The sequence below is a fragment of the Gastrolobium bilobum genome, unplaced genomic scaffold (genome assembly GCF_033153095.1).
Source record: "Gastrolobium bilobum isolate Gb01-03AN ecotype WA unplaced genomic scaffold, APGP_CSIRO_Gbil_v1 utg912, whole genome shotgun sequence".
Taxonomy (NCBI): domain Eukaryota; kingdom Viridiplantae; phylum Streptophyta; class Magnoliopsida; order Fabales; family Fabaceae; genus Gastrolobium; species Gastrolobium bilobum.
Window position 1 is genome coordinate 185,043 of NW_026896735.1, and position 69,890 is coordinate 254,932.

The following is a 69,890-nucleotide window of genomic DNA, read 5'->3' on the forward strand; positions in this document are numbered from 1 at the left end:
CTCAGAAATAATGTTTATCATAGAATAAAACTTGTGTCTTTCTTTCAATTAATTTCTTAATTATTTTTGTCAATAAACATGCATTTCTTTTGGGATAAAATTGATCATGGTAACTATTGGCCTCGGGAAGTTGTTGACTTGAATCCTGCCTGCCCAGTTGATGATGTCTTTTATTATTTGTCTATATTGTCATTCTCTTTTTGTACTAGTTATTATTCAATTAATTTCTTAAGTTTTTTTGTCAACAAACATGCATTTTTGTTTCTTTTGGGCTAAAATTGATCATGGTAATTATTGGCCTCAGGAAGTTGTGAACTTGAATCCTGCCTGCCCAGTTGATGATGTCTTCTATTATTCATCTATATTGTCATTTATATTATAGGTGGCAGATGAACTTGTGGCTGAATTTTCTGATCCAATCAATAGTGATTTGACCCCTGATCAGGTTTTCTTCCTTCATATAAGCAATTTCATATTATCTGCTATTCACAAATTGAAGGAGTAAGATAAGTATTGTGAACTTATCTTTTGTGGGGTGAACCTTTGTCAGCAACAATATGATGAGAAAAACATTCGTCGAAGGGTCTATGATGCTCTGAATGTTCTCATGGCAATGGATATTATTTCCAAGGATAAAAAGGAAATACAATGGAGGGGTCTTCCTCGTACTAGTCAGAATGACATTGAAGAACTAAAGGTCTGCAAATAGTCTTGAGTTGTAAAAATTTTCCTCTAAGTGGCTTATGCTTTCCCTGCAGTGATGTTCTGAGCTAATCCAAAAATACAACGAAGGACCATTATATGATAACTCCCTAATTGTATTTCATTCAACAGGCAGAGCGTCTTGGGCTCAGAAATAGAATTGAAAAGAAAGCAGCCTATCTGCAAGAGCTCGAGGAGCAAGTAAGTCCAGCTCACTCTAATGGATTTAATATGAGAATGAAATCCTGAACCTGGTTCGCTCCTTTTGATATTTGCACTTGGTTATCAGAAAGCTCTAACAAATTACTTCTGTTCTGTAATGCTTACTTTCTGTTTGCTAACTACTTGTATTATTACATCAAGTTTGTAGGTCTTCAGAGCCTTATAGAACGAAATGAGCAATTATATAGCTCAGGAAATCCTCCCAGCGGAGGTGTATCTTTACCTTTCATTCTGGTACAGGTACACCATCATCCCATTATCTCCTGTTTTCGGTTAATTTGTCCAGTAGCAAATGTTGCTCAGTTTTCACTTGGATCTTCAACTGGTATGATACTATAATTTTTTTTGGTATCAACTATCAGCTCCCTACTTAGCAATTGCATGTACTTGAGTACTTAACCAGTTGGCTTGAATTTTGAATAATAAAATGTTCTATTATGAGATGAGATCTGACTGCGGCTGCTTATTGAAATCACAAAAAATATTTTTCACCCTTTTTGTGGACACTCGTTTGAATGTCAACGGAATGTAACTGCTATATATACTATATATTAGAAGGATATTATCAGCTTACACTGTTAAGTTCACTTTACTAAGGTTGCCTTTAGGCAATATATCTGCTCAAGGCTATGTTATGGGTCTACGTGGAGAATTCTTGGTCATGGTTCTTAGATAGTTGCTTCCTTGTTAATGAAGAATCTGCTCACCCTTCCGGGATGTGGCTCTTAATGGTATTGCTATTTAATTAATCTCATATTTCTGGCTTTTTAAAACTGTAGACACGTCCTCATGCAACTGTTGAAGTGGAAATATCAGAAGATATGCAGCTTGTACATTTTGATTTCAATAGGTAAGTTGGCATTCTTTCTGAGAGTGGTGACGTTATTGTCTTTTTTGTCTGTATGCTGTCTTAATGTGTAGACTGCCTAATTTAAGTTGTGTCGTAAAGTTAAAAAGTCAAACTAGTGTATCCTATTATTGTCAAACGCAGAGGCCACTAATAGCATTTTCGAATAGAAAAGTTGGGGTAGGCGGTTGTGGTGGCTTAGGTGCAAAGCTTTTGTACCCCTGTTGGGAAATGTATCTGCCGCTCCCTATTTATGCTTACTTTCTCTTCTCTCTGCAGTACTCCTTTTGAGCTGCATTACGACAATTATGTTCTCAAGGCAATGAAATTTTGTGAGAGACCAGAGAGTGATAATATAACAAACAATATTACCAGTGGAGGTGAAGGTTCTAGCATGCCAGGCTTGTATCAGTCACAGGTTCCTCCTCCAGTTTCAAACGGGCCAGTTAGGCCTCCCACATCACCCCCACTTCCTGGAATATTAAAGGCAAGAGTTAAACAAGAGCATTAATCTGCAATTTTATCACATCGTCTTGCTTTATTTAAGCATGTCTGTATATTTTGTAAATGAATTTGCTGCAATTAATAGACCTCCATAATATTTTGTAAAGTCATTCTGTAGGTTAGAAGCAGACTGATCTGCTTCTTTGTTGTTAGGGGTAGACTGGCAAATTTGTTGCTTGCAATCCATCATTTACCATTTGAACTGATTATGTTTCCCCGACATATTTTCTCAGGAACCGTTCCCCCGTTGTAGTAAGTGAGAAATCGGTTTGTATTTAGTGCATAGATCATGGAATGGAATCCAACAGCATAGGGTTAATTTCGGAATTCACTGGTTTATAGTGTAAACTGTACAGTTTTCCAGCTTACGTTGATATTAGTTGTTTTTTTTTTTTGGAAGTAGATATTAGTTGGTCTTTAGACCAATGCATCTTAACCTGCTTGTCTTGTAGCATATACTAGGGCCCCCTTGAGGCTCTGCGTGTTTCTATTTCAAAATTACTTTGATGGAAATTTTGATAAATGTGTCAGACACGATATTCTTTTGGAAAGATATGAGCAGAATAATTGATTTAATTCTTATTTCAATGGGTGTTTGTGTCTCGAATCCTATTCTTGTGCGTGGCCTGTTGCAGTGGCTGTTTTATTTGGAGTAAACCCCTAAATTTTTCCTTAAGAAATTTGGCGATAAACACATTAGTTCTTGAAAATACAAAAATTATACCCTGAACCGTAATGAAGCTATTAATGTTGGACGTATTAGCCTTAAGACACTGGACACGTTAATTTCTCGAACAGACAAATGTGATGGATATTTATTTTTCTTCAAGAACCAAAATTTGATTTTTACATTTTGAAGGACTAATTTGTTTATTGCCAAATTTTATCCGGATAATATTTTGGGGATTTACTCTTTCTCTTACTCAGGATAAGTTTATAATCCAGATATCTAATAGTATGATAAACGGTCTATTAGTAAAGTAGATTGAACCTCATTTCTGCACTGCTTGTGGCCGAATTATAATTTTTTTTAGTACATTCCGAATTATAATTTTTACTTGTTGGACTTTTACGATTAACTTGCTATAGCCTAATTGAACTGCTAACATTCTCAAACTTTTCAGCCCGAAAGAAAGAAATAAAAAAAATATATATACACTTATTAGGATTAGTTTAGCGGTGAGGGATTTGAATAGTTTATATTAAGTATGTGTTCAATTTTCACTATTGTATCAAAAAAAAATAATAAAAAAAATACAAAAGAGGAACATTAACATTCTCAAACTTGCACGTCAAATTAATCATCCCATACGGCATGCTGAAATAAGCTTTCTGCTTGAACATGATTGTAATGCAATTTTGCATATGAATATTCGTTTTGAAGGTCAAAACTAAGTTAAAAACGTGGAAATTTTTTAGACGCTAGAAACTGCTATTGTAGGTAGCTATGAGTTGTTTTTTTCCAGCTGTTGTGACTAATTGACGGAAAGAAAATTCAGAGCTCAGCTCCATCACAAGAACTATTTATTATACAAAGTTACAAACTGCTACATCATTTTCTTATTAAAATAATAAAAATATTGGCTTTATTCATAAAAATAGAGCAGGCAAGATAGCCACTAAGATATTACATGCTTCAATGTTCACTAGGCTGCATGAAACATGAACTTTTAAGGACGGAACTTGCAACTAGTTTTGAGCTCTTCTGCTGGCTGGTTCCCGGCAAATCCAGCGTCCACCCACGTAGAGTAGCCTCCCCCCATGTTAACAATATGTTTAAATCCCTGTGTACCAGTTACCACATCATATGTTATCTCTTGTTAGAATTATTTTACCGAGACCCTTAATGAGCAATCAACATAATTTTGGAGGCATTTTTTTTATTTCCCATATCAAGCCAAATACATTTTTTTTTATTCCACACACGCACACCAAGTCGAGAAGAATTTTGGTGGTCCCGGTCCACCGTTAACTCAATGGTCCAAACCAATCAAAATGAGACAACTATTGAAGAGAGAAGAGAAATAAAAAATAAATTTTTGTCCAAGTGTCACTCACTGAATAGAAGGACCACGTAGGGTTTGGAGCACCAAAATTTTTCCACTGAATATAGACCAAAAAGCAAGAATTTTTGCCATTATGAACTGACACCCTTTTAAGCTAATTGACATAGACTTTCATGGTATCTTTACTATCATGCTCTTATTGACTAGCCTAGGTCACCAACTCAACTCATCATACATTAACTGTTTTTTAAGGGATTTGCATAAACAATAGTATTTGTACAGAGAATCAAGATTGAGAATTTGAGATTAGTCACGGACTTACTGAGTCAAGCAAATCAACGCAGGCTGGGAGGGATCTTCCTCCTCTATTGCAAGCCTGAATTTGTGATCCATTATCATACATCAGCATCTCTAGATTTTATCTGTTTTCTAATAGGTTAGGAGCAGGCACATGGTGGCCAGTCCTAATTGTCGTTGTTTATATTTTAGAGAATTAAAAAGACTATAGATTTCTCACCACAATTAAGTGATCCTCACTCTTGCATATTGCTGCTACTTGGCCAACAAAATCAGGATTTTTCACCAGTCCTGTTCATTTGCAAACATGACATAGAAAACAAGCCCAGATTTTAATATTCAGTTCCTGCCTCTAAAGGACTTAGAAACTTGAATCAAAAGACAAGCTATCATTCACATTACCTTCTTCTGTGATGAACATATAGGGGACATTATGAGCATTCAAAACATGGCTTTTGTTGAAATCCTCAACCGACCTATTCAAGAGGCAAAAGCAACAACTTTAGTTTCTTATTCATTTTATTGATTTGTTACTAAAAAAATTCAAAGTAGAGAATGTTATTATTTACTAAAAAATAAAAAAACTCAAACCCTTTGCTACCTCACATCAAGATAACAGTAACCAGATGAATTGAGCAGATCTTTGGCAGCATGTACATCTACGGTTACAACATTTTGGTCACTGCAAACGGAGATAAATCAGAATGTGAGTGACTTTAAGTTAAGTTAAAGACATGGAGTTTTCCAACCAAGGCCATTAGAGGCATAGAATGGAATCCATTTTGAACTCTTACTTCTTGGGGGCATCCATTCCTTTCTTTATAGAACAAATTTAGCACTAAGGAAAGTTGTATGGAGTGTATTTATGCAGTTGAAAAATAGCTTTGTTAAGCCCTATGGTGTCTCTAACGTTGGCCTTATTGCAAGTATTGTCAATTATACAGACTTAGTCATTAGCTTATGGCGTGCAAGCCATGTATGCAAATATTATATGAAAACGGCAACATGCACATATTTTGCATTTGATTTATTCTTTTTTATAAAAAAATTATACATATACTAATAATGTTCTAGTATTTTATCACAACTCCCAAGTTGAAGAAAAATAGCAGTTGACCAAGATTTTTCTTTCGGGTTACGCAAAACATACAGAGATAAGATAACATTTTATACTATGAGATGGTTCTAAATTCTAATCTTTGTCTGTACCATGTAAGGCATCGCTTTTATTACTTAAAATACCTGTACTATAATACATTTCAGTCAAGAAAGAAGGGATTTTCAGAGTTTGAAATTAACATAAGCCGAATAAATAATATACTTTTATTTAACTTTTAAAATTTTATTAAACAATTTACAACACACTGAGAACGTTTAAATTAAGCACAAGTATTTCCTAGCAACATCCTTCAAAGGAAAATAACTACATATTAATTAAGGGATAAAATATTATATCTATCTTTTTTCATGCTTACTTTACCTATTTATTTTCAATATCGTTATATCATAATCTTAAGAGAAGAGAGAAAGGATGAATATTAGTTGAAATTCTAATTTAATTATATTAAAAATGAATAGATAGACTAGACATGAAAAATGAAAAAGACGTAGGCATAATATTCTATCCCATTAATTAATCACTGTACACCGGAGTATCATCCATTAGATAATAATAATAATCTTTTTTTTTTTTTATCTTAAAAAATTATTTTTTATATTAAAACAGCTTATAATTCACATGGTTGGTGGGCCAAATAGAACATGGGTTGACCCATTTGAATGGTGGGACCAGGCCCAACCACTTTCTGTATCTACCGTCGTTTTGTGCAGTCATCTGAGTCGGAGGGTGTGGGTTTCAAAGTCTCAAACACTGCAATTCATTCCCTTTCCCCGTTTGATTCGCTGATCTGAATTTAAGTTGTTGTGAGATGGCGTCGAGTGTTTTGAGGAGTCTCATCAGATTTTCATCATCGAAGACCACACGAAGTTTCAGCCTCGTAAGCACTCAAATCGGCGAGCACACCGCCAAGTGGATGCAGGTATTCATTTCCTTTTGATTATCATTCAACACTTATATTTCATGATTGAAAATCACCTGATGCTTAGATATCACAAACAGAACAGAACAGAACAGAAAGAGCTAGTGTTTGATTTAACAAGCTTCGGAATCGAATTAGGTTATAATCTCTTGTGTGTTTTTTTCATCCTATTATTGATTGCAAATTAGTGACACAATTTGTTGGATAGAATTTTTGTGAAACGAGGGGGGAGAATAAAGGAAAAATTCAGATCGTGTAATGTAACGATGGATTACTGTAGACATTAAGATGAAACGAGTGTTATTATTTCAGAAATATGCGGATGATTGTGGTAAAATGAGGGATTAACTCATAATGTATAAATCAGTGTTACAAGTTTGGTTGGTTTAGGTGTGTTAAAAAGATCCTGAGATTATAACAGATAGGGTTTAATCCATGTTGGCATAGTAGATTGATGAAGTGGAAGGTATAAGCTTTTTTGGGAAGCTGGTATCCTGTTCCTTTTTGTTTGATGTGGACTTTTTGGTTATGGCATAGTTATCCCTTGTTGATGGTCATTGACATGGATTGTTCTTTTTTAGCCACTGTTATAACCCCTTATCTTTGCTAAAATATGAAAATCACGTGGATATTTAGTATATAAACTTCTGTTTCTCAAATTCATTTTCCAATACCTAGTTCAGTTCCCTTGTACATTATAATTCTGATCTTACCAGTTGTTATAAATAGAGAATAAAAACGGTAAAAGAAAGAAATATAAGGGAGAGCTCAACCACACAGCATTAAATGAGCATTACATGTATGCATCAGGGGAGAGAATGTGATAAAAGAATTTAGTAAATTGATCGCAGTGGCAAAATTTGCTGTGTGAGAGGCTTTCTAGGTGACTTATATGGAAGAAATCTGCAATTTGACGATTATAAATTTGAAGAAACAAAGAGTGGGAATTAAAGTTTGAACAAAGCATGATGGAAGAAATCAATAGCGCTACCACCAAGGACGTGGGTCAACTGGTAAGGGGTTGTTCCAACTTAACTAGTGGTCTTGAATTAGAGTCCCCGGAAATGCGGTTGTTTTAAAATTTAGTAGAGAGAGCTTTGCTATCTACGTGGATAATAATAAAAAAATATCCAACGGGGCTGGAGGCCAACGGGGCATTATTGCAGGATTTCTCTTTCAGGGAATGGGTTACTCTTCTTCCAAATCTATCCCTGTTACTGTTAGCTGATGTTTCCGGGGCTGCTTTGCCCTGCAGTGTTTCTGATCTTGTTTTGTCTTGGGTTTTACCCTTCTCTGTACTAACAAAAAGTACATAATAAAAAATTAAAAAAGCCTTTATCAGTTAACATCAGTATTTCCTTTTCAGTGGCTCCAACTTTCTGTATGTTACTTTATTTTTTAGCAAGCGTAGCTTATAGGAGTTGGTCTGAAGTACTGGAATCTGTCAGGAAGTTGTGGAACTTATGTTTGTTTCTTCTGTAATAGGATACAAGCAAGAAATCTCCAATGGAGCTGATTAATGAAGTTCCACCTATCAAGGTTGAAGGCAGGATAGTTGCTTGTGAAGGAGGTACAACTTCTGCAAAAATATAATCTCTCTTCTAACTTGCACAAGATTTAGTGAAGGAGATGCAGACCTTACAGTTTCCGGCCTAACATGGTTAATTATATAAGAGTTAACTAATTCGGATATTGCTGTCTGTGGTTTCAGATAACGATCCCGCCCTTGGACATCCAATTGAATATATATGCCTTGACTTGTCCGAGCCAGCTATTTGCAAATATTGTGGCTTGCGTTATGTTCAGGATCATCACCATTAGGACATGCTATCTACAAGTGTTCTGGTGTGCATTCAGGGAATTACTGTTGAGCGTCATTGCTGTGTTTTTGGATACATTATTTTCTGACTAAATCATGATGTGACAAATATACTTTGTTACAATTTGCTAAATAAGAATATGACAAGATTGTTCATGTTACCATCTGCTAGTGATGGGGTGTTATATTGTTATGTGCAGAGCTAGTAATTTGTACGTACACCTTCGTTGAACGATCTATATATTATATCAGTAATTCCTAGTTTGCAAGCTCGAGTCCTGATTTCCCTTCTATTAACGAGGCAAAGGGGCGAATATAAGTATATAAGCGGCAGTCTTAAATGGGGCAGACAGCGGCAATCCCATTCATTAAAGCTGATTTTTCCTTGTCCTAACCAGGCCCTACTAGGTTAGTGGATTAATTCACCTGCTTATGAGAGATAAATACAATTTAGTTAGACTTGAACCACTTCATCGTCATACTGTACAGTCTTTTAAAACCTAAATAACCATAATTTTATACCCGAGTGATCATAGGCTGAAGTATAATAGAATAGATCTATTATGGTTTACAGGATATACACTATTTATACTAAATTATGAAGGGTTTATTTTTTTGTGCAGTTACTTGTAAATAAGTTATCTACAATAAGTCTAATACGACGTCGTTTTGGGATAGAAATTATGGTGTTTTTGTAATTTTAATTTATTTCAGGGTTATTATAATTTTTATAATTATAATTTTTTAATTCTAAAAACATCGTTTTGGAAATAAATACAGTTAACTTATCTGTTTTTCTGAATTATGAATTACATTGCATTTTTAAAGAGCTAGGTCTCAACCACAAAAATTCTTACTCGCCGTGTGGACTTTAATCTTTAATCACACAAATAACTACTATATGATTATATGAAGCAACAATCCGCCAACGACATACAAGCTCGATATCAGCTCAATAGCTATGGTGATAATATCAGTAGTTCAATCCTTCACTAAATTGCATATACCCATTCATTGCGCCCTCAACAACAACAACAACAATATAACTGATATAGTTTTTAAAGAAATACAGTCATGTAAGTTCCAAGAGCATATGAAATCAGTGGTAAAGGGAGAAAAGAACATTCAACGTGATAGCAAAAAACCTGAATCAGCCATTACGTATTGAATAGTGAAGTATTGAATAGTGATTATCAGCCGCAAATGAAACTTAACTACATTCAAATTCCAAAATTCTTCCCATCAATATTGGGAACAATCAATGAATAATGCATGCCCAGACTAAAATGCCACGGGCCAGCCCTACATTATAATAATGGTTCCTCAGAAAATCTCTATAAACATCCTCATGCACCAGCTTTATCAGAAGATGCCAATTTTCTTCTCTGTTGATGCTCTGCAACTTTATAATCTACCACTTCACGGAACAAGCTTGGGTCAAGCACACAGTTCTCACTTCCATATACAGCAGCTTGGACACTTGCCATTAGTTTTGCTATTTCCCTTCCAGAAAATCCCTCAGTTTTAGCTGCAGCTTCCTTTATGATATCATCAGTCAATCCCTTAATCTCTATTTGTTGCGGTTTGTCTTTGAACATATTTTGAATTAAGCCAGATTTTCTTGATCCAGCTTGGGCTATGTACTTGTCCAAATAGAGCTTAAGTAGTTTAAAACGCTCCTCTTCCCCAGGCAAGGGAAATTCTAAGACCTCATCAATACGGTCTGTCACAGCTGAATCAAGATCACCAGGACGGTTTGTGGCAAGAGCAAGGACTATGTCTTTAGACTGGTCACCAGTACGGAAGAGAAGGGCATTTAGTGCACTTCTTTGTGCTTCACTCATATAGGTCTTGTTCCGCCTGCAAAATTCATCTAATGCATATCAATCACTCAGACAATTTTCATGCAAAGAATGTTAGTTTCATATCATGTTGCACATTAATATTGTGCAACTTTTTCCCCCTCTCTTGAACTATGTTCTTCAATTAAAAAGAAAACAACCAACATGCTCCTGAGTCATGGGCTGCATCTAGCCGGATCCTAATCACCACATGTTGCCACAAGAAAAGAGAAGCATAATAATAAATGAAAAATCATGGAAGAGGCGTTACTTACTCGCACAGAAATGCATCAGCTTCATCAATGAAAAGCAACAAACCCCTTTTCGATTTCTTAGCCCAATCAAACAATTGGTGTATCTTTGTTACAGCCTGTGATCCCAGTGGAGCAACATCTCCTCCAGTCATCAATGCATAATCTAATCCCTGCATAAATTGAAAAACAAAATAAAACAAAATAACAATTTATCCAAAAGGAAAGAATTCCAGTATGAAAAATAACATGATGAGCACAAAAAGTAAACTGATCAGGATAAACTTTGATGTTTCATAAAACATGCAATAACCAGAAGCATGGTACTGAATATCTATTTGTAGTGACTACTGAAATTCCACAGAACCAAGAAGCTGGAATTATGAATTTAGAAAGGCAAGTGGAAATAAATTTATAGAGCCTTTAAAACAAAATTTTTTGTAATTTCTAGGCCCTAAATTGTCAGCAAAACTGATGAAAAGGAAGATAGAAGATATCAGAAAAATGTGAAGATAGTTTTGCTAATATGTTGATGATATTTACAACAATTAATACAAAGGACAACAAAATTTTAATTTCTCCATGAAATCAGAAAAACCCAGGGACAAGAAAAGTAGTTAGTTTGAAATAATTGAAAAATAGAATAACAAGATCAATAGAGAAGCACAAAATCATACAGATTTACGAGCCAACTCTCTAGCAGCCATTGTCTTTCCTGTTCCTGGAGGGCCATAAAAAAGCATATTTCTGAATGGTGCTTGATGTGTTTTTGTATTGGCAGTTGCAGATGACAGCTGCTCAATTCTTTTATGAAGAGAAGGATGCAAAATTACATCACCAAAACCATTTCCATTTTTAGAAGCAGATCCTGAACCAGTATGTCGAGAGAGGGAGCTCATGGTACGAGAAAACATGCCAGACCAGGGATATTTCCCTCTGGAGGACTCTCGGATCAATGATGGTTGTCCCAATATTCTATCAATATATCCCCAAATAACTCGTGCACCTTCCCTGCATTGGACAAAAGATACTAACATAAGCTATAACTTCGCTGACAGCAACATATAAGCATAACACACAAAGTCACTGCAATTTTTCTGAGATAAGAATTAGACAGATATATAATTTCATCAGTCAGATAAGAAATCGTCCTTAAAACAAGAAGTTGTGATAAAAAAATTTCATCAATAATCATTAATTGCATAGTTAAGCTGACAGATACAGACTCAAATATAGGCTTCTAAAAGAGTTCTTTTAGGAATTAGTAGCTTCTTCCAATCATTCTGAACAATTTATACCTCGTTGTGTAGACCCCTGCTGCCAGAGCAGTCACTCCACCAACTGTTACAACCATCTTATTTTGATCTGTTAGAATGGCTTTTAAGCCCCCTGCAAAAGATAGATTTATAGATCAAGTTTTTTATCTTAGGGATTGGTATGAAGTTCATCAAACCCAGTCAAGCAAAAATACTGATGCAGTTCATCAAACCAACTAATTAAGCTAAAATACTTTACATAATGGGAGACAACATGTAATGAGGAAATAAGTGAATAAATAATACAACCCGCAAATTACAAATTGCTGATTTATGAGGGAAAGTTATAGGCCCTAGCTCAAAGCCAGATGGTTCACTGAATAAACAACATTATGAAAGTAAAATGGATAAAATATCACATTACCACAATAGTTCACATGAAATGATTTTTTCAAATCAATAGCATGAACACATAACGATTTAGTCCATGTATTTTAAACCCCCAATGCATAAATGTAGTGATGGTTGTTTTCTTCTTAGATTGTCAATACAAGTATTAGCATATTGCTTACTGTGCATCTGGTAGAAATGTACCTCCAATATGGTCAAAAGTAGTATTTATGGCAGCAATCCATTTTTCTCGCTCTGCATTAGCACGATCAATTAGCATTCTCCTGTTAACATCTTCAGCTAGCTTTGCTTCATGTGCTCTTCCTTCCGCTTCTGCCATAGCCCTTACTCTGATTGTTTCACGTTCGATTCCAGCCTTCTCTCTTTCAGTTTGCCTTCGTTGTGCTTGAATCTGTTCTTCTGTTGCACGTCGAGCTTGCTCCAGTCTGACTGATGATTCTTCTTGCATTTTTACTAGCTCTTGGTTCCTGGCTCTATGATATTCATTTTCCGCCTGACAACAATAATGCAAGAATGAGAAATGCTAATAAAATGACAAAATAAAAATCCCGAGTTTCAAAAGGTTTAATACCTGCATCCTCTTCCTTGCCAACTCATCCTCATATTTAGCCATTTGGGATTTTGTTTGTGCCTGATGCTGTGCTAACTTCTTTTGTTCATCATATATAATCTTTTGTCTTTCCTGACAGGCAAACCAATTGATATGCATGAAAAACAAGATACACATAAAACATCCTGAAGTAACACAGACAGAACAAATCAAAAAGGTTTCATGCGAGTATTCAATTGTTTGAGGCCATACTTGCAACGAAATAGCTTCTTCATTTCATGATGCAGCTAGTACTCTCAAGCTAGCAATGAATAAGATTTCTTAAACTATCATACAACTTCAACTTACAATAATTAAAAATTAACAATCCCAAGCAAAATGTGTATGAAGGACATTGGACAGAGCAAAATTAATAATAATAATAATAATAATAATAAAACTTAACAACATGTCATTTTACTAAAGCAGAAGAAACCAAGGAGGATTAACTTACAGTTTCATGCTGTGCTTTAATTTGTCTAAACTCTGCAACCTTTGCAGCAAATTCAACTTGTTTCGTCTCCTCTTGCTTCTTTATAGCTTCAAATACCTTTTAAAAGAGAAAGACAGAGAGAAGTTAAAACCATGTCATGGAGGACATGATGAAGTGAATTGAGAATTTGAAAGATGAAAGTTGAAACCTTTTTGGCATGGGGTGAAGCAGCAATTTCCTTGAGAGCCTTGACACCTCTCTCGAGGGCCTCAGGATCAAAGCCAGCAGAGCTCGTCCTCGGATGATCATTTCGAGTATTCGGTGCCGCCGAAGTCGCCGGCGAATCATCGTCGTCGGCGTAAGCATTATTGTGATTTGCAGAAAAACCAGATGCGGCAGCTATCGCCGACAACAATCCCGCTGCTGCATAGCTGCTTTTGGCCATTCATTCAACCTCCAATAACAGTAACAGTTGTAAGTTGTAACAACAGGCTTCAGGGTTTTGCTAGGGTTCCCCACTCATACTCATATGGATGGATGCAAGGTTTGGAGCTCCGACCCGACCAATTATTATTAAGGTAAGGTTGCTTTTCGTGGATAATAAGATTCAATTTTAGGAAACAATTTCATTCCATGGAATGAATTTTCCCATGTAAATTTATGATGACAAAAATTTTATATATTCAATAAAGGGTTTCAATTTTTTTTATACAGTAGAATATTTTTTTTTATGCTATAAACACGTCTTGTATGGAGTCTACATTTATTAAAAAAAAAACAAAAACAAAACACTGAACGAAAATTGAAGGATCACTAATAGAAAAAAAAAGAAAATATTTTTTCTTAAATAAGTGATTATTGATAATGAAATTTATGCATAAAGAGCCCACTCCCCTAAGAGCTAATTGGTTGAAATATAGGATAATCTTACTACCAAATATTCTTATTACTACCAGTATATATAACTACGTATTATTATTAGTATTTCAAAAGTTTTTTTTTCCTTTTTTCAAAAACTTTAAAGAGATTATCCGCTAAAAAGTGAGATCTAACCGGTGAAAAATAATAATAGATTGATAATAGAAATATTTGTTAATAAGAAATAGAATATCCTACCTCATTGATACATATTTTGTGATATTTATATTTATTAGCTTGACTAATCTCGTGTTGCAAGATATCTTTTACTCTTTTGGCATACTTCGACAATCAAGCTAGTATTTTTGTTTTTTGTTTAAAAAAAAAAAGGATAGTAGATCCCAGGAAAATGTCTCTAAACCTCAACAGCATGAAGGAAACATATCTTGCAATATAAGATTATTATTTTTCATTTATATTATAATACATTTGTTTTTCACCTATAATAAAGGTGAGGTCCTTTTTTTTTGTCGAGTAACTTAATTTATTAGTTAATACAATTTTAGAGATTTATGTTTTATTTTAGTTATTTTTTATATTATACTTATCCATTTTGAAGAATGTACATTTTTTTTTATTGGAGCAAGGAAAGGCACGTTACTGAATTATATGTGAGGTTAATGATTTAGTTTGATTGGAATAACTCGGAGGGGGTTTAGACTTATGTAAGGCCATTCCAAATTCTTCTTCCTTATCAATATCCTCAGGTTTCATATCATTTTCAGGCTTCCAATTAAAAGCATTAATCAATGAACCCAACGTTAAGAACAACACCATCATATTCCATGAAGCACCGTTTCGGACACGACATTTTCCAACTGCGGAGCTGCTTTGTTGCCAGTTGGTGCCTTGGCACCAGCTCTTTTTCCAGAAGTTATATTTACTAGTTGGTTTTTCTGGTGCCTTATGCAAATAACCATACAACATTGATACATTGGCACCTGCAAAAAAACAAAACACCACTTTAGTGTCTACTGTGTACAAATTTTACTCTCGAAGTTGCTTCTTTTCTTTATATATACATGGGTAATAGTTTTCTCATGTAGTAGGAGATAATAATTATCTTCTACTGACTTATTTGTATAAGTGAGGTTCACTTTCAAGAAAAAAGAGAGAGAAAATAAAGTGGGATCCATCTTGAATTTGTGTGTGTGAGAGATAAGTTTTTTTCTTATGTAACATAAAGAATAATAAATCCTTGTATATATATAATTTCATTTTTCTATTTACAAAAATAATAATAATAAAAGAAAAAGATTATGAGAAGGTGCCATCGAGCCTTGCTCCAACTAACCTGTTCCATCAACATCAGTCCACTCAATCAGTATTAACAAAAAGCAAAAATAGAAGAAAAATAGAGCTCTAAATATTTTGTCTTGCTCCAGCTAGCCTCTTCCTAGCATTAAGTGAATTTGGTCTTGAAACTTTGAGATTGATTTTGAATCTGAAGTATATTAGCAAAGGTTACGGGAAAGGTTAGTGGTTTTTTATTTATTTGCTTTGATATATAATCATTAGTTATTATTCATTTAAATTTTCAATTTTATGTAACATTATTTATTAAATAATTTATATAAGTGTGTTACAATTTATAGTAAAAGTTTTTCTAATAAATTTGTATAATTATGATAAATATTTTGATAATTTTTTGGCACTACCTAAAACTTGTCGCTGGCTCTGTCACCGGCATTTTCGATACGTTATACGAGATGTTAAAGAAAAAAATTTGAGAAGTATGGATGCTTGATAGCTCATAGCAAATGATAAGCCATGACACATTCTCCACCAGCACCAAATGGTATAACTCAAAATGTCTGCTTTTAACATCGATGTCTGACCCCAAGAACCTCTCTGGTGAAAACAAATTTGGGTTGTTCCATATGCTCTCATCCCTCCCAATAGCCCACACATTTATTAGGAGTTGTGAACCTTTTGGAATGGTGTAGCCACTGACTTGTACATCAATATCAGCTTTTCGAGGGATTAAGAATGGCACTGAGGGGTGTAAACGGAATGTCTCTGTTTTTTTTTGCTTGTAAATATGGTAATCTAGCAATGTCTGATTCCTCAATAGGTTACCCTGTCCAATGGTTTCCTTAATCTCCCTTTTAGCTTTTTCCATTGTTTTTGGATTGCTAAGTAGCTCAGTCATTGCCCATTCTAATGTTGATGTAATTGTATCAGTCCCAGCTACATATAAGGTCTAATAATTGAATCAAAATATAACCAAGTGAGAAATTAATTAAATTGTAACATCAAAACCAGAAATGGACTAAAGAAAATAGAGATAGAGAGAAAATGTACCATCATTAAATGTTCCATATTTATCTTTTACATTTCTTGGCTATTGTTCTCTTGAGATATGTTAAGCAAAGTTTCTAACATGTCATTGTTGGTGTCAAAACCTGTTACCGATCTCAGCTTCATCCTTTGGTTAATCAAGTCATGGAAGAGCTCCAATACCTTCCCAGCATTAATAGTATTGCGAGTTCTAATGCCCTGTGGACCAGCCATCTTCAAGGCAGGGAAATAATCTGCCAAGTTTGGTTTTCCACCTTCTTTCATGATATTGGCAACTAACTCCTTGAATTGTTCCGCTTTACCTGAAGAGTGAACCAAATCCATGGAAAAAATAGTGTTTTTGATAACAAATTTATTGAAGTCTTAAAAACTGCTCTTCCAATATCTACAGCTTCACCGATTAGGCTACTTTGATGGATGTCATATACAAGTGAACATACAACTTGGTTTTAAGGTTACTAGTGCAATGATGTAAATGCATATTTGTATTATCAGTTTATCGTTGCAAATGTGAAATGAAAGTTAGACAAAACTGTTAGGATTTTTGAGAGTCATGCAAGTTCGATTTTTGAGGTCACACATGTAAGCCTTTTATATTGTGTTTTATTTTATTGTTAAGAAAAAGAGTGTAACTTCAACAACGATATTTAGGCCATTCTTTAGCAGCACACGAATTCCATGGTCCCATGTGTCAAAACGGAAGCAGAATTTCAGATTGAAAATGTCAAGTTGTTAACAAATTTTGAATACAACTAGTGAATTACCTGTGCGATGTCCGGGAGAAAAAGAACAAAATATTTGTCGTCCGCCGTGGTTAGTTAATCGCACTGCAAATCTTATACTTACAAAAATATGTGTTGTTATCTTGTTTTATATTTCAGGTGGAAAAAACTACAGCATTGACACAGAACTTTGCAAATGTCAACCACAAACAAAAATCTGCTATCCAGAGTGATCAAAATTGTGCACATCAAATATAGTCATCTAATCGATGAGTTATGTAAAAAATAAATACGCCATAGTCACAATTATGTTTTTATATTTTATATGAGAGATAGACATTCATTTATTACAATCAGATTTAAAAATAATAATAAATAATTGTTTTTTGCAAGGATTTGTGTCGTTTCTATTTGAAATTTTACAAATTTGTATTTAGAAAAATTAAAATCATATTTAGGAATTTTTTTTTGGTAATCAGATTTAGGAATTTAATTATAAAAGAAAAAAGATAAAATTTTAATTTAATTATAAAAATGTGTTGTGGACCAGCCCTCTGGGCCGAACCCAGTTTGTCACCTCTAACCATTAGCATGTAATATATTTTTAAATTTATCCACAAAAAAAGGCTATTATAGTTGCGTCAATGTTTTTATATTTTATCTCATAGATGAACTTTAATTTATTACAATTAGATTTACAAAATAATAATAAATAGTTTTTTTTTTGTAAGGATTTGTGTTGTTAATATTTGGAATTTTATAAATTTGTATTTACAAAAATTGAAATCTGAATTAGGAATTTAATTATAAAAGAAGAATAGGGAAATTATAATTTAATTATAAAAATGTGTTGGCAGGCGGGGCGGGCAGGTTCTCTGGGCCAAGCCCAGTTTGCAACCTTTAACCATCAGCATTTTATGTAAATAATTATTTTTTTGCAAGGATTTGTGTCAATAGTATTTTGAATTTTACCAATTTATATTTACAAAAATTAAAATCATATTTAGGAATTTAAATATAAAAGAAGAAGGATGATTTTTTTTTTGTTTGGTAAGGCAAGGATGAAATTTTAATTTACTTATAAAAATGTGTTGGTGGGGCCAGCCCGGAGCCCAGTTTTGTCACCTCTAACTATTAGCATGTAATAGATTTTTATGTTTATCCACACAAAAAAGACTCTTATAGTTGCGTCTAGGTTTTTATATTTTATTTCAGAGATGAACTTTCATTTATTACAATTAGATTTACAAAATAATAATAAATAGTTATTTTTTTGGTAAGGTTTTGTGTCGTTAATATTTAAAATTTTATAAATTTATATTTACAAAAATTGAAATCTAAATTAGGAATTTAATTATAAAAGAAGAATAGTGGAATTTTAATTTGATTATAAAAATGTGTTGGCAGGCGAGGCGGGCAGGCCCTCTGGGCCAAGCCCAGTTTGCAAGCTTTAACCATCAGCATTTTATGTAAACAATTATTTTTTTGCAAGGATTTGTGTCATTAGTATTTTGAATTTTACAATTTATATTTACAAAAATTAAAATCAGATTTAGGAATTTAATTATAAAAGAAGGATGAAATTTTAATTTAATTATAAAAATATGTTGGTGGACCGGCCCTCCGGGCCGAGCCTAGTTTGCCACCTCTAACTATTAGCATGTAATAGATTTTTGTGTTTATCCACACAAAAAAGGCTCTTGTAGTTGCGTCTAGATTTTTATATTTTATCTCATAGATGAACTTTCATTTATTACAATCAGATTTGCAAAATAATAACAATAAAAATAATTTGCAAGGATTTGTGTCGTTAGTATTTGGAATTTTATAAATTTATATTTACAAAAATTGAAATCTGAATTAGGAATTTAATTATAAAATAAGAATAGTAAAATTTTAATCTAATTATAAAAATGTGTTGGCACGCGGGGCGGGCAAGAGAGAGACAGATACAGAAAAAATGTATTTGAATTTTAAATTAAAAAAACCACCCACTTTCTCTCTCCCATGATTTCCGTTTTTCTGTGTCTATCTCTCCCCTAAAATAACATAACTTATGTCATTTAAAATGTCAAACACCAAACTCATATATATATATATATATATATATGAGATATGATCAACTTACACCGGTGTAAGAGTTAGAAGTCTTACACTCAATCTTGACCACTGATCCACTTGTATCCAATGGCTCACATTACTAAAAAATTTGAGCCCTTAGATATAAGTAGGATTAACGGACAAGATTGAGAGTGTAACTTACACTGGTGTAAAATGATCTTGACCCTATATATATATATATATATATATGTGTGTGTGTGTGTGTGTGTGTGTGTGTGTGTGTGTGTGTGTGTGTGTGTGTGCACGCGCGCGTGTTTGTATTAGAAACACGGTCATTATATAAAAAACAAAATTAGAATACTCTGTTTAATCAAATTCCAATTTTTGATAATTTCAGTTTTTGCTTTATATTCTTTTCCCACCTATCAAGTTCAAAAATCAAATTTAAAAAGTTTGAATTATATATATTAAATATTTCCCTCCAATAGATATAATAAATAATACTATTAACATGCTTAACAATTTTCTATGCAAAAAGTAATGAGAAACATTAAAATAGTATGTAAAATACTTAATGGCAAACATCTTTTTACGATGCAGGAGTTGAATGGTAAGTGGTCACTGAATGGTCATTCATTTTTATAGTTATTAAATTTTTATATTTTATTTTATACAGAATGATAGATGTAATTTTTTTTATTAATTTTACATATTATTCGAAAAAATAATCTTTTTTATCTTTTAATTTATAATTTTTAGATTAGATTTACATATAAAATATTTATGTTAATTTTTTTTAAGTAAATAATATTTTTTTATGCAACATTAATATAGTTAACAATTACCCATGTAGAAAGTAATGTGATAATGTCTACAAAAAAAAAGTAATGAGATAGTAAATGAGTTGTGGCAGACACCAACAATTGTTCAAATATTTTCCCACCCTCTAAAATTCAAATTTAAAGTGGAAGATGAGATCAGAATTTAAATACCCAACTGCACAATCAAGAAAGTGACACTGAGAACGATTCAAAACCCAAACGATTCACATTGACGCTTCAATGTCACCATTTCGTATAACGCGCTGTGTTTAATGATGGATATATCATCGGCTGACCACATCCATTGGAACATGGAATGTCGCAGGTAAATTCACCCATTGGATATATCATCGGCTGCCCAAATTGTGAGATATCAGACCTTTGAGATGAAAAGGAACTATTCACACACGGTGTGAACAAAGAGAAAACAGAAGCAATAAGAGAATGAAATATTTGGTATTTGATTAACATGAAGAGTACATGATGGGCTGCTTTATATAGCAGAAAGGGAAGCTAAAATAACAGAAAATAACTGTAAATAACTACTATCTATCATCCCCCCTCAAACTCAGTGGCAGAGGAAAGACTCTGAGTTTGTTTCTAAAGGATAGAAAAGTGGCAGTGGAAATAGGTTTCGTGAGGAGGTCTGCTATTTGTTCGGTGCCAGGAATATGCTGAACGAAAACTTGCTTTTGAATAACTCGATCCCGTACAAAATAGAGATCAATTTCGAAGTGCTTTGTACGATTATGAAGAATATGATTTGCTGCTAACATGACAGCACTTGCATTGTCACAAAACACAGTGGGAAGAGTAGTACAAGGAATATGCAGCTCATGAAGAAGTGACTGAAGCCAAGTGATATCAGCCAACGTAGAGGCTAAGCTGCGAAATTCTGCTTCTGTGCTGGATCGAGAAACAGCATGTTGCTTTTTGCTGGACCAAGATATAAGATTTGAACCAAGATATATACAGAATCCACTAGTAGACTTGCGATCATCAATATCAGACCCCCAATCAGAATCACAAAAGGCAAGTAAGCGAAGGTCCTTGGATTGATGAAAGACAAGACCGTGTGTTCTGGTTCCAGCTAAATATCGGAGGATGCGTTTAACAGCTCTCCAGTGAGTTTCCAGAGGTTTATGCATGAACTGGCTAACTTTATTGACAGCAAAAGAAAGATCAGGTCTAGTGATAGTGGCATATTGCAATCCACCAACAATGGACCTATAGAGAGTAGGATCTGGAAAAGCAGTGTCACCTTCCATTGATAACTTCTGACCCGTCAGCATTGGGGTATGCATAGGTTTTGCAGAGGTCATTTTGGCTTTCTCTAAAAGATCAGTGATGTATTTGGTTTGACTCAGATGAATGGTGGTAGGAGAGGTGTAGACGGCTTCCAACCCAAGAAAGTAATGAAGCTGTCCTAGATCTTTAAGAGAGAAGATGTTGTTTAGTTGAGATATAAGAGAGGAAATTTCAGTAGAGTTGTTGCCAGTAATGAGTATGTCATCAACATACACAAGGATGTAAGTAGTAGAAGTGGAAGTGAACAATGAAGGATCAGATTTGGTGCTGTGAAATCCGAATTTGTGAAGAGTAAGGTTGAGAGATTGAACCACGCACGGGGGGCCTGTTTGAGACCATAAAGGGCTTTGTTTAACTTGCAAACAAGATGAGGATTGTTGCTGGGAAAGCCATCAGGTTGCTGCATGAAGACAGCTTCATGTAAAGTGCCACAAAGAAAGGCATTGTTAAAATCGAATTGTCTGATGATCCAGCCTTTTGTGAGAGCAATGGAAAGAATGAGACGAATGGTGGAGGGTTTAATGACAGGACTGAATACTTCATCAAAGTCAAAACCCTCCCTTTGTTGAAACCCCTTTGCAACAAGACGAGCCTTGTATTTATGAATTGTTCCATTTGGTTGTCTCTTGATGCGAAAAATCCACTTGCAGCCAATGGGTTTGATGTTGGGTGGAGGAGGAACAAGGGTCCAGGTACCATTTTTGATAAGAGCTTGAAATTCCTCATTCATGGCTTGCTTCCAATGAGCACAATTAAGAGTTGAGTTACATTCAGAGGTTCAGAATTGTGAAGATCTGAAGAGGAATCAAGCAAGGCAGTGGCATATGTCTTAGGCTTGTGAATGCCAGATTTGCTTCTGATCTGCATAGGGTGAGAATTTTGAGGAGTGGAATTCTGATTAGTGAGGGAGGAAGAACCATCAGCAGGTGTGGGAGTAGGAATGTGGTGTGCAGTACCTGAAGGAGAAAAACTTGACAAAACATTAGTAGCATCTGGTGATATAGTGAGGGGAGAAGAAACAGGTTTAGTATGCCTAGTGATGCAAGGTATCCTAGGAAGAGAGGAAGGTAGAGATGTACAGGATGTAATGGAAGATGTGTTAGAAAACAAATCAGAATAAGGGAAATCAGTCTCATCAAAAATGACATCTCTAGAAATGAAGACGTTTCCTGTTGGGGAAAGGCATCTGTAACCTTTTTGATTTATAGCATATCCTAAAAACAAGCATTTGTGAGACCTGAAATCGAGTTTATGCTTGTTGTAAGGTCGAAGTAAGGGAAAGCATGCACACCCAAATACTTTAATAAAACTGTAATCAGGTTTATTGTGATAAAGTAATTCAAAAGGTGAGGTAAAACTTGTAACAGGTGAAGGCAATCTGTTTATTAGATAAGTAGCAGTAGAGAAGGCATCTTCCCAAAAGGATAAGGGGAGTTTGGCATTTGCTAAGAGAGCCAAACCAACTTCAGTTATGTGCCTATGTTTTCTTTCAACTCTACCATTCTGTTGATGGGAGTAAGGGCAGGTGAGTCTGTGAATTATGCCATGAGTGTGCAGAAAATGAGTGAAAGCATTTGATATGTATTCTTTGCCATTGTCAGTTTGAATCGATTTTATTTTCAGACCAGTGAAAGTCTCAATCATAGACTTGTATTGTAAAAAGGCATGAAAAACTTGAGACTTATTTTGTAAAAGATAAATGCAACTGTATCGAGTAAAAGCATCTACAAATAACACATAATATCTACTGCCAGTAGATCCAGAAATAGGGGCTGGTCCCCAGACATCCGAGAATATAAGGTCAAGAGGAGCAGCATAATAAGTTGTAGAAGGAAAATGAGGCAATTGATGAATTTTGCCTAAACAACAAGCTTCACAAACAGAGCTATGCAACATAGTTTTATTAGCAGAAACAGGAAAGTTACATTGCTGCAATACAGAAGTGACAACCTTAGAGCTAGCATGGCCTAATCTTTTGTGCCAAAGATCAAAAGAAACATGTTTAGAATACAAAGCAATAGGTGGTGAAGAAACAGCTTTATTTTTATGCACTAATACATTGGAAAATTGATAGAGACCATCTTTAAGCTTGCCTTTGAGGACAATATCCTTAGTGACATGAGATTTGACAAGGCAATAATCAGGAAAAAATTCAAAAAACACTTTGTTATCTCTAGCAAACTGAGATACACTGACTAAGTTTTTGGTTATGGAAGGCACATGTAATAAATTATCAAGTTTGAAGATAAAAGGAGATGCAGATGATGATATGAAAGAATTTCCTACATGTGCAATACGCATACCTGTGCCATTTCCAATATGAACTTGCTCAGAGCCATTAAACTCAGAGCTAGAAGAGAGATTACCAAAATCATTAGTGAGATGATGGGTAGTTCCATAATCTGGATACCAAGAATTGTCAGTGAGAGAGGCTGGTCCTGCGAGATAGGCCTTGGGGTTGTGGAATGAAGGAGGTGGAGGTGGAGGAGGTTGTTGATTCTGGGTGCTGTGAGATGATGGTTGATAATTGGAATCAAATCTGTAAAAGCATTTTAGAGCAGGGTGTCCTACTCTTCCACATATTTGACATTGCAAGCGAGGTTGATTCCAAGAATTCCAAGACTGACTTTGAGATCTTCCACCTCTAAAGCCACGGCCTCCTCTGCCTCTTCTTCCTCCAAAGGATCTTCCATCATTACTGTTGAACCTTCCTTCAGTGTTGGTGGTCTTGTTTTCTTGCTGCAGATTGGTTTGTGTAACATTTGCTTGAATAGGGAGAGAATCTGTCTTTTTGAATCTTTCGAGCATTTCTTCTTGAGCAAGGAGAAAAGCTTCCAATTCTATGATTGAAAAGGGTGGGAATCGTGACATTGCAGAAGTGATGAGAGGAGTATATTCTTCACTCAAACCATCAAGGATGGCTTCAGAATATTCTGCATCAGTTAATGGAGAACCTACAGCTCCCAAAGAATCAATGATTTTCTTGATTTGAAGGAGATATTCAGATGCTGGTCCTTTCTTCTTGATGGACTTCAGCTGGTTTTTCAGTTGTTTAACTTTTGCTTGAGTGTGTGAGGCAAAATACACTTGAAGCCTTGTCCAAATTTCATAGGCGAATTTGCATCCTACCATTCTGTTTTTGAAGGATATATTCATGGAGGACAGCAGCCAGGATACAAGAAGATGGTCTTGTTGATGCCAGGTTGCATATTCTTCATATTCTTTTTCACTTTCTTTATCTTCTTGAGTTGAAAAACGGGTGGGGATCTTGTCTTTGTTGAGATGATCCTGCAAGTTGTGCCCATGTATTGAAGCAAGGGCAAGTTGTTCCCAAGGAAGAAAGCTTTCTTCATCAAGCTTGTCAGCAATGGGATTTGAGAAAGATTTCATAATGAGCTTGACTGATTTTGCATTTTCATTGCTTGTTGCGGATCTTGGAGATGATTGATCAGAATCCATGGATTGTTGAATAGCTCTGATACCATGTGAGATATCAGACCTTTGAGATGAAAAGGAACTATTCACACACGGTGTGAACAAAGAGAAAACAGAAGCAATAAGAGAATGAAATATTTGGTATTTGATTAACATGAAGAGTACATGATGGGCTGCTTTATATAGCAGAAAGGGAAGCTAAAATAACAGAAAATAACTGTAAATAACTACTATCTATCACACATCCAGTGTTATCATTATTAATTAAAAAAAATCTCAATGACAGAGTCGCATGCTTTTAAAGAAATGGACGATTTCCAAAAAAAAAATCATGACTTTACGTGGATCATGTAGAACTGAATGACACTGTTTTAATGACCCACGCTTTCCATATACAGTCGTTCCATATTACACACTTGAGCTCCTTTTTATATTTTTTTAAACACATATTCAAAGTTTCAATTAAAAAAAATCAGAACAAAAAGTTTGAATCAAAATTAATATTGATTCTGTAGATTTAAATTGTACGTTGGGATGTATTTCGTAGTTATAAATGTTATTTTTTTTGGATTCCACTGAATAAAGGTTAATAAAAATTCAAACTTTAAATTTTAAAAATAAGAAACAAAAATTTGAATTAAAACTACTTATTTTTTTAGATTTAAATCGTATCCTAATCTGTTTTTAGTAGTTATAAATGTTATTCCACGCCAAAAAAAAAATGTTATTTTTTGATGGATAAAAAAGAATTTTTTTGAATTCCACTGAATAAAGGTTAATAAAAATTCAAACTTTAAATTTTAAAAATAAGAAACAAAAATTTGAATTAAAACTATTATTTTTTTAAATTGAAATCGTATCCTAATCTCTTTTTAGTAGTTATAAATGTTATTTTTTGATGGATAAAAAAAGACATACTTTGAATTCCAATAATCAAAGTATAATAAAAATTGAAACTCTAAATGTTAAAAATAATAAACACAAATTTGAATTAAAACTACTTATTTTGTTACATTGAAATCGTATCATAACATGTTTGTAGTAGTTATAGACGTTTTTTTCTTTTTTTTTTTGGATAAAAAAAGACATACTTTGAATTCCAATAATCAAAGTATAATAAAAAATGAAACTTTAAATTTTAAAAATAATAAACACAAATTTGAATTAAAAGTACTTATTTGGTTACATTGAAATCGTATCATAACATGTTTGTAGTAGTTATAGACGTTTTTTGTTGTTTTTTTGGATAAAAAAAGACATACTTTGAATTCCAATAATCAAAGTATAATAAAAATTGAAACTTTAAATTTTAAAAATAATAAACACAAATTTGAATTAATATATAAGAAAATGCTCCACATTTGCGTTCTTTAATGATATCTAAATTTAATATATTTTTTAAAATTAAGATGCATAAGAAGGATAATATCTAAATTCCTTGTGAGCCTTTCTGTATAATTTTGTATAACTATTATAATGATTTGGCATCCACTTAAAAAAAAACAGCAATTCACTTCTACATCCCAAAGCCTCATTACAAATTATTCTTTGAGAATTTGATACAATAAAATTTGACATTTTTATTTTAACTTTCTTTTGAACTCTACAATTCGAATTTTTTCCCATTAAACAATGTTGAACTTTTTTCCCACCTATATCATGTTTAAAATTCGAATTTTGAAAAAGTAATGGAGTATTAATACAGATATTTGCCATCAATTAATGCTGAATTTTTTTCCACCTATATTAAGTTTAAAATTCAAATTTTAAAAGTTAGTGGAATTTTTCTTAGCATAATACAGATGTTGTGCATCATAGTTTTTGGCTCATTCTCCAAAGTATAACTTTTAATGTCATTGAATGTTTGCTCTTTTTTTGAGTTAAAACTGATTCCTATTATCAATAACTTTAATTAAAAGCAATCCTTATTTCCTAGGCAAAAGAGAGACATAATAACAATAACAATACACTTGATAGCAAATGCGTTATTTGAGAAGCACCATTCAATAGTTGACATTTATTCCATCAAAGACAGAACGAAGAAGTTGATTCTTTGAAGCTGAGTAAGCAGACTCTCATCAGTTGGAAGCCTCAGGTCATCCTTGGTGCCACCATTATCAGTTAGCAGGCTCACCTATAACACATCATTCAAGTAGAGATTTAGATAATAGAAGCAAAATAAGATTAATGGGTGAATCAAAGGAATTGTCAACAGAAACTCACAAATCCATCCTCAGAAATATCAATTAACTGGTAGTCAATACGATTCACACGGGGAACCTGGAATAATAATAATAATAATAATAATAATAATAATAATAATAATAAGATTACAACAACAGAGCAAAAGTTCCAGTTAATTAAGTGTCATCAAAGAAAGAAATCACAGAACTGAAGAACGATGAAACATAATAAAAAGTGCATACATCACAGTTGTGGGAAGAGGGCACAATATCTTCAAGCTTCTTGCCAGTGAAAATATCAATTCCAACAAAGTGGCACTTAGCATGACCATGCTTACCAGTCTTGAAAGTTGAAACTTCAACAACCTATCATAAAGAGAACCCATTGATAACCATAAATCAGTATCACAAAAACCATAAATCAGTATCACAAAAAGTGCCAAAAAGAGAACGCAGCCCAACACATTAAAAAAAAAAATCCACACAAAACAATAAAATACGCAAGCAAAAAGTCAATTAACATCGATTGGTTAGTTGCTTAAATGCACAAGTTCGAAATCTAAGAAAAACAATTAACCACATGATAAAAAGAAAAACTCAAATCATACATCCTAAAAATACAATACAGGAAGCACAAACAAAAGCATAAAAAGGAACACCATATGGAATTTGAGATTTCAACAGATAACAATCTTTTTTTTCTTTTGACAGTGAGAACTGCTTGAAGACCAAAACCTAATCATCTAAATCAACAACACAAATAGATCTCAAAAGCCAAAATATCCAACACATACATAATCGGGACCAAAATCAATTACTAAACCGTAAAGAATAAAACAAAAAAATCTAAATCAAATTAATCCAGCATCATTAAATAAAACAAACAATCAAACACCGAAAAACAAAAAACATAAATTCCTCCAAAAAAACAACAAAGCAGAATAGATTAATGACTTGATTCGATTGAAATCAAGAGTAAACAAAAAAAGAAGAAGAGACCTTGCAGGGGCGATCCTTGATGACGATGTAACCGTTTTTGCGAATAGTGCCAGCTTGCTGAGGATAGGTCTTGGAGGCTCCGGCATCAGCCTTGGACTCAAAATGGTGTTCCTCGTCCGACATGTCTCAACTCGGAGATGAACATAAAGGTCAGTTTGCTGAACCAGCTTGATGAACTTAACCAAGTCGTATCTATCCTTAAAATAAGAAAAAACATTATTATGAAACAACATTATAACTAAATAAATAATAAAAAGTTAAAAGAGAAAAAAAAATTAAACAGAAATTACGATTATATATTCTTCATAGAAACAAAATCAATTTCTTTCATGAATTTCTCCAGATCCATGAAAATGGCGTGAAGAAATTATTGAAAAATAATAATAAAAAATGGAAGAAAGAGGAGATAACCATATACACTCAAAAAAATGGCGTGAAGAATATCTTCAAAGAAATCAGAGATTCAAATGCTTCTAAGCATATCCACTCAAACTCGATCTAATCTGCAAAACGCAAAGGAACACTATAAGATGCAAAAAGAACAACAAAAAATGAGAAAAATTTGATTAAATCTACACGAAAAGAGAATGATGAAGAACAGGAGAAAGAACTACGAACAAAAAAATTGTGCACTGATAAAAAACGACGAACAGATAAATAAAGAACGACTAAGAACATAAAGGATGAGTTTTTCCTCTGGTATAGCAGCTAAAAAAAAAAAAAGAACAGAAGAACAGGAGAAAGAAGAAGATGAGAAGGCGTTTAGGGTTTTGTTAAATGTTTAATAATTTTAATGAAAAAAGCAGTTGAACATTTACTGAGTTGTCAGTTTTCAAAATTTAAATTTTTCTCTTTTCTTCCACATTTAAAATTTGAAAAGGATTATGAGTTGTGTCCCAATAAAGATGAGAACAAATCTAAACCATTGATTTTGGACAGCAAATCGTGGCCATCAATTTTGAGTCCAGATTATAATTTCTTTTTGAATTTTTTTATTCCCTGAATTACCCAAAAAGAAAACTTTTTGAATTATGGAGTGTGAAAGCAAACATGTGTCAGAAGGAGAAGTAGCCACGTGTCAGAAGTTGCCAAAGAATGACTTTCTCTTAAAATATAAAATTAATTGGGCTCGCATATGTATATTTGACTAGATTCGGGGCACACAAATTCTGGAGTAAACGTTAGAACACTGAAATATTATCATTCGGCAGGGATAAGAATCACATACAACTGAAACAATCAACTCGCAATTCAATCCTTAATTAAATTTATTTGTGTATACAATTTGGTTCTTAAATTTATTAAACTCACTACAACTTCAACAATAAAAGGGGTATGAGTTATTAATTTTTTTTTTAATTTTCTTGTTGTAGATAAAATTTCGTAATTAATTTAATTAGCAGATAATAAAAATTCATAATTTATGCTATCAAATTACTTTTTTATTTAATACTTATACTATTTTAAAAATTAAATGGAGTATAATTTTGCTATACTATATTATTCTTTGTTTTTCAATAAATAAAACCGATCCATCATATAACGAATTTTTTTTTTTTTTTTTGAGGAACACTCTAGGCCATCTGGGTTATGCTTGCCAGCTTTGCTTTGAGGTCTTTTCTTAATATCTTTCCGGATGGAGACTTGGGAATGGCATGAACAAAGTACACTCTGTGTAGTCTTTTGTAATACACTACCTGTTCACAACAAATACCACAAACAAGCCATTAATTCTCTCAATTACTTGAACTTATTTCCATGAAATTTATAGGCATCGATATGGTGTACTTAACGTGTGCCATACTAACATGGGAATTTCCTCTCTCTTTTTCTATTTTTTTTATATGCAGCATCATATAATAATTTTTTTTTTTTTTTTTTGTAATACATAATTTTTTTATTATAGCTTGATATCTGACATAATGCAGTTGAGCAGTCAAAAAATCCAAAACGAATATATCATAAAACTTGAAATTGTATATCGCATTGATTGTATGTGGCTTTTTTTCTTTTTTCTAATATATATATATATATATATGATTGTCATTGTAAAAAATTTCATTATTATTCAATCATATTTTACTATATTATTAATTTTTTTTCAACTTTTTAAGTAATTATTTCCAGAATTAAATTTTTAATGATATGATAACAAATAATTAAATGATATATAAAAAAACTTTGATAGTGAATCAAATTTAAAATCAGATATATACTTAGAGTACTTATATATAAAAAAAACAAATAAAAGTACTCGTGCTTAATTTCACTACTCTGAAATTAATGTATTTCAAATGTATTTATATATACCGCTTAATTCCTCAATACAAGGCAATCCATATTTGAATGTATTTGTTCTCACTAAGAGTGGAGTTAAATCTTTTTATATTTTAATTTTAACAAAATTGTATGGAAACTAAAAAATGAATACCTTTAGCGAAATGAAAACAATAAATTAAATATGATGGTAGTGTATATACCTGTTTGGCTATAAACTCCTTTATAGCTTCTTCAGTAAGATCAAAGCTAACCACGAAAGCAACTGGAACTTCACCCGCAGCATCATCCATTTGCCTGTTAACGTTTGGTTCCATATTTGATAACATTATCTATTAGTCAATAATTATAAGTATATGATAAAATTAAAACATATATATGGTGCTATCTATATAGTTATTTTCAATGATACTTACGGGACAACAGCTGCATCCACAATAGAAGGGTGGCTCACAAGAAAGCCTTCAAGTTCTGCCGGCGGCACCTGATGATAGAATAATATAAAACAATGGTATATTATTATTATGGGCGTTACAATTTTTTTTTACAAATTTTTGCAAATTACACTAGTTTCAGAAGTATGTAGTGTAACCTAGTGTATTTCCGGGAGTACATAGTGTAGTTTGTAAACAAAAAGTTTGTAAATATAACTCTCCCCTATTATTATTATTATTATTATTATTATTATTATTATTATTATACTTTTTCCTAAGTAAATTTTGCTGGTCAAATTAAGAATTCATATATACCTGGAAGCCTTTAAATTTGATGAGTTCCTTGAGCCTGTCAACAATGAAAATCTCATCATCATCATCTACGTAGCCAATATCTCCCGTATGAAGCCAACCCTCGCCATCTATAGTTGCTGCTGTGGCCTTCTCGTCATTCAGGTATCCTATATGAAACTTATTTCTATCAAAACCAATGTTTTTAAAACCATACTAGTAACTAAGTCAAGGTTTAACAAGAAATAGTTATTTTTAGTTATTTTACTCATGGATTACGAAGTTAATTATTTAAATTAAATATTTATAATTATGAGTTTTTTATTTATAAATATTTTTAGTTATTTAGAAGATAATGTTTGATTAAAAGTATTAAATATATTTCTCATTATAAAGTATTAATAGAAAGACTCATTTTCAGATTTAATTTTATTTGTTTTTATTTGCTTGTAAGTTGTAACGAAATTTGCATGCACTTGATAACTACATATACATAGTTTAAATGAAAAAGGTCATTAAATTCATTTTTGACATGTTGATTGAAATTTTATAGGACATGTAAATATTTACATTAGTTACTATTTTATCTTTTTTATATTACTGAAATAATCTTCTAACTCTATTTTAATTATATTTTGATAATTTTTTTATGAAAGATATTTATACTAACTACAATTTTTATTTATTATGGAATTTTATATTTGTAAAAAGTTGACAATTTTTATACTAAAATTATTAGCATAAATAAAATAAAAATATATCATCATTAAAATATACATAGATTAAATAAAATTAATTATAATATTATTTAAGTATTTTTTTAATTTAAAAGAAGACCAACTTAATTGAGAAAGCCCACGGAGAGAGCGGAATGGTGTTGGGAATGGGATAAAATAAATTGTAGGGTTTGAAATTGTATATTCTCCTTATATTTTTTCATAACTCTTGCGAATAAGATATTAAGACGGAAAGAAAAGGAATTTATGAATATATGATAAAATAAATTTTTTGGGCATTTTAATGATAACTACTTTATAGTAAGATGTTAATTATTCAATTTATTGAAAATGAATACGCTTATGGTTGATACTTTAAAAAATAAAAAATTGAAAAGTTATAAAAAGAAAGAAAGAAAGATGTAAATTAAAGAAATGAAAAATAAAAAACTTAAAAATAGTTATATATATATTACGAAAAGAAATTTACATTTAAAATTGAAAAAAATTATCATGTGATAATTATAGTGAAAGAACTTTTATACCATATATGTTACATGATGCACTAGAGCCATGTTTCAATCTACAATAAGTCGATATGTAATTTTTGTGAGAATTAAATTGAATCACTCATTGAGTGAATCTTGATCAGTTTGACTATTTGTTTGGATAGTTTAGAGCCGGTTCAATAATCTAAAAGCTGATTTTATATATATTAAACTCCCTTAAAGTGAATAAATAAATAATGGTGCAACCATGAAATCAAAAGTAGATACATTGGTATTATTTAATTTAGAAACAAATCATATGCTACTTGTATATAGTATATACCTTTCATGATCTGTGGGCCTCGGATGCAAATCTCACCAGGCTGATTATGGGAAAGAGAAGAACCAGTTTCAGGGTCAAGGACCTTTATCTCTGCATTTCTGACTACAGTGCCACATGACCCTGACTTCGATGGGAATGGCTGTTTTGCAAACCCCAAACACATCGACAACACAGGCCCAGCCTCTGTCATCCCGTATCCCTATACATTACATTTTGTCACATCTAAAGCTTCATATATAGTTAAAATAGAATAATAGACAATAATAAAAAGTTAAAACTTACAATATTAAAAAAGTAACTAAGTAAGGGTTATTAAATTACGGAATAGCGCCTTAGCCAAATTTCAAAAATAATATATATATATATATATATATATATATAAATATATATATATATATATGAGGCAGGATTTTCTTACACCGGTGTAAGAGTTAGAAGTCTTACATTCAATCTTGATCATTAATCTAATTTCATCCAATGACTCATATTACTAAAAAATTAGAGCCCTTAGATATAAGTGGGATCTACGGATAAGATTAAGAGTGTAACTATGTAAAATGAATCTGATCCTATATATATATATATATATATATATATATATATATATATTGTAAAATTGTGGATGGCTATTGTGAGACAGCACAACATGCAAAAAAAAAGTAGGGTTCATGTAGAAAATGTGGATGACTATTGAATGATGAATCAGTGTTATTACTTACCTGCCCAAGAACTGCATGAGGCAATCTGCTCCGAAGAGCCTCCTCAAGCTCCTTCCCAAGCGGCGCTGCCCCTGACATCACCAACCGTACGGAGCTCAGGTCATACTCCTCCACCCTCGGGTTCTTTATCATTGCCACCACCAGCGGCGGCACCACCATCGCCACCGACACCCTGTGCCGCTCTATCATCTCCATCAATTCCCTTATCTCAAACTTCTCCATCAGCAAAATCCCACTCCCCGCTCTCAACGCACACATCATCACACTGTGCATCGAGAATATGTGAAACAAAGGAAGCACGCAAAGCACAACGTCCTCTGGTTTCATGTACAGGTTCGGGTTCTCTCCGTCAACTTGTTGAGCCACGCTCGTTATAAGACTCTTGTGTGTCAGAACCACGCCCTTCGGTAACCCCGTTGTCCCGGAGGAGAACGGCAGCGCCACCGTGTCGTCCTCCGGGTTGATCTCCACCTCCGGTAGTTCGCTCTCGTCGGCTTCGGAAACAGCCGAGAAATGCAGGCAGTTCTCCGGCGGGTTGTCGACGGTGATCACCTTGAAATCCTCTACGTTGAGCTTGTGGACGTACGTGGAACGAGTGACGATGAGTTTGGCTTTGGAAGCGGTGAGTTGCTTCGAGATTTCGGCGGCGGTGTAGAATGGGTTGGCGGTGGTGGCGACGGCGCCGATCATGGATGCCGCCATGAATGAGAAGACGAACTCCGGGGAGTTTGGGAGGAGAATCATGATGACATCACCTTTGTTGATGCCGAGATTGGACAGACCGGCGGCGAACTTTCGAGATGCGAGGTGAGTTTCGGCGTAGGTGTAGGTTTTGTCGCCGACAATGAGACATGGACGGTCGGAAAGTTCGGGGAGTTTATGGAAGCAGTAGGTGTGAAGGGGAAGGTTGTTGGAGATGGGTATGTCTGGTAATTTTGATCTAAAGAGATGGGTAGTTTGGGGAGTTGAAAGAATTTTATTATGTCCAGAGAATTCTGTGCTCTGTTGATAGGTTTCAACACAAGTAGATTCTGATATCATGGTTTCAATATCTGAATTTTAAAGTATATAAATGTTGTGTTTGTGTACCAAAATCGTTCGAAAAGCAACGAAAGAAAGTTGACAAAAGCAGCTAATTAGCAAAAGGGAATTAAAGGGAGGGAGTTTGATATGAAGATTGAAGAATGAAAGAGAGAAATTAGGTAATATATATACATAACATAAGCCAAAGTGGTAGATATGCAATGTAGATGTAAGAGGCACACACATAGTCTCATTGAAAACCAAGCTTTGTTATTCCTCTAATGAAGGAGCCTCTACTGACCTACCTACCCTGTTTTCTGTACCTGTGTGTGTCACTCTCATCAGTTGAACCTTGAAGTATGCTGGTGTTGAGGATTTATCATTAAATTACAACAAGTAATACCTCTTTTTAATATATATATATATATATATATATATATAGATATATATATATATATATATATATTTTCACCTTGAGCACCTGACGGAGATGTAAGGAGTAGAATCTCCATCTATGCGGCTTTTAAATATTAGAAATGGAATCCTGCGATCTAATACAAATCGCTAATGGATCCAAGGTTTGCCTATAGAATTAGAACGAAAAACTGGCCACTCAATTTAAAATATTATCACTTTTTTAATTGGGTTTAGTTAAGAGATAAATTTATTTCCTATAGATGCATATTGAAAATTTTAATTACCAGTATAACTTTTCATGTATCCATATTGAAAATTTTACATTTCGCGTGGAAGAAAGTTCTGTGACAATAGACTGTTGTACTGAGTTATTTGCATAAGATTGATAGACAAATGTAAAAAATAGGTTTAAATATATAAAGATTGTTCTAGAGTGTGATGGAATTAATAACAGGAAGACGTGAAACCTGTAATGGGGTTGATGGGTACTTTACGTTCGTTTGCCCATATATATTAATTTTTAAAAAATAATTTGAAATAAATATTTATAATACTCTAATTATATAAATGAATAAATAAAATAAGAGCTAATGGATTTCCTGAATAATCCACAGCTGCATACAGCCAAATTAAACTAATAATTTACCGATATATAAAAATTGAGTTTGGTATTTGTTATTTTAAATGACATAAGTTATGTCATTTTAAGAGAGAAATAGACACAAAAAATAAAAATCATAGGAGAGAAAAAGTGGGTAGTTTTTTTTTAATTTAAATTTTAAATAAGTATTTTATGTCTATCTCTCTTTTAAAATGACATAATTTTATGTCATTTAAAATCACAAATACTTTTTCCATAAAAATTATACTGGATCCGCCATAGCATAATTCACATTTGACTCAGTCATAATAGATGAGCCCAAATTATTACTCCTTATTAATATAGCATGATGTGTTGATTAAATTATTACAACAATTAACTTTGTCAACTAAGTAAATAATTTAATTTTTCTAATAACATCACAACATATAATCGGATATTAGTACAAATTCTAACAGCACACCGAAATTATATTCTTAAGAACATTACAGGTTTAACAAACTAACAAATTATATATGTATTATCCATCATCCGGGTCCAAAAACTGGGGAAGTGAACTAGCGGTTAAGTACAACGCACCTTTTATTTGATTTGTGTAATGGACCATGGTGTTGACTGGTCAACGGTCTCCCAACACTGAATCATCAAGTATTCATATTTCACAACTGGTTTTATCAAATACCATGTACTTGTGTAAGCTTGGCACGGCCCCAGACTTTTTGCTGAACCAGGTCCAGGATTGAAAAGTGGATAATATGTTAAATTTAAGAAAGTAATAAAGATTGAACTTTATACTAAATTATAAAATTTTATATTGTCAACTGAATAAAAATTTTATATCTAACATCTATACTATTCACAAGTATCATTGAGTTTTATTTTCCTGTCTCTGGGAATAGTTCATCAAATAATTCATTGCTGGAATTAACTTATAAACAAAATTCGTAAGCACAATAAACAGCATATAGTTTAAATCCATTCACAAGTATCATTGAGTTGATGACTTAAGGGGGGAAAAGAATTTAAATAAAAAAAAAATTTGTCATGTGACAAAAAGAATGAGCAATCATGGGAACTGGAATGAACCACCAATTTGGTTGGTATCAGCAGGGGGATTGATTGCCACCCAAAGGAGTGACATTGTGATTGCTATGAGGCCTGACCATATAAAAACAATGGTAGTCCCTCTTCTTCCCATCAAACCTTTTTTTCACAGAAGGGTGATCAGCAAGTGGCCTTCCTTGGAACTCTGCCACTGGGATTGAGTCAATGAGGAAAGTTGAGATACCAAACTTTTTAGGGAACATTGATAGGTCCATTTCTTGATCATTATCATCAGAGTCACCCATCCTCAGTGCCCGGTTCTCTTCATGGCTGATAGTATTCTTCTTGCCACGCCCAAAGAAGCAACTACAGCAACCATTGTGGTGTTCTTTAGAGCGGGGAGGGTCAAAACCATAAAGGGACCAGTTCCTACATAAACTGGCCCTTGAAGTCCATCAAGGGCTCTCATGTTGACATCAAAGAAGACAGTGTTATGATTAGCATATCTATCAGAGGGATCAATACCCTCAAAGCAAATGCGGTCACCACCACGATCCATCATGAAGCACATACCTTCCCTCATTGCCTTGGAGTTGTAGATATAGTGATCACAGTCAAGGTTGAGTATAAAAGGACCATTGGACATGATGGCAGAGGCTCGAACCAAGGCATTCATGGCACCTGCTTTTTTGTTGTGATCATAGCCTGGACGTTTCTCTCTGGAAACATAAACAAGAAGGGGAAGACGGATATCAACATCAGTCATGTCAATGAGCTTTGTATCATCATCAGCACTTCCAAGAAGAGTTTCATCACTTGGAGGTTTCAACATCACCTGCATCATTCATTCAACAAGTATGAATTATTAATTCTCATCTCTTCAAGGATATAAATTTGAAACTTGGATATTAACTCCACTAATACCTACTCTACAATTAGTACCTGAATTATACCGGCATGGACACCCTTAGAGTGCTCATGTGAAGGGTTTAACCAAGTCCCTGGCCAATGAGTTCCATCAGCCATCCAAGTTGCTTTTTGAATCTTTACAGGTTCTTCTACATGTTCATCATCTTCCCTGTTTTGTCTCTCAAGTTTCATGGCCTTGATTTCCTCTCTTCCATGAAAGGCATCTGAACGACGACGTATAGACTCAGGAAGACTATTGATCCTCACCTTGAACTCATCATACTCACGCTTCAACCTTCTACGATCCTTGACAAAATCAGGTTTCACTTTATTTTTAAAAGGATCTCTAAGTTGAAATATGATTCAGGATTCCTAGGCTCTATATCATGTTTGCGGCAGAATGGAACCCATGATAATTTTTTTAACTGCTTTTTTATTCCTAGGCTCTTCCTTGAACTGCTTTTTTTCTTTCTTTTTTAAGAAAAAAATGAGTGGGCCCTAATTTATTATGTCTATAGTAGATAAAGTTATTTGCCACTGTTGCAAATTTGAGGGACCCTTATATATATATATATATATATATATATAAAATTATTCATGAAATATTATATTCATCATGATGATTTTTTATAAGATTATGTAGAAAGGAAGAAATATGTATATAAAATAAAATATAAGGAAGTACAAAAAGAGGATATTTGAAATAACTAGTGAATATAAGTATATGTAGATTATATAATTTTTGAAATTTAAAAAAGCAGTTATTGCTTTTTTAAAATGCGCCATTTTTATTTTATAATCAATATTAAAATAAAAAGAAGATATTATCAAGTAATAAAATTCAGATTAAATAAATAAAATGGATTTAATAAATATATTGCTAGAAGAATATTATTCTTGCATCTAACGACTCACATATTTATTAAATTAGAGCCGTTAGATATGAATAGAATTAACGATCAAGTTTAAAAATGTAATTTACATCGGTGTAAAATAATTCTGATTTGTGTGCGTGCGTGCGAGCGTGCGTGTGTGCGCCCCCGCACGCTACAACTTTTGTATTATTTATCAATTGTTGATTTTTTTTAGATCTAATCATTCTAGTTTTTTAAAGATGAAGATTATTTAATATAAATATAATCAACTATTTATAAGGACTTGTTTGGATGAGCTTGCATAAAAAAAAATGGCTTACTTATTTTAAAAATATTTTTTACAATACCTAAAAGCACAATTTTAAAACCAGTTTTTTTTTATAACAGTTCTAACTCTGGACAAGAGTGCCTGGTTTCAATTTGACTTCGAGTGGAGGGAATTTGGCCATGTTGACTTTTGACAATTTAAGTGTTTCTTTTAAGAAATTTTGTTTAGATGATGTTACATTATTACAAAATCATTGCATAACACAAGTCTCAACAATGTCGTACATGTTAACTAATATTATTTAGAGGTAGGATATTCCTACTACCTATTTTTTCTACTACCACTTCACTACCACTTTAATCACTATTGGATTCAAAAGTTATTTTTTTCTCTCTCTTCATTCAACTTTTCCTTTAACCAAATGGTGATTGGAGTGGTAGTGGAGTGGTAGTAGAAAAAATAGGTAGTTAGAATATCCTAACTCTATTATTTAATGTTACCAATTACTTGTCAGAAATAAGATGTTTACTTGAAGGTTCTTCTCAATTGGCGGAGCTTTAATACTTTCCCACAAAAACTTTGAATGATTTTTTTTTTAGGGAAATGGTGTTCTCTATTTGATGGAAAGGGAAATAGTATTCCTACAAATAGTAAAATAGGGTGGGTTTCATGCCATATTTTTTCTCTCACTTATTCTCTTTTTTCTCTCTTATTTTTTTTTAAACGAAATACTGTTTCATGCAAATAGAGAATATTATTTCCCTTTTTTATAATAAAAGGATATTATTTTGTAGTTTCCCAAGTAATTCCCTAAATTTTATAGCCTCTGCGGAAATGGAACTTTCGTGGTTATGTGCATAAAATTGTAAGTGCACAATATGTGGAAGCATGCCAATAATTTTACATTTTGCCTGCACTTCCCAAAAAATAAGATTCCTTGCACTGCAAGGTTACTGTGCCTTCTATTGTTGGATTAACAGATCAAGCGTTTTATTTTTGATAAACAGATCAAGCGTTTTGTTTTTGGTAAACAGATTAAGTGTAACACCCCGTTCTAGAACCGGTTTGTTAACATTACGTATGACATTAGGCGAAGTTACAATCATAGATATTGAATTATAATACGGATAAACTTTTTCCTTTTTCCCGATAGTAAACGTTTATGTTTAAAATCAAATCCGTAATTAAACAATCCCAATGACTGTAATCATAACTTTTTTTTTTTTTTTTGTAAATACTGTAATCATAACTTAAACTATGTGTGGAACACCTAATGTAATTTTGTGTAGACCATACGTTGCTACCTTAGTGTGCCAAGTAGTCCCCTTAGCCAGATTGCATCAGTGTTCTTGTGCTTGACCCTCCATACCAGGAACAGTACCAGGACAACCATACGAATTAAAATGATAAGACTGTAAAATCATATGCAAGAGAAAGAAAGGCAATTGTCAGATGACATAGATAATAGGTGTAACACATTTAGTTTTCAAGTTCATGACTAGATTACATTATACACTAACTAGCCAATATTATAAAATTCATCTCCCTATCAGAAATCTATGTAGGGTCGATACTGACACAGGACACGTGACACGATACGACACTCCGACAGGTTAATTTTAAAAAATGTCAAATTTTGACACGTTAAGACACGTTTTGATACTCGATTTCAAAAATACAGCTATAAATAGGAGCTTAACCTTACCAAACCAAACCACTTCTCATTTCTCTTCTCCTCTATTTTCTCTCTTCTTACTTCAAATTTTTATTTATTTTATTTACCAACCATTTTTTCTTCCCCCGATCACTTTCTTTTAGGTAGCCAACACGGAGACAAGGTAATCCTAATCTTTATGTACTCTTAGGGTAATGAGAAACCAAACTGGAAATTTTGATCACAATCGGTGGCTCTTTGAAACAAGGGGTACCTATGGCTATGGCAATGCTCTATGGCCAAAGGAAGGGATTTTTGGAAATAAAAATGAGGATGATATTGTTGAACCAAATGAGAGTTTGATCAGTCACCGGAGGCCACTCACAAGAAAACTGAAGATACCTGCTGCTATTCTAAGCCCATATCGGTAAAAGCCTTTAGTCTCAAATGATTTTTCTTTTTTTAATTAAACAAAATTGATTTATTTTAATAAATGCACTTTTTGTCAACGAAATTTGTTCTACTAATCAAATTCATGCACTTCTTCCCCTTGGACACCTATTTGAATAAATAATATATAAGAAAAAATCATGCTTGATCGAGTGTTTCGTTGTGGTGAATTACATTAAAAGGTTCATTTAGATAATTTTTGACTATGAAGCATCGACACTACATAAATTTATATAAGTTTAGTATCATTTTTTTGTTAAAATATTGAATATTAAATATAATATACACTACATAAATTAAAAATATTATTTAATATCAAATAGTACTAAACTTATAATATTCATCAATTTTGCAAAGTAACATAAGATATCCCAAATATTTATATTAAACTCAGAATAAAATGGTAATCGAAATCCAACGAATCTAATAGTTGAAACTAAAAACTCAACGCAACACAACCTTGGAATCTTTTTTTGAATTTCTATAACACGTGTTAGAGTTGTCGGGAAGTGTCGGAGAGTGTCGAAAAGTGTCGGACACGACACATCAGGGTTTTTGAAGTGTCGGTGCTTCATAGTCAAAAATTATCTGAATGAACCTTTTAATGTAATTCACCACAACGAAACACTCGATCAAACATGATTTTTTCTTATATATTATTTATTCAAATAGGTGTCCAAGGGGAAGAAGCGCATGAATTTGATTAGCAGAACAAATTTGGTTGACAAAAAGTGCATTTATTAAAATAAATCAATTTTGTTTAATTAAAAAAAGAAAAATCATTTGAGACTAAAGGCTTTTACCGATATGGGCTTAGAATAGCAGCAGGTATCTTCAGTTTCCTTGTGAGTGGCCTCCGGTGACTGATCAGACTCTCATTTGGTTCAACAATATCATCCTCATTTTTATTTCCAAAAATCCCTTCCTTTGGCCATAGAGCATTGGCATAGCCATAGGTACCCTTTTTTTCAAAGAGCCACCGATTGTGATCAAAATTTCCAGTTTGATTTCTCATTACCCTAAGAGCACATAAAGATTAGGATTACCTTGTCTCCGTGTTGGCTACCTAAAAGAAAGTGATCGGGGGAAGAAAAAATGGTTGGTAAATAAAATAAATAAAAATTTGAAGTAAGAAGAGAGAAAGTAGAGGAGAAGAGAAATGGAGAAATGAGAAGTGGTTTGGTTTGGTAAAGTTAAGCTCCTATTTATAGCTGTATTTTTTAAACCGAGACATTAATTACATGCAATATCAACGGTCATCACATTTATTTTAATTATAAAAACTGCAGGTAAAATCAAAGATCATCATAATTATTATTAATGTATTAATGGTAACAAAATTAATAAAATAATTATTGTCATTTACTAATTATATGATAATCAACCAACGTTACAACTAAAATCACCACTAATTATTACAAAAAAAAAAAAAATCACCACTAATTAAGGTTACACTTTTAAAATCAAATTATGACACACTATGAGTAATCAATGCCTATAACTCCATACATAAAGGTACATATTACTATTTTTTATTATTATTACAAGATGAAAAAGGAAATGTACCTGCTTTTGAAAAACTATATGGCGCAGATTCCGTGTGTCTTGTCTTATACGAAAGACATGACAAAGAGTGTCTGAATCTGTTGGAAAGCTTCAAAGGGTGTAAGATATGGCCTCTAACTGTCACCTTATGTACATATACGCGCAGAGAAACATACAGAGAGGTGGTTAGTCGTGATCAAAACTACAGGCACTACCGAGCCATGATTGAAGCCTGTGATAATATTCTTATGCTAAATCTTCTCACTAAAATTGGCAAAAAAATTAATTTAATGCTTTTTAATAAAATAATTACGTATTTATTATAGTTTTGAAAATAATTACGGATCTATTGCATAATGTGACGCCTCAATGGGACATCTCTCATGAGGTATTGACACGTGTCATATTTTTTTTCAACAAAAATAATAATTTAATTATAAAACTTCTGAAGGCCATAACTTTTGATTCGGGTATCCAATTCAGGTAATTCTTTTTTTGATTCTATATAACTTTTTAAGATCTACGCAATGACATCTCATTTGATATATTTTATTTCTCACAAACATAATTTAAATTTAAATCAGATAATCCTTCTTCCTTAGAGATTTAGAATATTTATTTAATTATTTCCTTTATTAATACAGATTTTTCAAATTGATTTTTGAGTTTAAATCACAAATCAAATCTTTATTTTGTTTTCCTTATTAATAATAATTGTTACTTTTAATTTAAATCACAAACCAAATTTTTTTATAATAAAAATAAATTTTTTTATTTTTTAAATTAAATCACACATCAAATCTTGATTTATTTTTTATATTAAATCACAAACGCAGAACTCAGAGGCTTCTGAGTTTAAAAATGTGACACGTGTCAACACCTGACACGTCACCAATCACGTCTAAATTGGGTTTCAATCAAGAGGCAATCACGCCTAATTTAAGTAATTTTATTTTTGAAAAACATTCATAAGCCATCGTTAATTGCAGACCACGAATAATAACCCCGAAGCTTATAGTATTAATCATTAATTTTAAAAATAATCTTCTTCCTTATAGATTTAGAATATTTATTTAATTATTTTCTTTATTTTTACAGATTTTTCAAATTGATTTTTTAGTTTAAATCACAAATCAATTCTTTATTTTGTTTTCCTTATTAATAATAATTTTTATTTTTATTTTTAATTTAAATCACAAACCAAGTTTTTGTTATAATAAAAAAAATTATTATAAAAAAAAATTAAATCACAAATCAAAATTTTATTTATTTTTTTATATTAAATCACAAACCCAGAACTTAGAGGCTTCTGGATTTAACCGCTCTTATAATATCATTCTTGCAAATTAAAAATTTTGTTTGAGAGAAATAAAATATGTCAAATGAGATGTCATTGCGAAGATCTCAAAAAGTTATGTGGAATCAAAAAAAGAATTACCTGATTTGGATACCCGAGTCAAAAGTTATGGCCTTCAGAAGTTTTATGATTAATTTTTTTTTTTTTTGAAAAAAAATATAACACTTGTCAACACCTCATGAGAGACCCCCAATGGGGCGTCTCCCCTTAGGATGAGACACCTCAATGAGGCTTCACATGTGACGCCCAAAAGAGGCGTCACATTGTGCAATAGATCCGTAATTATTCTCAAAACTGTAATAAATGTGTAATTATTTTATTAAAAAGCATTAAAGTAATTTTTTTGCCATATTTTCTTACTTGTTCTTTCATTGTCATAACTATTATTCTAAAGGAATCTATTATTCTAAAGGAATTTCATTTGTTGGAAAGTTTTGTCACGTGTCACTCTCTCCTTGCATCTCAGATTTCTGTTCACACCATACCCACTTAAAATTTTTCCTTCTTTGGCAAATTCGAATTATTAAATATTTTAAACATTTTAAAATACGAAAAAAAAAGTTGAATTGAGTTTTGATTCAATTGAGTTGTGGACAGACACCTCATTCAATTTTCAACTGTCCCAGTACTCATTCAATGTCCCACTCAGCTGTTTCATTTAATGATGATTTCTACATTTGAATTGAGATGCTCTTTTAAAATTTGAAATTCCAACTGATCATGATTTCTTTTTTGTAATTAACTGAATGATTTCTACGTTGGAATGATCAGCTCTTTTAAAATTCAAAATATGATTTCGATTTAAATCTATTATTCTAAAGGAATTCCATTTGTTGGAAAGTTTTGTCATGTGTCACTCTATCCTTGCATCTTAAATTTCTGCTCACACCATACCCACTTAAAATTTTTCCTTCTTTGGCAAATTCGAATTATTAAATATTTTAAACATTTTAAAATACGAAGAAAAAAAAGTTGAATTGAGTTTTGATTCAATTGAGTTGTGGTGGCAGACACCTCATTAAATTTCCAACTGTCCCAGTCCTCGTTCAATGTCCCACTCAGCTGTTTCATTTAATGATGATTTCTACATTGGAATTGAGAGGCTCTTTTAAAATTTGAAATTCAAACTGATCATGATTTCTTTTTTTTTTCTTTTTTTTTTTGTAATTAACTGATCATGATTTCTATATTAGAATGATCAGCTCTTTTAAAATTCAAAATATGATTTCGATTTAAATCTATATATATATATATATATATATATATATATATATATATATATATAGGAAACCCATTTGTTGGAAACTTTTGCCACGTGTCACTCCCTCCTTGCATCTCAGATTTATGTTCACACCACTACCCTTTAAAAACTTTCCTTCTTTGGCAAATTCAAATTATTAAATATTGTTAAACATTTTAAAATTGTAAAATACGAAACAAATAAAAAAACGTTTTATTGAGTTGTGGTGGCAGACATCTCATTCAATGCCCAACTGTCCCACTCAGCTGTTTCATGTCAGACTTTAATGATGATTTTTAAATTTGAATTAAGAGGCTCTTTTCCAATTTCAAATTCAAACTGATCATGATTTCTACATTGGAATGATCAGCTCTTTTAAAACAAGATATGATCAGCTTTTTTAAACAAGATATAATTTCGATTTAAAATTTCAAAATATGATTTCGATTTCGTTTTTGAAATTTCATTTTTTAAATATTTCGATTTAATCTTTTAAATTCAAATTTTAATGGTGGGAAATTAGAAAAAGTATTTCTTTTAAAAATCAAAAATTCCTTTTTAAATTCGAAAAAAATAATAATTGTGGTGGCAGACAAGTCATTGAATATCCTACTGCTGTTCACATTGGAATTGGTCAGCTTATTTAATTGCTTTTTACATTGAAATTGCTCATGTGATCTAAAATTCGAATTTTGAAATGGTTTCAAATTTTGAATTTAAAATATAGATGGTAGGAAAAGATTTGGAAAGTTTTGGGTGGCACTCAGCTAATTCTATAAAAGGGAACGTTGTGCATTGTTTCTTTTTTTACAAGTCTATTTGAAATTGGAAACATTGGAAACTGACATTTAAAGTTTGAAATTTAACTCCATAATTCAATATGAATGTAGTTGCCTTCTTCGTATGTCTGACTTTTTGGTTTTGTCCCAATGGCTTATTGGTAATGCTGCATTGTTCTATTCGTAACGTTAGAGGATGGTAGATGCATTAATTGGATCTTGAAATATGGAGTTAGTGTGCTGTATAACATCCCCATGTCAGCAATTAAAAGAGCCAAGATGGTGTGGATTGGTGAGAAGTTTAGAACATTAAAAATAAAATTATTTAACATAACCATTTTAAATATATATGTATAACCAATATAAAAATTTTAAATTAAAAGATAAAAAAATATTTTTCAAAAAAATATGTATAATTAATACAAAAGAATTTTGAATAAAAAATATAAAGAATTTAAATTTAAATTTAAATAAAAAACAACATCTATTATTTTATAAAAAAATTATAAAAATTTAATCACTATAAAAAAATGATTATTTAGTGAACATCTAACTCTTGCATCGTAAAAAGATGTTGGCACTTAAGTATTTTACAGACAATTCTAATGTTTCCCGCTACTTTCTGCATGAAAAATTGTTAAGCCTATTAATAGTGTTTATTATTATGTCTATTAGGTGGAAAAATATTTAATATTTAAAAAATTATTGTAAAATAACAAAATTATTTATATTATAAAATAAACTCAAAATTTGGAAATAAATTATATGAACAATTTTTGGTGGCAGACAACTCATTCAATGTCCCACTGCATTTTACATTGGAATTTCCAAATTAATAATAACTCAACTCTTCTAAATTTAGAATTTATATTTAAATTTGAATTTTGAATTTGAATTTTTAACAGACAACTCATTTAATGTCCCACTACTTTTCTTTTGTTGTATATTATGAGTAAAAAAGATCTCTACTTTTCTTTTGTTGTATATCCCACTATTTTTTGCATGGATAATTGTTTGCCCTATTAATGCTGCATAAAAAAATCAAAAACATTAAAAAAATATTGTAAAATAACAAAATTATGGGGAGGGTTCTTTTGACTCCAGAGTAAGACTTTTAAGTCTTACTCCAAATCCCAGCCGTTGATGGACGGAAATCAACGGTTGTCATCAATAGTAAATTAATTAATATAACTTCCTAAATTATAACCGTTGGATGGACGAAAATCAACGGTTAGGATGGAGAGTAAGACTTATAAGTCTTACTCTTGAGTCAAATGATCTCTCTCCCAAAATTATTTATATTGTAAAATAAATTCAAAATTTGAAAATAAATTAAATGGAAAATTATGTAAACTTGATATATGGAAAAAGAGTTCAACATTTAATATTTATGCACTGGGAAAAGATATATATAATAATTTTGAATTTAATATAAATTATAAATCAAACAATAAAATATTTAAAATTATAAAAACACATTTACAGTAGATAATTTTTTTTTAAATATCAAATTTAAATGAAAAAAATGGCATAATTTATACTTTACAAAAATTAAATAAAAAATTTAAAATAATTTTTTTTAATATACATGTATAACCAATTAAAAAAATATACATGTATTTTTTTAAAAAAAATATTTAACATAAACATTTTAAATATACATGCATAACCAATTAAAAATATATATAAAAATCATAAATTTAAATAGAAAAAATTATATATAAAAATATGTTTAATTAATATACAAAAATTTAAATTTTAAATTTAAATAAAAAATGACGTCAGTCATTCTGTAAAAAAAATTATTAAAATTTAAGAACTATAAAAATGAAAATTTTAATTTAGTACATAAAAAAGAAATTAAACTTTCATTTTTTTTATTGCAAGAGTGTAATTAACACAAATACTTGCAAAAAATAATTATTTATATAAAATGCTGACAGTTAGAGGTGAAAAACTGGCCAATAGATTTTTATAATTCAATTGAAATTTTATCCTTCTTCTTTTATAATTAAATTACTAAATCTGATTTCAATTTTTGTGAAATTCCAAAGACTAACGACACTAATCCTTGCAAAAAAAATTGTTTTATTATTATTTTATAAATCTGATTGTAGTAAATGAAAGTTCATCTCTGAGATAAAAATATAAAAACCTAGGCGCAACTATAAGAACCTTTTACATGCTGATAGTTAGAGGTGGCAAACTGGACTCGACTCAGAGGGCCGGCCCACCAACATATTTTTATAATTAAATTAAAATTTCATCCTTCTTCTTTTATAATTAAATTCCTAAATCTGATTTTAATTTTTGTAAATACTAAAGACACAAATCCTTGCAAATAATAATAATTTATTATTATTTTTTAAATGTGATTGCAATAAATGAAAGTCTATCTCAAAGATTAGTATAATTGCTTTGATTTTGTTTATATGCATTTATTGCAATGTAAGCAAAAAATATGACTTATACATACTTATTTGATTAAGTTGCATTCAAATCCCGTTCAGACAACATTTTTTTTGGTCCTTAAGAAAATTTAATCCAATCTTTTTTTTTTTTTTGCTGATATTATGACTTTTGGGTGTTAACATATTAGTGTTACTTATTTAATGAGTTTTTGCCTTCTGTATCGTAGGCACAAGGAACGAAAATCACACAGGAAATGACATGTTTAGTAAGTGTTGAACTCATCCCTCCTATGATTGCTACGAAATAACACTGAATGAATAACATTTTCATATTATAGGTAAAAGCTGATCTTTTAAATCCATATTTGCTTGGTGTTATTGTCACCTTGATTTTGTTGACGAACGTTATAGTTAGCAATGATTTTTATGCATTTTTTTTATATCCCTTCCTCATGTTAACATGGTGTATTATAACGTATTATGATGTAGTTGTATACAAAATTAATTATCCCTCTGAATAGCATATTTTTGTTTGTGGTTGATATTTGTAAGTTCTGTGTCAATGCTGTAATTTTTTTACCTGAAATATAGAACAAAATAGCAACACAATTTTTTGTAAGTATAAGATTTGCAGGGCGATTAACCAACCACGGCGAACGACAAATTTTTTGATATTTTTCCCCGTGCATCGCACGGGTAATATACTAGTCTATTATTATATAGGAATTCCATTTGTTGGAAAGTTTTGCCATGTGTCACTCCGTCCTTGCATCTCAGATTTCTGTTCACACCATACCCACTTAAAAATTTTCCTTCTCTGGCAAATTCGATTTAAATGCTTTCTACATTGAAATTGCTCACTCTTTTGAAATTCGAATTCTGAACTGATTTCAAATTTTGGGTTTCAATTTTAAATTTCAAATTGTAATGGTGGGAACAGATTTAGAAATAAAAAATTAAATAAATAATAATTTTTTAAAAAAATTGAAATAAAAAATCAATGGAAAATTAAGTTAATTGTTTATGGTGGCAGACAACTCATTCAATGTCCCACTGATTTGTACATTGGAATTAGTCAGCTCTTTTAAATACTTTCTACCTTGAAATTGCTCACTCTTTTGAAATTCGAATTTTGAATTGATTTCAAATTTTAGATTTCAATTTTAAATTTCAAATTGAAATGGTGGGAAAGGATTGGAAATAAAAAAAATAAAAAAATAAATTTTTTTTTTAAAAATCGAAATAAAAAATCAATGAAAAATTAAGTTAATCATTTATTGTGGCAGACAACTCATTTAAAAAAATATTATAAAATAACAAAATTGTTTATATTGTAAAATAAATTCAAAATTTAAAGTTGAAAGTAGCTTCACATGGGTAAATATGGTCCACACTGTTCATTCACTTCATTGATCTTCACAGATCCCCAATCCCAAGTTTGTTGGCCAAAGATGCAAGGTTGCTTTCTGTCCTTTCTAGGATTTTACAGGCAGGTGCTATGTTTCACTTCTCTCCAATTAGTATTACTTCCAAAACAAGTTTCTACATTCTTTTTAAGATAAAAGAGGTCACAAACCTTATATTTTTTCACTCAGAAAGAAGTAGGATCCACACATTTAAAATTTTTCTCACTCATTCTTTTTATCACGGTCGTTAAATCTTTGATCAGTAATTCAAGTTAATTAGAGTTACAAAAATGCATTCTTTTTATTTATTTTTTAGGGACAAATCTGCCACTCATTTCATAGGGGCACGAGAAATAATGAGAAAGACACATCAAAACATTAACATTGGACTCTATAACGTTATAATAATTACCAATAATAACCCAGCTTAATGGGTGAGTAGTCTGCACGTCCATCGCTTTAAGCCAGTTGGGACACGCATGATCTCAGACGATAATACGTTACTCAACCAATGAAATAGGAGGTAAAATTTGCAAGTTGATTGGCAAGTATTAATTTGTTCATTCTCACCAACAAAAAGAATAATATTAATTAGGAGTATTCGCGGATTGGATTGGATCGATTTTGGAAGCAAAAATCATCCGATCCAATCCCTTTTGTTTGATTTTCGGTTTCAAATCCGATCTAATCAAATCCAATTTTTTTGGGTTTGAATTTGATCGGTTTTCGATTTTTTGAAAATCTTAAAATTTGTTTCATGATTATTGTGTAAACAATATCTTTTTTATTTTTGTGATAACAAACAATATCTTTGTATATATTGACTTTGTAATTTTTTTTTAAATACAAAAGCTTTAATAAATGATAATATAGTTTTTTTTTTTTTTTGCAATGAGATATGAAGCTCTACACATATGAAATTTTGTTAATGAGATGTGACTAGATTTTTTCTTGGGTTTAGTTGATGGGTTAATGGGTCTTGCGTTTAGAAATTTTTGGGATATTATTGGGAAAAAACTCAAGTAGGTAGAGAGAAATTAATATATTGGATTGGTTTGGATTGGATCGATTTTCATCAACTAATCCAAAAACCGATCCAATCCAATTAAAATTTGCGGGTTTTTTCGGTTTTTAGTTTTTTAATTTTCGGTTTATATGGTTATCGGTCTTTCGGTTCAGTCACTGCAGTCTGAATCGGTTTGGATCGGTTGATGAACAATACGCCGAATGTTAATTTGTAATGACGACGATAGTTTATTTTGTTGCATTTTGCAATATTCCTTTTTATTTTTTCTTCTGAAATAATTAAAAAGAAAGCACACAATTAGAGAGATTCGTCCAATATGTAGAGGAAATTATTGCTTACTAAATTAAATTATGATAATAGTGCAAATGCTTACAAAATTCAAAGGACAAAGAGAAGGTCTAAAAAGTTCAACATCGATTTCAAATAATGAAAATTTAAAAGCAACAAAAAGAAAAGAAAAGGAAAATCGTGTCACAGTTAAAGAAGTTCCATATGGACTTTGCCTTATTTTCGGCGATGATCCAGTATTATTTTTTTGTTTTTCGTCTCTTTTGATGAGGATGATCCAGCTTCATTTGTTGACCCGTTATTATTATTTTTTATTTTTTATAATAGTTGAATGAAAGTATCTAATAAAATATAACAGTTTGCAAATACCCATAAGAATTCTTAATGGAATTTATTAAATTTAAAAATGACTTTAGAATCTAATTGGATGACTTTCCGTTTCAATAAATATCAAAACCAATTTGCATAAGTTTAGGAGACGCGTTAAAATTTAAAAAACAATCAGATATAAGGTTTTATTTTATATTTGATGTATTTTTAAATAAAATAAAAAAAATATGCCGTGAAATTAAAAGGTAGAAGTACTGGGGTGTTCATCAACCGATCCAAACCGATTCAAACCGCGGCGACCGAACTAAAAAATCGATAACCAAATAAATTGAAAATCAAAAATCGAAAAAAGAAAAAAACTCACAAATTTTAATTGGATTGGATCGGTTTTCGGATTGGTTGATGAAAACCGATCTAATCCAAACCGATCCAATATATTAATTTCTGTCTACCTACTTGGGTCTTTCCCCAATCATCGTCCAAAAATTTCTAAGCCCAAAACCCATTAACCCATCAACTAAACCTAAGAAAAACTTAGTCACATCTCATCAACAAAATTTTATTTTTGTAGAGCTTCATATCTCATTGCCCAATAAAAAAACTATATTATCGTTTACTAATGCTTTTGTATTAAAAAAAAAAAGTCAATATATACAAAAGATGTTATTTGCACAATAATCATGAAACAAATTTTAAGATTTTTTCACCAAAAAAAAAATTTAGGATTTTTAAAAAACCGAAACCGATCCAATCCAAACCGAAAAAAATTGGATCGGTCGTATTTTAAAAAAAATTCAAATTCAAATCGATTGGATAATTACATGATTAAACCGAAGGAATTTGATCGGATGATTTTTGCTTCCAAAATCGATCCAATCCAGACCGCGAATACCCTTAGGTAGTCCATCTTATTTTCATTAAAAAAGATAAAATCAAGGAAAATAGAACAATTTTTTTTTATTCATTTCTATTTTTCCTATTCGCGTACACTACAAAAAAAAAGCGGCGTTTAGCCACATTCATATAGCCACATTCAATAAATTAATCTTTAAAACTCAAAATAATCCTAAATTTTAGGACACTGTTTAGTAATGTGGCAAAATTAAACCCTAGGTTTTAGCTTCGTCTGCTTTAGGTGACATGAAGCTTTATAAACTTCAGCTTTAATTGCATCCTTTATTTGTTCATCTTTCGAGACCATCAAATCTTCGTACACAGCAATGTTTATGTTACATAGCTTCTATTTTCAAAGCTTTCATTTTGTGTTAGTGCTTCATTTGTTCTTCTCCATCTCCTAATTTGAGGATCGATAAATAGCATGGCAACAAGTTTTTCCTCTGTAGTGAGTCAATTCAGAGAAATGTGAAGCTCTCATCACTCAGGTGACTCTTTTGTGCATCTCTTTCATCTGTCAGATATATGCATCTCCTTACATTCTTCATCTCTTTCAGATCTATTAGTGAGTCACTCCTTACACTGTGATTTTAGGATTAGTGCATGTGACCTATTTGATAAAATGCCTCTGTTTGAGTTTGAGATATATGTTGAATATAATTTTGTTATTTGATGTATATTTTTACTTTTTATTAGGGCCATGCCATTATTTTGAAGTTTCATGACTTATAATGAATCTTCAATGCTTTTTTGTTTCTTTCCCCTATATCAATTTTTATACATACCCTTACTAGTTTCTGTTGTGGTCATTTTCATTGAATGCTTATCTTTATTTCTATAAGCCGTTTGTTGAAGCTACTAACATGATGTACACCTTCAACCAGGGCAAGTATTTTATATTTTTCTATTAGTTCCAATTTTTTTAATGGTTACTTATGTCATGTGTCTGGATATCTATAATTTGGTTTAGCAATTATAGATGCAGGGATGATGGCATGGAAACAGAGGGGAATATCTATAATTTGGAAAAGTTACTCGGAAACTAGAAGTTGCAAGTGCCTAGGGTCATCTTATTCAAGTACATATGCTCCTATGTGTTTCCTTTTTTTATTGGTAGAGAGAGAGAAATCAAAGATGGGATTTGCTTTATTATAAATATTAATGACTGAGGAAACTTACGACTATGAGTTCATTATCTTTTTTCAATTTCTTTTGAAAATTTATTGGATGGAGCAGCTGTTTCCAAACGTGAAGTAGCTACTCTTGGTCAAGTTGTATAGAGCACTGGGTATGCACATGTTTGTTTTTGTTAATATATAGAATAAGTATACGTTGCTTTGTGCATCTTTATGACTTGTTTGGGGATTTGTTTCCATTAACAAAATGTTATAATTGTAGACCAAAAGGAATAAAGTTTAAGCTGTTGCATTTATGTGGACTTTTTTACATTCTTTTATAAAAAGGAAAACAAGGATAAAAAGTTGTTTTAATTCAAATAAATATTATTCATGTATGATGTTGGGCATCTTCAGTTATTCCCAATATTTTTTATTTTAATTTTTAATGACATTTACTCTACATTCTATACTGATATAACTTTTGTTTTCAGCAGCTTTATGAAAAAATAGAACAAGTAAAGAGCCTATGAATTGATTTGTCTCTTAAACTTCTTATGTCTGGATATCTACTTTTTTAACTTGGAACCTTGTTTACTTTTTTCTCTTAACAGCTTGAGTATGATATATTGGAATATGTTGTGATTGAGCACTTGGCACTTGGTAGACGTGATAAGTTAAAGGATTATAGCCTTAATTTGTCAGACTGGCTTCAATCTCTAGATTCATTTTGGGGCCACCTGTATGTATATTTGTTCCCTTCGCTCTTCTATTACGTTTACATGATTGTGATATGGGTCTAGTTAATCTTTTTCTGCACTGATTGTCCGGTGCATCCGGATAAGTTATAGGAATTAATTAGACATTATTGGTCCATTATATTATGATTATTTTACTCTAATAAATAATCATAACCCTATCTCCATTTTCCATTACTATTTGAGCCGCTTGTGGGTGACTGTGGTGGTTGGAATCGTGGTTGTGCAATTTTTCAAGGAGAATTGTACGTTGAATTGGTTGGTGGTGCATTGTGTACTGGCAGGTACTCCTTTAGACCTTGTTGTACTCTCTTTTTTATGCTTTTTCGATTGGAACATATTGGTATGGAGTTTGGGCAAGGGTTTGATACGGACATTGGTTGGTGTAATTAGGTGGCTGAAATTTGTTCTTCAGAACATAGACATGTGATTTAACTCTCTTAACTTTAAATGTTATTATTGCCACTCACCTAGTTCGTGAGATTGTTGGCAGGTTTTTTGTCTTGTCTACGACCAATAGGTAAAGAGTAAAATGGGTCTTTACCCCAATAAGAAATATATGTTCTATCTGTTTGTTTCTGTCTCTATGTCCATTTGGCGGTGCCTTTTCTCAGCTATACCTGAATCCAAATAATTGATTTTAATATTATAAAAAGAAAAAAATAGTTCATCATTGTTATTTTTATATTCGTATGTGTTTTTTTTATTTTTTATTTTTTTTTGGTAATCATATTTTTATTTTTTATTATTACTATTCAGTATCGCTTTTGAATTTATTTCTTCATTTTTTATTATTACTAATGTCTGTGAAGTCATCGTTGTTGTCTTGCAGGAATTTAAGCCACAATTTCTTAAATGGACCAATTGGTGATGTATTTACTAGCTTAAGATAATCTCAATGAAATATATGTCTTCGTCTCCTGGATCTTTTGGTATTGCATTTGAATTTAAATTAAATGAATAAGTGACTGAACTTGTCGATATTAGACACATCACACAAAGATGTTACCAACCATGCACCACATGATGTGCCCCTGTTCCATTTTCGACCAATGTATATATCCTTCTTCCCTTGATATAATATTTCTAACCGCTTATATATTTTGTATTAAACAAATTAAGGAATTAATATATTCTCCTTTTGATGCAGAGGTAATGTTATTTCGTTCTTGGTATTCTTGGCTCCAATGTAAGTATTTATATCTATCAATCAACTCTTGTTACTTCCACTTAATTGATGAGGCTCAAAAAAAGAAATAGAGATTCACAGATTTTAGTTAATATTAATTATTAATAAAAATATATATTTTATCTTCCTTGAATATTGCCGATCAACATTTTACCGAATATACAAGAAGAAATCCACAGGGGGTTTTAATCACTGCCTTAAGTGGTGGCACTGTTCAGTTCCATGCTTTGGTTATATTATGCTTTACTCAAAAAAGACGTTGTTCTCCCCATTACCATTAACTCATTTGGATGTGTGGTAGAGATCATTTAGATCATCTTCTGTGAGTGTCTTTGTGCTCAAAGATGAGGACCTTTTTATGTCTTGGTAAGGATTCCTCAATGCATTGTGCTCTTTTACAAATTTGCCACTTAATATTCATTCTTTTTGTTTTGATACATGCAGGCATTAGAGCAGTATTTGGATTCAGGAAAATCTATTGTCTTTTCTGATGGTCTTGTTATTAATGGCTAGACTTATACTACCTTAAATGGTGACTAGCGTTAGTCCTATTAAAAGGATATTGCTCAACTATTTGTAAATTTTAAGTGAACTATTTTTAGTTAAAATAATCTTTAGGGTTTGTAAATTCCAAGTCTTATCAATGTTAGATACTTAGATTACTTCATGAGATAAAACAAATCATTGTTAAAGTTACCTTTAATGATATTTATATCCATTTTTTCCCCTAAATTTTATTCATTTTATTGGTTTTTAATTCTGTGAATTCAGCCACAATGAGGCTGTAATTTTTTTTTAAAAATTAATCATTAAAATAGCCACATTTAAACCGTGGTAAATATAATCAACAAACGTAGCTAAATAATTGCTACCACACTCAAATAAAATGTGGTCAAGTAAAGCAGTAAATGTGGCTAAAATATTGCAACACCACGATTAGCCACATTCACAAAAAGTGTGGTTGTTTTTATTAGCCACATTTTTAAAGCAATTTAGCCACGTTTCCAAACATGGCTAAACACCGGTTTTTTTGTAGTGGTACCAAATGTTATTTTTAAAATTGTTCCACTATTCTTATTTTAAAAAAATTGTATTATTCATAATTTTAAATGAACAGATATGACAATATATACATGTTGCTTAAGAAAGGTAACGTAATGTATTAAATATTGATTGATTCTGTTCTGAACCTAATTTGTGATCTCACTCTCAGTAATGTGAGTTGTATTTTATTATACAAGAATTGATAAAACGACGCGTTTAAATAGACGAAAGTTACCACCAATAAAGCAATTAAAATATATATATATTGTTATAAAAATATATATATATATATATATATATATATATATATATATATATATATTTTGATAAGTGAAATATTTTACTCGATTGTCATGTCACGTATGCAAATGAAACACCGTTAACTTAAGGTAATAATTGCGCAACAAACAAACGAAAGGAAATAGGAACGTAGTTTTTTTTTAATTGAAAATTCAGAAATTTAATTGTTAAAAAATAAAAATAAAAACAAATTAATTAATATAAAGAAACTAAAAGTGCTATTAAGTCTTTAAAAATAAAATAAAAATAAATACAAATAACATATTTTCTGTAACTGAATAAATTTCGTAAAGTTTTTTTTTTCAGTTACTGCAGATAAATTATCTACGGTAAGTCTAATACAATATTGTTTTGGACGAAAATGATAGTATTTTTATAATTTTAATTTATTTCAAGATTATAACAGTCTTTATATTTATAATTTTTTAAAATTTTAATAAAAAAATGATGTCATTTTTAAAATAAATACAGATAAATTTATTTGCATTAAATATTTTTCCCATAGAAAATGAATGACTATCACGACAAATGCAACACTACTTCGTCAATAATTTTGTTACAGAATGGTCAAGACGACAAGAAGAATAGGGTAGGGGAATAGTGACTTGTCACTACGCAGGCCATATAGCTGACCTAATCATTGGGACGCTTCCTATTAGTTCCCTTATTCTTTTTCCTTTTCTTCTTTTTCTTTCTTCTTTTTTAGTTTAACTTTTTTGAAAAAAAAAAAAAAAAAACCTACCTACATGCTTGGCTTCATTTCGTTTTCTCTCTGTTTTCTCCACCGCCACGTGTCAGTTATTCTATCTCTTTCTTTCTAGCTGTCTCTGACTTAAACCGGCGATTATTATGCCAAATTATATTTAATCAGAATTAATTTCATCAATTATTAGATTAATTGATTACGCTATGATTTAATCAGAATTAATAGCAGACAGAGAGAGAGAGAGAGCAGTGTTGGATTGGAGTATAAATATCGATGGACATTCTTCTCGTGATTCGCGAACATTCTCTTCTTAATTCAGCTCCGACGGCTACACAAACGAGTCTCATCTCATCTCTTCTCTTCTCCGCTGAATTCTTAGGGTTTTTCTGAGTGGTGAATGTGGCTTCGCTGCGACATTAATCATCGTTGCATGTTATAGCACAATGTCCGGTCCACTTGATCGTTTTGCAAGACCCTGTCAGTTTCTTTTCTCTTTCTTTTTATGTGTTTTTACGTCCACAGCTGAATCGGGGTCTGAAGCTGAGGATATAGCTCGTGGTTTTGGTAAGTTGTTTTTGTTTAGAATCAAATTTAAAGAATATTTCTGAGTTGTTTTTGTTTTGGTTTTTAACTTTCAAAACAAAGAAACAAAAAAATAACTGTTCCCATAATTATTTTACAAAACAACAGTTTTAAGAACAAAAAAAAACTAAAACAAAATCAAACAGGCCATAGCTTCTCCAAAAGTGTCGAAAAGTTACTCACACCTTATGTTCGTGAGGAAGTAAGTGTCGATCTGTTAACTCAAATTGTTTTCATTGAACAGCAGTTCTCTTGTGCAACTCTCCTCCCCTTTCTGAATTTAATGGCAGCAAAATCTTCTTCCGTCATTCTTACACCTATTATTCTGTGAGTTTAGTGTGTATTTATTTATTTAAATGTACAGTACGTATTCACAATGTTTGAAGATATCGTGAGGATTATCAAAATATAATGCTTAGTTATTCTCATTGTGTTCTTTGTCAGTCTAAGGTAGTTGGAAAGTCAAGCTATGCTAGTAGTGGTAACTTACCTGGTTATGACGAATATGTTCCAATGGTGGACAAAGCTTTTGATGCTACCTGGAAGAATCAAGCATCACTCCAGAGGTCTCATTCTTCAAAAGGTTAACAACTGTAGCTTAACATTTATAGTCGATATAAATTTTATATGAATCTTCTCATGGTGATTATTGACCAAAAGTCAATAAGACTCGTCAAAAAGTAATCCTAAACGTCAGAATTGTGAGTGCTTTGTGTTCTAAATCTCCATAGAAACCCATTTCATTTTCAGCATAGTGACACTAATTGTCCCCTAACCTTTGTAAGAAATTTGATGGCTGGGAATGTATTGATGTCACGAGCTTCAGTCTATAATGTGTCATAAATAAAAGATAATGTTCAATTAAATCATGAATTATGAACTAATCAATGTTGGATTGAAATGAACTGATATTTTGGTAGGCTTTATTGAAGAGATGAACTTGTTTTCTTTTAATGCTCATCCTCTTCTTGTCAGTATGTTGTGCACCATTCACCTATTGCCTTAAATTGCACAATCCACTCCTTTTGCTTTTATAACCTAATATTTTCAGTTTTTAAATTTGAAAATTTTCTCCAATTTTAAAAACAAGTTAGAGTATTTCAACATGTGAAAATGGTGTAATTACATCTGTTGCACTGAATAATTTCTTGTTTCGAGACACAGAATTTCAGGTCCTGCACTTAAGAATTTTAGAGTCTTTTAAGCACAACTTTTTTTTAAGGTAAAAGCTACTTTTGTGTTAAAATTAAAAAAAGCTTAAAAAATAAAGCTGAAAGCTGTTTGATAATTGTATAAAGTTATTTTTAAGATTTTGAAGAGAGTGAGATGAAATAATTTGTTATTAGGATAAATGATAAAATTAATAAATACAGGTTTAAAATAAGGGTAAAATTAAAAAATAAATATGAGAATTCCAAAATGCTGACATACATCTTAAAAAAAGCTCCTTAGCTTTTAACTTTTTATTTTTTTCTTCATCATAAAAAAAGATTTTTTTTATGAAAAGAGCTTTTGTAATATTATGTTTGACTAAACTTTTGTTTATCCGGATAAGAGAAGCTAAAAATAAGAGTTTCGAATCAGGCACTAAGCTCTTGGAAGAGTTGATCCTTGGGCACTTCACATGGTATTTGTTCTTTGTCAGTGCTTTATGAGCAAAAGGCTTTTGTTTGAGGGGTTTTTTGGGATGTAAGTAAATCCAGAAGTCCCGAGCTTGCACCTAAAAGCTTAAGCATTTGGGAGAGCTGGTGGTTTGCTGGGTTTCTTAATTTGAATTATGTGATGTAATTTGCTATGGAAATATTAAATTTAATTTTCAATTACAGGAACACCCCTTCCTGACCCTCCAAAAACTCCTGAAGGGATTCGAGCTCGGATTTGGGTATTCCTTACTGTCTTCTGTTTGACCCTGTTTACTCTCTTCCGATCAGTCACATGCCGTGTGACCAAGAAACTTCCTGCAGTATCATCTGATGATAATCTTCCACCTTCAATGACTCAAGCTAATACAGAGGCAATTCTCCTTTCCTCCATGAAGAAAAGGTTAGGTGAGCTTGAAGAGATGGTTGACACGCTCCAATCTAAGTCATCTGAGATGCCTTATGAGAAAGCAGAATTGCTAAACGCTGCTGTCTGCCGGGTGGAAGCGTTGGAAGCAGAGTTAATTGCAACTAAAATGGTAGGATGCTATAATTTTGTTTTCCTTTTTATATGTGCATATGTGAATGTACAGACATTTATTAAGAAATTTATATGTGCATATCTATTACATTTATTTCTTCTTTTTCTTATTTGTTTATCATCTTTATTTAAAACTAAAAATATGCCTTGTTTCCATTAGCTGGCGGCTATGTGAATGTACAGACACACACATGCGATGTTTTTCTTCATGTCTGATTATCTTACATTTAGTGTTAAAAAAATCTTTCAATCTGCATGGAACTGAGGCACGATAATTGTTAAATGTTTTTCTACTAATGTTAATTATGTTACAGAAGTTTTAATTGTTTTAGATTATCATTTCTTTACAGTTTTCACTTCATGGTGAATTATCCAAATTGCGCATTGCAGTTGTGCTTTTGTGCTTTTGTTCTCTTTATGCATGCATATCTTTTTCCCCATGTTTATTTTTGGGTGTATTTTCTAAATGTCATATTATGGCTGTGGAGATCTGATGAATGCATAGTTTTTCATTTTTTCCTCACCTGAGTAATCCTTACATTTGCATTTTCTGGATTGTGCAATAGGCTCTCTTTGAAGCTTTGATGAGGCAAGAAGAGTTGCTTGCTTACATTGATAGAAAAGAAGAAGCTAAGTTACGGGTAAGTTATCACATGTATCTTTTGAACACAACCTTAGAGGGACATTTTTCAGGTTTCTGATATTTCTCTTTCTTTCATTTTGCTGCTTGTTAATCAGAAGAAGAAGCTTTTCTGGTGAGTTTTGTTGCTGTTAGAAAGAGAGACGCTAGAGGTGGGTGTTTTTAATCATGGTGTTTCTAAGGAGTGTTGACCTTGTCATGATGTAAACTCTGAACACTGGCTTAGTTTACACTAACTTATTTTGTAGTTTCCCAAGTAATTCCCTGGGCGTTTTTAGTAGTTGTAATTGCGATTTTTATGGAAAAAAACAGAAATTTGTTTAATTCCACTTAATCAAGATTAATAAAAATTTAAATTTTAAATTGCAAAAATAAGGATCAAATGTTCTAATCAAATTTATTATTTTTATACATTCAGACCGTAGATTGGGTTCTTTCGAGTATTTAGAAAATATTTTTATTTTTCAAAAGTTGTAAATTTTTGAATTACACTAAATTTTTAAAATAAGTACGAAATTTGTAGGTTGGGATTTTGTTGATTAGTACGAAATATTTTTTTTTGGAAAACAAAAGTAAATTTTTGAATACCACTCAAAATGTTTGTTGAAAATGTAGAGAAGGAAAAGGGTTTACGGAATATCAAAAAGGGTGTTAGTAAAAAATCAAATTTTAAATTTTAAAAAATCAGAACCGAAAGTTTGAATTCCATTTATTTTCTTTTTTTTAGATTTGAATTTAAATTGTAGGGTTGGATTTTTTAGTATTTAAAATTGCGTTTTTTATGGAAAAAACAGAAATTTGTTGAATTTCACTTAGTCAAGGTTAATAAAAATTTGAATTTTAAACTGTAAAAATAAGGAACAAATATTTTAATCAAATTTAATATTTTTATACATTTAAACCGTAGGTTGGGTTATTTCGAGTAATTAGAAAATATTTTTAATTTTTTAGAAATTGTAAACTTTTAAATTACAGTGAATCAAGATTAAAAAAAATCCAAACTTTAAATTTTAAAAATAAGTACCAAATTTGTAGGTTGGGATTTTGTTGATTAGTGCGAAATTTGTTATTTTTTTTGGAAAACAAAAGAATTTTTTTAAATACCTCAGTGATGTTTGTTGAAAATGTAGAGAAGGAAAAATGGTTTAGGGAATATCAAAAAGGATGTTAGTAAAAAAATCAAATTTTAAATTTTAAAAAATCAGAACCGAAAGTTTAAATTCCATTTATTTTCATTTTTTAGATTTGAATTTAAATTGAAGGGTTTGATGTTTTTAGTATTTAAAATTGTGTTTTTTATGAAAAAAAAAAACAGAAATTTGTTGAATTCCACTTGATCAAGGTTAATAAAAATTCAAATTTTAAACTGCAAAAATTAGGAACAAATATTTTATCAAATTTATTATTTTTATACATTCAAACCGTAGGTTGGGTTATTTCGAGTAATTAGAAAATATTTTTAATTTTTTAAAAATTGTAAATTTTTGAATTACTGTGAGTCAAGGTTAAAAAAAATCCAAACTTTAAATTTTAAAAATAAGTACGAAATTTGTAGGTTGAGATTTTGTTAATTAGTACGAAATTTGTTTTTTTTTTTAAAAAACAAAAGAATTTTTTTGAATTCCACTGAATCAGGTTAATAAAAATCCAGATTTCAATGCCATGTATAAATAATTTAGGACTTAATTGCAAATTCAACATCACATAATATTTAATAAATTTCAGTTAAAAAAAAGATGTCAACATTTATAAATGTAACTCCAACAAAAAACGGCAATTCAACATTCTGTTGTAATAAACATCATGTCCGAAGACGCAAAACAACACTCTTCAGTCACAGTAGCCCAATCTACGGGGTATTCTCATCTGCTTCTGCATCAAATCTATTTTTAAAAAAAAGAAAGAAAAAAAATTCAAATATAAGTGTTTTGACTATGCGTAAGCAAATGACATGGTTTGCATATTATATTAATAAAAGAAGAAATATATATATACCACTGAAATAAAAATATAAATTATAAAATACATAACTCTTTTTCAAGCTTTATTCTCTTCGCCGTCCGAACAGCTGAAAATTTAAATTCTCCAGCAATGGAATCCTGAGAATTGATCACAGGTGACAACATCGTCAGAGAGATATCACCAACGTCAGCACTATCACAGGTCTGACTCTCAACATCCTATTTTTTTTTCATACAAAAAAAAGGTACGTCAAGTATTTATGTTATTTTTTGTTTTCGTGACATGAATCTAAATCCAAATAATGGGTTACCGCAGCCTTTTTTGGTTCCGACGATACAACTTCATTTTCGCAAGCATTATCAAAATTTGCTTCATCCTGTGATATACAACAACCAACAACAGTCAACAAAATGAATAAGAAAAATGGATATCCAACAGAAATATATAAGAAGCATGCATTTGGATCTATAAGAGATTTAATGAACGCTGAGATTATGTCTTCCCTCATACAAATTTTAGAAACTTGATATTTGGGCTCACTGTATGAGTTCAAATCCTTTTGCTTCACATTTATCTTGAACAACATTGACTTCTCATTCAGAACATTTAACTCTTCTGGAAATTGATCCAAATCCGCACACTAAAAAAAAAGGAAAAGGAAAAAAAATTAAATTGAAAAATAAAAATAAATAAACATAGCGCAAACAGAGTGCACACAACGACAAAAATACATGTTCACTATTACACAGCAATGATAATACAAACCCTCTTGAAATGCAGCTCGCGCAATTCACCAGCACTCATTCCCAATAAAGACACACAGTCGCGATCAAACAGAAGAAATGCCGCGGAATCTGTGTTATCCACAACTCTGACCTGAACACTAAATCTGGAGTTTTTTCGAAATTGTATATCAGCAACAAATATTAACGACACAGATTAAAGACGGATTATAAACGAAGAACAATATATTACCTCGGATAATAATCTTCCCAATGTTTTTGGCAGTTCTTACAGTACCACTTTTCAAAATCCTCACAAACGGAAAATGGACATTTTTTGCAAGACTTGTACCACCAGTTGTATTTGCTCTCAATAGCTTTTATAGTCCCGTACGTGATGCACGTTGTAACCTTAAATATAAACCAACAAAGCTTAAAAAATCGATACAGACTTGACATAATTCAAGATAAGCAAAAAATAAAAAATCGATATTTACTTCACCATAAAGCTTAACATCACTGATAGACTTCTTTTCAGTCTCCCTAAGAATAGGAGGACTGAGTAGACAACTGAGTCATCCTCAAACTGCTTTCTACATCATCAGCCGAAAGACTATAAAGCAAAAATTCATAATTCCATCAATGAATAACCGAATAAATTGTTACATGAGTTCAAGAAAAATGAACACACCATTTTTTGAACTTAACGATCTCTGGCACCTTCGAATCCGTGACAATCCTTGTTGTATATTTTGTATTTGTTATCCCAACCTTACCTATCGAGTTGAAAATATCAGATAAAAACCGAATACAGAAGCCAAAAAAATTTAAAATAACATAAACAAAAACAGAATACAGAAGCCAAAAATATTTAAAATAATGTGAACAAATACCGATTACAGAAGCCAAAAAAATTTAAAATAACATTTCGTTTGGAAAAAACATACCCCTAAAACATTTTTTCCTTCCCAGTTGGACTATCAGGACGTTATGAGGAGTGTCGCTATTTGCCAAAAAAGACTGCACCTCATCCATATAATGCTCCCACAAAGTGCTCTCCAGCTTGTGACCCCTACACATGAGTTGCAACAAGCACAACGTTAATACACGAAAAATATAAGCTAACAGAACTTGACAAAATTAATGTATTTAACTAAAAAAATTTAAATACCTCAGGTTGTCAAGCTCCAACACTACCATTTTTGTCTTCCTACCAGAAACCACACGATCACAAGCTTCTCTAATTCCTGAGCTTAAACCAATGACGTCTACAAAAAGAGAGGGCAGCAAACAGTTGGTGAAAAAAATTGCAATAATTAGAAATTGGATAACAGTAAGGAAAAATACATTACTGACTAAATAAGGAGAGTCAGACGTTTCTTTCTCAACGATGTCATAATCAACAAAATCAAATTCACTTGCAGAAATATCAGAATCAACAATTGATTTAACATCAGTCCTCAAGTTGAAAGAAAAACGATATTGATGCTTGGTTGGCCTGAACACATCGCTATTAAATCCAACTCCAATTTTTTTTTATAAAATAGCACTCTCCTTCATGGATTTTCTTTCGCACCGGCAAAGAATCCTTGACAGTGGCATGGATCCTACCACCCTACAAAAGAACGCAGCCAACTCACATCAATAACGTTAATTAAAATGGAACTTGCATAGAGATGGAAGATTTAAAATATGCAAAGATGGAAGATTTTAAAAACCCAGACAACTACATGTTCATCCAATAAAACCATTTCAACATTGTCGTCAAAATCTCTACGTTGAAAATTAGGAACTTTCCAAGCACGAACCAACTTCACCTTAATCCTCCAGTCTTCTTTGACAGGATTGACATCCTTCAGAAAATCATATTTTGAAAACATGTTTTTTGTAAGACGAAAAAAGAGATAAGCAAGAACCGATGCTGAGGAAGCAATGCGTGTATCAGCACAAACGTAATGAAGTGTTGGTATAAAATACAAAGCAGATGTATTTTTTTAATTATTTAACATTAAATGAGTTGCTTGTCACCATTAAATAAGTTTCCTGTCACCATTAAGAATTCAAAAATCAAATTTAAAATTTCAAGTTAAAATTCAAATTCAAATTTGGAAATTAAAAGAGCAATCAGATATACATTAATGAGTTGTCTGCCACCAACATTTAAAACAAATCTTGACCATTGATTTAAATCAACAAATCTTGTCCATCGAATTCATCTTGAAAAATTGATTTTGTTTTATATTTATTTTATTCATTGATTTACCAAAGAAGGAAAAGTTAATGTGAACACAAAGTAGTAAGTGAAGGAGAAAGCGACACGTCAGCAAACTTGCCAAAGTTTGAATTCCATTTATTTTCTTTTTTTTTTAGATTTAAATTTAAATTGCAGGTTTGGATGTTTTTAGTAGTTATAATTGCGATTTTTATGGAAAAAAACAAAAATTTGTTGAATTCCACTTAATCAAGGTTAATAAAAATTAAAATTTTAAACTGCAAAAATAAGGATCAAATATTCTACTCAAATTTATTATTTTTTTACATTCAAACCGTAGATTGGGTTCTTTCGAGTATTTAGAAAATATTTTTATTTTTCAAAAGTTGTAAATTTTAGAATTACACTGAATCAAGGTTAAAAAAATCCAAACTTTAATCTTTAAAAATAAGTACGAAATTTGTAGGTTGGGATTTTGTTGATTAGTACGAAATACTTTTTTTGGAAAACAAAAGTAAATTTTTGAATACCACTGAAAATGTTTGTTGAAAATGTAGAGAAGGAAAAGGGTTTAGTAAAAAATCAAATTAAATTTTAAAAAATCAGAACCGAAAGTTTGAATTTCATTTATTTTCTTTTTGTTAGATTTGAATTTAAATTGTAGGGTTGGATGTTTTTAGTATTTAAAATTGCGTTTTTTATGGAAAAAAACAGAAATTTGTTGAATTCCACTTAATCAAGGTTAATAAAAATTCAAATTTTAAACTGCAAAAATAATGAACAAATATTTTAATCAAATTTATTATTTTTATACATTCAAACCGTAGGTTAGGTTATTTCGAGTAATTAGAAAATATTTTTAATTTTTAAAAAATTGTAAATTTTTGAATTACAGTGAATCAAGGTTAAAAAAAATCCAAACTTTTAAATTTTAAAAATAAGTACGAAATTTGTAGGTTGGGATTTTGTTGATTAGTACGAAATTTGTTATTTTTTTTGGAAAACAAAAGAGATTTTTTGAATACCACTGAATCAGGTTAATAAAAATCCAGTTTCGATGCCATAGATTTAAATGAGTTGCCTGTCACCATTCAGAATTCAAAAATCAAATTTAAAATTTCAAGTTAAAATTCAAATTCAAATTCAAATTCAAGTTTGGAAATTAAAAGAGCAGTCAGATATACATTAATGAGTTGTCTGCCACCAACATTTACAACAAATCTCGATCATTGATTTAAATCAAAAAATCTTGTCCATCGAATTAATCTTGAAAAATTGATTTTGTTTTATATTTTTTTATTTTATTCACTGATTTACCAAAAAGGGAAAGGTTTTTAAAATTCTGTAGTGTGAACACAAAGCTGAAAGTGAAGGAGAAAGCGACACGTCAGCAAACTTGCCAAAGAATGGAATTCCTTTAGAATAATAGATTAGAATAATAGATATTGTGGAATTAAAGAAAGTAAAATATTAGAATATTATAGTTATGTAAAGTCTTATTTAACTAAAAAAAATTAAAACATTAAATTTTTAACCTATAATAAAAAGTTTACTAAATAAATTTTTTATTATAAGTATTACTTAATAATAAATATCATTATTTTAACATATAATACGATGTTTAATTTTTTTTATATAGACTCACTATTTAAGGATTTATGGAAAAATAATTAAAATTTTGTTTATATTTCACTTGTATTTGTGTGCAAATATTATTTCTTTAAAAGATTAAATTATGAAGAAATAATATTTTCTATGGAATATTTTACGAAAGTGTATTGTGATGCGTCTCTAAAGGGCCTTGCTTGTGTGTTGATGCAAGATCATATGGTCGTAGCTTATGCCTCACGACAATTGAAGCCCCACGAGGAAAATTATCCTACTCATGATCTGGAGTTGGCAGCTATAGTGTTCGCACTAAAGATCTGGAGACATTATCTGTATGGTTCACAATTCGATGTTTTCAGCGATCACAAGAGTCTGAAGTATTTGTTTGATCAGAAGGAACTAAACATGAGGCAACGACGGTGGATGGAATTCTTGAAGGATTATGAATTTGAACTCAAGTATCATCCATGCAAGGAAAATGTAGTAGCTAATGCTTTGAGCCATAAGACTCTCTATACTGCAACCCTGATGATAGAAGAACTAAAACTACTTGAAGCTTTTCGGGATCTGAACTTGTCTATTATCATAAGAAGGCATGGAATAAGGTTGGGCAGAATCAAAGTAGAGAATGAGTTACTCCGTAGAATAAAGAGGGCTCAAAGAGATGAGGGACTAGTTCATAAATTGGCTGGTTACCAAGATGTCAGTTGGGATGAAAGTAAATTGTTGAGGTTTCAAGGTCGGTTAGTAGTGCCGAATGACGAACTTAAACAAGAAGTTTTGCAAGAAGCTCATAAGAGTAACTATACCGTTCATCCTGGATCCACTAAAATGTATCATGATTTAAAGACTTTATTTTGGTGGCCGAGTATGAAACGTGACATTGCAGAATATGTAGCTCGATGCTTAACATGTCAGAAAGTGAAGTATGAACATCAGAAATTTTCAGGACTTCTTCAACCTTTGGAAATTCCCGAATGGAAACGACATAGTATTGCCATGGACTTTGTAGTTGGACTTCCTCGGACGCGAGAAGGATTTGACGCCATATGGGTAATTGTTGATCGGTTGACAAAATCAGCCCATTTCTTGAGTGTCCAAACAATGTATAATACAGAAAAGCTTGCCCAGATTTATCTTCGAGAGATTGTGAAGTTGCATGGAGTTCCCACCAGTATTGTCAGCGACTGTGATCCCAAGTTCACCTCTAAGTTTTGGGAGTCTTTTCAACGGGCTCTCGGAACCCACTTGAGGTTGAGTACTGCTTATCATCCGCAAACCGATGGTCAAACCGAACGCATTATTCAGGTTCTGGAGGATATGTTGCGAGCTTGTATTTTAGAACAAGGAGGCAGTTGGGACAAGTATCTTCCTTTGGTGGAGTTTACCTACAATAATAGTTTTCATTCCAGCATCAGAATGGCATCGTATGAAGCTTTGTACGGGAGGAAATGCAGATCTCCTTTATGTTGGGTAGAAGTTGGTGAGCGGAGTATTTTGGGGCTCGACATGATTCAAGAAACTTCAGAGCAGGTACAGAAGATCAAGGAAAATATGCAAAGGGCCCAGGCGAGGCAGAAAAGTTACTATGACAATCGTCATAAACCCCTATCTTTTAAAGAGGGAGACCACATGTTTCTGAGAATCACACCCACATCTGGACTCAGTAGGAGAATGGGAACGAAGAAGTTGAGTCCGCGGTACTTGGGACCATACCTTATCTTGGACAGGATTGGAGAATCAGCTTATCGAGTGGCGTTACCGCCTAATTTGTTGGGAATTCATAACGTCTTCCATGTGTCTCAGTTGAGAAGATATATATCTGATCCGTCCCATATACTACAGCTAGAAGAAGTAGAATTAGAGAAAAATCTGACGTACCCTGTTCAACCATTCCAAATTCTCGAGAGGTCAGTCAAGCAACTTCGTTCCAAGGAGATACCGTTGGTGAAAGTACTATGGAACAATAAATCTGCGTATGAAGCCACTTGGGAGCGTGAAGATGACATTGGGAATTGGTACCCGGAACTCTTTAATTAAGTACGTAAGTCTAATTTTGCGGACAAAATTCTATTTTGGTGGGGAGAGTGTAACATCCCGCATAAATTAGGAAATTTATTTTACATGCAATTAGGAATGAGTATATATTTTCTGAATTCGAAACACTAGTTAAAAGGATAGGATTAATTTTAATTACAACATACAAAAAAATCTTAGTACTACTTAGGGGATTACATGAAATAATGTTCATTAGGAAATGAAATTTTGGACCCAATGACCCTTAATGGGCGCCTGCCCAGGCCTCTGAATGGAGGACTTTAATCAGCCCAACACCATTCCTACCCTTGATCCATGACTAACTCTTACACTTATCCTAAGAAATCTACATGACTACTTCTCATTGGACAAGAAGTAAACCATTTTATCCCCCGTTATCTTTCCCTCCCTATGCGCATTGTAAGTAAACCATTCAGAACCATCCTCTTGATTCAAAACCAAACTCAGCCATCCTCTCCCTCCAGGCCGCGAGTCTCCTTAGAGAAGAACTCATCACTTAAGCCCATAATTCCTTCTCTTCTCCTTTACTCCCTCGGCCGAACATCAAGCAACAAAGCTTGCATGTCCTTTACCTTCCCACCTCTTTCACTAAGCCGTATGTCCTAAGAGAAAGTCCCCAAACACTAAAAGCTCACATCTATTCTTCTCCTTCTTACTCGCCGAAGATAAAAATCAAGGAGGTGAGGTATTTTCATTACCTTCTTGTCCCTCACTACATGATTCGGTCCTGATTGAGTTCTTCCCCCTTTGCATGCAGCTTGAGCTCGGTTTCTTGGAACGTTGAAGGGAAAGGTTGCTGCTCTTTAACCGATTCGCTAATCTTCGAGTGCATGCAAGAAGGTACCAAATGAAAACCAAGTTCCTTTTTTTTTCCACACTGTTTCGGTCTCACATGCATGTAAGGAGGATGTATTTTTTGTTGTCATTCCTCTTCTCTTGTTTCTGCTCATTCGAACAGCCCATGGGTTTAGTGCATGCACGCACAAAAATCAGATTTGTGAGCTTGGAAAATAGCTCCTCTTAAATTTCGGGACTACTCTTTGGATTAGCAAAAATTGTGAA

General features: G+C 31.8%; 7 protein-coding genes across 10 annotated transcripts in view; 2 read left to right on the plus strand and 5 right to left on the minus strand.

Moving 5' to 3' along the window:
- The window catches only part of LOC133301683 (transcription factor-like protein DPB), a 4,099-nt gene extending 1,293 nt beyond the window's left edge, over positions 1 to 2,806 (plus strand). For 3 of the 4 annotated variants that reach the window (XM_061501351.1, XM_061501354.1, XM_061501352.1), the window contains exons 5-11: positions 383 to 445; positions 551 to 697; positions 835 to 903; positions 1,066 to 1,164; positions 1,704 to 1,774; positions 2,051 to 2,258; positions 2,509 to 2,806. In XM_061501351.1, the coding sequence (XP_061357335.1) occupies positions 383 to 445; positions 551 to 697; positions 835 to 903; positions 1,066 to 1,164; positions 1,704 to 1,774; positions 2,051 to 2,258; positions 2,509 to 2,535 (684 nt within the window). In that variant the 3' untranslated portion in view covers positions 2,536 to 2,806. Of the gene's footprint in view, positions 1 to 382; positions 446 to 550; positions 698 to 834; positions 904 to 1,065; positions 1,165 to 1,703; positions 1,775 to 2,050 lie in introns of all 4 variants that reach the window. The other variant, XM_061501353.1, reaches the window with a different exon arrangement.
- A 1,139-nt stretch (positions 2,807 to 3,945) lies between these two features.
- Positions 3,946 to 5,389, minus strand: LOC133301706 (protein HIGH ARSENIC CONTENT 1, mitochondrial). Its single transcript, XM_061501381.1, has 6 exons — positions 5,373 to 5,389; positions 5,180 to 5,260; positions 4,981 to 5,054; positions 4,799 to 4,869; positions 4,604 to 4,657; positions 3,946 to 4,059 (listed from the first exon to the last, which is right to left on the minus strand). Exons 1-6 carry the CDS (start codon positions 5,387 to 5,389, stop codon positions 3,946 to 3,948), a joined length of 411 nt encoding a protein of 136 aa, XP_061357365.1.
- Positions 5,390 to 6,413: 1,024 nt separating this feature from the next.
- On the plus strand, positions 6,414 to 8,655 carry LOC133301696 (NADH dehydrogenase [ubiquinone] iron-sulfur protein 6, mitochondrial). The gene is made up of 3 exons (XM_061501371.1): positions 6,414 to 6,617; positions 8,103 to 8,187; positions 8,329 to 8,655. Exons 1-3 carry the CDS (start codon positions 6,507 to 6,509, stop codon positions 8,436 to 8,438), a joined length of 306 nt encoding a protein of 101 aa, XP_061357355.1. The 5' UTR covers positions 6,414 to 6,506; the 3' UTR covers positions 8,439 to 8,655.
- Positions 8,656 to 9,593: 938 nt separating this feature from the next.
- On the minus strand, positions 9,594 to 13,662 carry LOC133301691 (uncharacterized). The gene is made up of 8 exons (XM_061501364.1): positions 13,426 to 13,662; positions 13,239 to 13,334; positions 12,767 to 12,877; positions 12,379 to 12,688; positions 11,827 to 11,917; positions 11,206 to 11,539; positions 10,553 to 10,701; positions 9,594 to 10,296 (listed from the first exon to the last, which is right to left on the minus strand). The coding sequence occupies exons 1-8, from the start codon at positions 13,660 to 13,662 to the stop codon at positions 9,783 to 9,785; spliced, it is 1,842 nt and encodes a 613-aa protein (XP_061357348.1). The 3' UTR covers positions 9,594 to 9,782.
- A 13,138-nt stretch (positions 13,663 to 26,800) lies between these two features.
- On the minus strand, positions 26,801 to 28,093 carry LOC133301704 (eukaryotic translation initiation factor 5A-4-like). The gene is made up of 4 exons (XM_061501379.1): positions 27,966 to 28,093; positions 27,210 to 27,332; positions 27,007 to 27,063; positions 26,801 to 26,917 (listed from the first exon to the last, which is right to left on the minus strand). Exons 1-4 carry the CDS (start codon positions 28,086 to 28,088, stop codon positions 26,801 to 26,803), a joined length of 420 nt encoding a protein of 139 aa, XP_061357363.1. The 5' UTR covers positions 28,089 to 28,093.
- Positions 28,094 to 29,539: 1,446 nt separating this feature from the next.
- LOC133301684 (4-coumarate--CoA ligase 2-like) lies at positions 29,540 to 41,371 on the minus strand. The gene is made up of 8 exons (XM_061501355.1): positions 41,348 to 41,371; positions 37,672 to 37,698; positions 33,234 to 34,184; positions 32,515 to 32,713; positions 30,992 to 31,137; positions 30,659 to 30,726; positions 30,446 to 30,539; positions 29,540 to 29,662 (listed from the first exon to the last, which is right to left on the minus strand). Exons 1-8 carry the CDS (start codon positions 41,369 to 41,371, stop codon positions 29,540 to 29,542), a joined length of 1,632 nt encoding a protein of 543 aa, XP_061357339.1.
- A 20,744-nt stretch (positions 41,372 to 62,115) lies between these two features.
- LOC133301705 (uncharacterized) lies at positions 62,116 to 64,830 on the minus strand. The gene is made up of 13 exons (XM_061501380.1): positions 64,681 to 64,830; positions 64,501 to 64,565; positions 64,303 to 64,367; positions 64,122 to 64,218; positions 63,898 to 64,022; positions 63,642 to 63,726; positions 63,448 to 63,520; positions 63,204 to 63,361; positions 62,994 to 63,117; positions 62,752 to 62,868; positions 62,539 to 62,604; positions 62,298 to 62,446; positions 62,116 to 62,149 (listed from the first exon to the last, which is right to left on the minus strand). The coding sequence occupies exons 1-13, from the start codon at positions 64,828 to 64,830 to the stop codon at positions 62,116 to 62,118; spliced, it is 1,308 nt and encodes a 435-aa protein (XP_061357364.1).
- Between the last annotated feature and the right edge of the window lie 5,060 nt (positions 64,831 to 69,890).

Coding starts and splice junctions, on each gene's coding strand:
- LOC133301704 (XM_061501379.1), bottom strand. CDS start 28,088: ATGTCGGACGAGGAACACCATTTTGAGTCCAAGGCTGATGCCGGAGCC. Junction 27,333..27,965: donor TCAAGGATCGCCCCTGCAAG/GTCTCTTCTTCT, acceptor TCTTTATGATAG/GTTGTTGAAGTTTCAACTTT. Junction 27,064..27,209: donor CCTCTTCCCACAACTGTGAT/GTATGCACTTTT, acceptor TTATTATTCCAG/GTTCCCCGTGTGAATCGTAT.
- LOC133301684 (XM_061501355.1), bottom strand. CDS start 41,371: ATGATATTGTTGAACCAAATGAGA. Junction 30,540..30,658: donor GTGGATGCAGCTGTTGTCCC/GTAAGTATCATT, acceptor AAACGTTAACAG/GCAAATGGATGATGCTGCGG. Junction 29,663..30,445: donor AGGAGTTTATAGCCAAACAG/GTATATACACTA, acceptor TGTTGTGAACAG/GTAGTGTATTACAAAAGACT.
- LOC133301696 (XM_061501371.1), top strand. CDS start 6,507: ATGGCGTCGAGTGTTTTGAGGAGTCTCATCAGATTTTCATCATCGAAG. Junction 6,618..8,102: donor ACACCGCCAAGTGGATGCAG/GTATTCATTTCC, acceptor CTTCTGTAATAG/GATACAAGCAAGAAATCTCC. Junction 8,188..8,328: donor GATAGTTGCTTGTGAAGGAG/GTACAACTTCTG, acceptor CTGTGGTTTCAG/ATAACGATCCCGCCCTTGGA.
- LOC133301691 (XM_061501364.1), bottom strand. CDS start 13,662: ATGGCCAAAAGCAGCTATGCAGCAGCGGGATTGTTGTCGGCGATAGCT. Junction 13,335..13,425: donor CTTCACCCCATGCCAAAAAG/GTTTCAACTTTC, acceptor CTCTTTTAAAAG/GTATTTGAAGCTATAAAGAA. Junction 12,878..13,238: donor TTAAAGCACAGCATGAAACT/GTAAGTTAATCC, acceptor TTTGCCTGTCAG/GAAAGACAAAAGATTATATA.
- LOC133301705 (XM_061501380.1), bottom strand. CDS start 64,830: ATGTTTTCAAAATATGATTTTCTGAAGGATGTCAATCCTGTCAAAGAA. Junction 63,362..63,447: donor ATGTTAAGCTTTATGGTGAA/GTAAATATCGAT, acceptor TTTATATTTAAG/GTTACAACGTGCATCACGTA. Junction 62,605..62,751: donor ACAGTGAGCCCAAATATCAA/GTTTCTAAAATT, acceptor TGTATATCACAG/GATGAAGCAAATTTTGATAA.
- LOC133301706 (XM_061501381.1), bottom strand. Junction 4,658..4,798: donor GTGAGGATCACTTAATTGTG/GTGAGAAATCTA, acceptor TCACAAATTCAG/GCTTGCAATAGAGGAGGAAG. Junction 4,060..4,603: donor GCGTTGATTTGCTTGACTCA/GTAAGTCCGTGA, acceptor ACTGGTACACAG/GGATTTAAACATATTGTTAA.